The 72,089-nt window shown below is 34.9% G+C and overlaps 4 protein-coding genes across 8 annotated transcripts in view; 2 read left to right on the top strand and 2 right to left on the bottom strand.

Moving 5' to 3' along the window:
- The window catches only part of LOC106876621 (uncharacterized), a 10,758-nt gene extending 4,106 nt beyond the window's left edge, over positions 1-6,652 (top strand). For all 5 annotated transcript variants that reach the window (XM_014925234.3, XM_052970040.2, XM_052970036.2 and 2 more), the window contains 4 exons: positions 211-302; positions 550-701; positions 3,284-3,390; positions 5,748-6,652. In XM_014925234.3, coding sequence (XP_014780720.2) covers positions 211-302; positions 550-701; positions 3,284-3,390; positions 5,748-5,800 — 404 coding nt within the window. In that variant the 3' untranslated portion in view covers positions 5,801-6,652. The remainder of the gene's footprint in view (positions 1-210; positions 303-549; positions 702-3,283; positions 3,391-5,747) is intronic.
- Positions 6,653-14,966: 8,314 nt separating this feature from the next.
- On the bottom strand, positions 14,967-25,127 carry LOC149134352 (uncharacterized). The gene is made up of 5 exons (XM_089355951.1): positions 24,817-25,127; positions 23,762-23,853; positions 22,333-22,484; positions 19,883-19,989; positions 14,967-15,177 (listed from the first exon to the last, which is right to left on the bottom strand). The coding sequence occupies exons 1-5, from the start codon at positions 25,118-25,120 to the stop codon at positions 15,107-15,109; spliced, it is 726 nt and encodes a 241-aa protein (XP_089212077.1). The 5' UTR covers positions 25,121-25,127; the 3' UTR covers positions 14,967-15,106.
- A 4,707-nt stretch (positions 25,128-29,834) lies between these two features.
- LOC149134351 (uncharacterized) lies at positions 29,835-43,962 on the bottom strand. The gene is made up of 6 exons (XM_089355950.1): positions 43,756-43,962; positions 41,608-41,934; positions 40,065-40,156; positions 34,453-34,604; positions 32,505-32,611; positions 29,835-30,676 (listed from the first exon to the last, which is right to left on the bottom strand). The coding sequence occupies exons 1-6, from the start codon at positions 43,766-43,768 to the stop codon at positions 30,615-30,617; spliced, it is 753 nt and encodes a 250-aa protein (XP_089212076.1). The 5' UTR covers positions 43,769-43,962; the 3' UTR covers positions 29,835-30,614.
- A 4,523-nt stretch (positions 43,963-48,485) lies between these two features.
- Positions 48,486-61,075, top strand: LOC106876623 (uncharacterized). Its single transcript, XM_014925238.3, has 6 exons — positions 48,486-49,462; positions 51,917-52,249; positions 53,909-54,000; positions 55,887-56,038; positions 58,251-58,357; positions 60,810-61,075. The coding sequence occupies exons 2-6, from the start codon at positions 51,922-51,924 to the stop codon at positions 60,860-60,862; spliced, it is 732 nt and encodes a 243-aa protein (XP_014780724.1). The 5' UTR covers positions 48,486-49,462; positions 51,917-51,921; the 3' UTR covers positions 60,863-61,075.
- Positions 61,076-72,089: the final 11,014 nt, after the last annotated feature.

Genomic DNA, 72,089 nt, shown 5'->3' with positions numbered 1-72,089 from the left:
AAATATCGAATTCTTGTACTAATGAAATCGAAACCCAAAACCAAAATCATTAAGACGAAACCTAGGAATAATTTATATCGAATAATTTCTAAATCAACACAATAATTTTGAGTCCATTGTAAAACATACTAGCATATTCTCTTTAAAAAAATTATTAAAAACTCGTCTGTTCTTTTACATCTAAAACGATATCATTCATTACTCATACAGGTACAAGCTGGCAGAAAATATTCGAGATGAGAACAAATGTGTTTAAAAGGAATCCTGCTTACAGATATTGGAAGAGTTTGTCTATTGATAAGGTGATACCCTTTGAAAATTTCAAAATGATTGTCGTGTAATAAAAAATATTATATTACATAGTTGTCAGCCCTTTATACCTTTTGTTAACCCCACGCCACAATTTTCTCTTGGCATTTCTCCCTCACAATTTTCAATATCCTTTTCCTTCCTATCACGCTCCCTCTCACTCTCAGTCTCTCGCTCCTCATATTTTTCTCTCAGTCTTGTTAGATTTCTTTTTGATTTCATTCAATTTTGTATTTGCAGGTGAAACTCATATTGAGAAAAAATGATACAGAAATTCACTCATTAACTTTCACCGCAAGAAAAACCAATATCAGATCGTGGTTCCATTCTAGTAATCTCATTTCAAAACCATGGTTTGGAAAAATAACAGCAAACTACACGTTCGATGACAAGTATGTATCGATCACTTGTGCTTCATTAGGACTTGTTGCTTTTTCAATGCTAATAATTTCGATTGCTCACATAGGTAGAAGGATACAGTTAATTTCATTGACCTCATTAATTAAACCGTATTGTTTTATCCACTCTGGATGAAGAAGAATTTAAGCTTTGATTTACAATTTTTACGGGATTTACAATTAAGATTTGAGAAACAAACTTAAGAAAATGGTTTATTGTTTGCAACCTTACCGATTATAAATTTTGGCACAAAAAACAGAAACATTAAAGAGGTGTTAAGCTGATTCTGTCGTCCTCAGTGCTCAATTAGTACTTATTTTATCGACCCCGAATACATGAAAGGCAAAGTTGACGCCAGCGGAATTTCAATCTAAAACGTGAAGATGGACGAAATGTCGCTAAGTATTCCGCTCGATTCTAATGATTCTGCCAGTTCACCACTTCATAACCGACTCTAATATTAATCGTTTTTTAAGGCGACTAGCTGAAAGAACTGTTAGCACGCCAGGTAAAATGCTTAGCGGCATTTCATCCGTCTTTATGATCTGTGCTCAAATTTCTCTGAGTTCAACCTTGCCTTTCATTCTTTCCGATTCGATAAAATACATGCCAGTAGATGTCGATTTATTCGACTTAATCCCTCCCCCGAAATTGCTGCTTTTGAGCCAAAATTTGAAACTATCAATAAGATTTTCATTAGTTGTTACAAATGGTAATTCCCCCCATCATTTGCTCCTTAACAAATTCTCTAATTCGGTCTCATTAGTTTTTGTGTGCCGAGAATGAAATATTCGCTTTTTAGTAACCAAGTATTCACAGAGTAAACCGAACAGATCTCAAATTTATGGTTTGTGTAACCAATCACTTTGAAATTTGGACATCCTCCATTATTCTTAACTGCTGGTCTTACAAATACTCTATCTAGATACAATTTGGACGGTCTGTTATGGTTGCTTCATGCTACACAGGCAAATCAAGGAGATCTCGTTGTTATCTGTCAGACGACTGGAAACTTTTGAACAGGTTTCCTAGGCCTCTAAGTAGTTCTTTCTTCGCTCGAGCACCACACATTTTGACAAGCAAAGGAGATGCTTGACAGATTCTCTGTTCTGGCTCTCTCTCCTTTCGGTTCTGCTAAACCCTCATTTAATCCTTTTGTGTTTCATTCATCCCCAATGAATATTATTATTGATACGGATGTTTGTTTCCTGAAACCTGACGGATATAAAAACAAGATTTAAAGTGCCACGTTGGATAAATTCTCACAAAAATTCCCTACTTAGACATAACAACTTTTTAACTAAAAATAACAGAATTCGCATGTAGAATGTAAAAAATTGGGAAACTTTACAGAGCCGATGCTGAGAATGATTTCTTGTCAATGTTTCTAATGAAAAAAAAAATGATTAACTGTTTTTCACTGATCAATTGACCCGAAATATTCAGGAAGGGTGTTGTACACTACATTGATCACAGTTCTTAACTGGTACTCATTTTATCATCGACGCCGAAAGGATGGAAATTAAAGTTAACTTCAGTGGCATTTCAGCTCAGAACCTGAGAAAATGTCCCTAATTTTTTCCCGAAGTACCGACGACTCTGTGAGTTTGACATTTTATAGCATAAAAATAATAATTCCTTCTACTATACGCAGCAGGCTTGAAGATTGGGCGGAGTTGTTAGTCGATTACATCAAAGCCATTGCCCGACTGCGAAAGGACGAGGGGTAAAGTCAACCTTGGCGGAATTTGAACTCAAAATGGGAAGACGGGACGAAATGCCGCTAAGCATTTTGTCTGAGCTAAAGAATCTGTGGGCTCATCGCTTTGTAGATTAATAATAATAATGATAAAGGTGATGAAGATGGTAGTGGTGATGATGATGATGATGATGTTTTTGAATTAAACACAAGGTTAGCAATTTTGAGGCTAGAGTAAGTACCATCGTCATCTACACACAAAATATTTATACAAAAGAATTAGATAGCTGTGTATATAACCACAGTTGAAATGAAAAAAAAAAATGCAAGAGAAATTCAGCAACACAACCAAAGAAACATCATGGCTTTCAAGAAGGATATGAAATCATTGCCTTTAGATTTTTCTAAAGGAGTAGTGAATCTCATTCTTTTATTCTGCAAGCATTTCGCTTGGGTACCTTCCTATATTTGAACCTACTTTATCTGTTTTCCTCTGTTTGTACTTGTTTACCCAATAAATTTCATTCACTTCATTACGACGAGGTTGGTTATGCTTAGACCGGAAAAAAGATGGGGTGGTAATGTCTAGATCCTTCTTTAACGAAGGAGTGGTCATATTAAGATATTTATTTTACTCTTTTTTCTTCAGACTTGAACTGAAACTAAATAGCATAATCTGATCTATCCAGCTTACAGTTCATATTTACTTTTCATGTTGTAAGTAACAAACTGGAAATAACACTCAATAATTTCAAAGATTAAATATAAACTCAGTGATTTCATTAAACTGTACCGATTGTCGTAAATACAGTTGTAAAGTATTCTATTATGATGAAAATTATTGAAAGTATCAACTGTAATATATGTTATTTTCAGGGAAGAAAGGTTTACCATCTTGCCAGGTGGTTTTCGATTCAATGTGATGGTAGCAAGGAAGCACAAGAAAGGCTATTATAAAATTCACTACAGGAAGGTCGCTGGTGGTAATATATTTCTTCTTTGTGTCTGCAAAACAATTGATATAAATGTGAATTTATTATCAGAGTAGAAGACCTGCTGGTTCTGCGTACATTTCATTACTCTCACGCCCCAAACGTCTGTCAGCTTTTGTTATTTTTTGATTTTAGCGGAAAAGTTCATGAGTGTCCAACCAATATTGACTACCGACCCTTAAGATTTTATTCACTTCATTTTTCTCTTGGTGTAAATATTTTTGCTGTTATTATCTGTGAGTTGTTGTCTGAATGATGTCATACAATACTTCAAAGATAACTATACTCCCACTCTTCTTACTCTACTCCTCCTTACTCTCTCTCTTTTCCTCTACGATTAGGTCTGCAATATCAATGTTTCTTTGGAAATGTGCATTTGATGTCTGCGTCTTGCAGACTTTAATGCACGTAGAGCGGATTCTCCCATTAGATAATCGTGTATCCCAGATGTTGGAATCAGGGCGTCTTTAGTAAATGCCTTGTAATGTAATCTTATAGCAAATGAAAACCTTTGAATGCCATATCATTTTAAGTCTAGTTTAATAATTTTTAGTTATACCCTGTTTCTTCTCATTTCTTTTGAATGATATATTTTCACTAATACCTATGTCGGTCGTCTCAGAACACTTACTTCCCTATGACTATTACCCCGATAAGAAAATTCCTCCCGGCGACAACTGCCCCCTAGGGCAATTACAACCCTTGGTTAATTAGCCCCTCCTCAATATATTAAGAAGTTTTAAATTATCATCTGAAAGTGCAAATTATATGCGATTCCTCGCAAATATTGCATAACACTTATGTTTTCATAATTGCTAACTACGGCAGTAATACGGACTGAAACATCTAAACATCTAAAAGACCTGTAGAACTACGGGTCTGCATCTAACTTTCTGTTGTTGACGTGTATGTAGTTTCAAAATATCTTATTTTATAACTATAAGATGTATTGTTAGTGCCATGATTTTATTTTACTATAATCAACAACAAACACATTTCGTCAATATTAAAGTCTTTATTAGATTATAAATAACATTATCAAAACATGAAGGTAAAACAAAACAAATGTGCTTTGTTTTCTTCCGGGAAGCAATGTACTCTAGCTATAATCTTTCGCGTTGTTCACCGACCGGCCTTTCCTCTGAAAAAAATCAGAAAAAAGTTCGATCTCTATTCACAAATTATTTTCCTCCTGAAACTTATAAAAAATACACACATTAGGCACACCTTTCTCTAAGCCGCACACTAAATTTCCCAGGTAAAAAATAGCGGCTTATACACCGGAAAATACGGTACACATCGGAGGTTAACTGTTTAAGGGTAATTGTCCTAGGGGCTTGTTGTCCATGGCAGGTTTATTGTCCATGGTGGAGGAGAGGTAAATGTCCTAGGCTCACGTCGGTATTTGTAGTATTCGTTTTCTAGAACTAGGAAAGAGAGAGACCGGTGTAGTAAAAAGGTTAGGGAACGATTCTATTGTTTACTATGAATACTTCTTTTGATCAATTTCCATTCATATATCAATGGAAAATACAATGATTAAATCCTGCTGCTTTTCGGCACTGCATATATTCTGAGCATAGATATTTACATTGTCCAAGAAAAGTGTATGTATGTATGTATGTATGTATGTATATATGTATGTATGTGCAGATTTGTATGTTTTATGTATGTATTCTCATGCATACAGTGGCATATCTAGACATGCTCAGTTTTACAGATTTTTGCAGCTCCAGTGATGGATTAGATCTGTAGTCTTCGAATTAGCTTTCTACTTTCTGGTTTTGAGACGCCTAATTTCACAAGATTGGTATTTAGTCAGTGTGTTACATATCCCAAGGTCCCAATAATTACAGTTATATATTTGAACTTGTAATCTGGATAAAGTAACTGGAGATTTCTCAATAGTTCAGCTTTGGTGTTCTCTTTTTCACCTCGGAGCTTACGACTAATATATCCATGCATGGTCTTCTGCTGATATAAGCTCATTCTTTCATCTGATGATACTTTGAGGTAGAGTTTCAGGAACTGCTCTCTAAGTCTCATGATATTATCAGCTTTAAGTATGTATGAATGTATGTATGTATACATGCGTGCGTGCATGTTTGTCACTCATAGTGGTGCCGGTAACTAGGAGCCTAATACATGTTGCATGAATTTGTAGAGGCAGTCCGACAGGCTGATAATGAACAAAAGTTTCATTAAGTCCTCTCCGACTCCTGTTTAATTTTTTCTTTTCAAATATATATCTTCGTCATAATATATACTTTGTTTTTATTTAAACGAAAATGTAACTTTTGTACAATCTGTATTTCCACTGATTTAACACAAGCTTTTCTTTCTTTCAGATAAACATCCAATTAAAGTAGATGCCATGGAGGTCTACATATTATTAATGTAGAGTTTATATTATTTCTGAAATTATGTAACCTAACATATATATATATATATATTTCTATATATATATATATATATATATATATATATATATATATATATATATATATATATATATATATATATATATATATATATATATATATATGTACATACATGCACACATACATACATATATACATATGTATGTGTGTATAATTCTTTCACACGTGTAGTGTTGACAGTCGCTTTGAAAACACCCCCAGTTAAGCCATCATCGGACGGTGGGATATTTTAGTTCATCTTGACTTTATATTGTCACTGTGAAGTTAAAATTTTGGCGAGTCGTAGAATTCTGTTGCTTTGGAAGATTTTTTTGTTTGAATTTGGAGCTGTGTTATTTTTCGTAATTTACTGCAGTACCATTTCACTTAAAATATCATAATGCATAGTGAAAAAGTGAATAAAATTTTATTTCTGTAGTCATTTTCTTCTGTTTCAACGCTTGTTTCTTTTTTCTACTTTGTAACAATACTAACTTCAATGTCATCTGCTTTTCTCACAAGCTGGCTGGAAGCAAACCACTAGATGTTTTTCTCATTTGCTATTTCATGCATGTATATTTTACAACATATGTGCGCGTGGACATTCGCACGTCATCTACATGAAGACTGATTTCTTAATATTAGTAAAATTTTATTATTTTTGTATTTGTAAACTGAAGACATGTGACTTCTTTCATAAAAACATATTAAAAATGTCTCTAAAATTGTATTTTCAACTGAGTTACTGAGACTCATTTGAATGTCTTGAATATTTTGTAGCATTGAGATATATTTATTTTCACTAATAAAAACATAATAGTGTCGGACAAAAACTGTGTTTTGGTATTAATTATTAATACTATTTCTGTCGCTAATATGTATGTATACCTATTTGTATGTGCGCGTGTGTATATGCATACACCCCACACACACACACATATATATATATATATATAAATAAAATATATATATATATATATATATATATATATATATATATATATATATATATATATATATATATATATATATATATATATATATATATATGTATATATATATATATATGTATATATATATATATATATATATGTATATATATATATATATGTATATATATATATATATATATATATATATAAATATATATATATATAAATATATATATATATATATATATATATATATATATATATATATATATATATATATATATATATATATATATATATATATAACTAGCAGAAATACCCGGCGTTGCCCTGGTTAAAGAGAATAATGAAATCTAAAAACGCCGTCTAGACTACGCAACCCTCAACTGTTAGTAGCTACGATACCATATTTCTACATTAATAACTCTCCAATCCATGCCAGCATGGAACATAGATATTAAGTGGAATGCTAGAAGAAAGTTTTCAACTCATATGTATATGAAGTAAATACACGTAATTCAGAAACACGTTTTGTGTATTTTATTTCGTAACCAAACAAACAGGTACAGATTATAAATAATGAAAGGCCAATTTTGGTGATTCATTTGACAGAGGTAGTAGAGAGACAATGCGATGATAAATCTGAGGCTGGATCTTGAAAGTTTGGATGAATGCTGCCTCAGTTAAATCTCTTGTGGTTCCAAATGATGTCATCTGTAGTACAGTGTCGTATTGTCTAATTTTGTTTTGCAAATGTTAGGAATCTTGGTCAGTTGATGATAACAGTTTCTTCAATAGCTTTGGAGGTTGGGGATTGTGGAATTGTTGGGAATGTTTTTAAGTTTGGTGTTATATGTATTGCTTGAATTTCTTTGACATATGAAATATATGTATTTTCACTGGGTTTGTAAAAGAGAGTTGTGTAGTTCTCGAGTTTTAGGGATTCACACAGACACACAGACAGACAGACACACATTCTCATCTTTATATATAGATATATAGATATATACACACACACACGCACCCAAACACACGTATATATATGTATATCAATATAAATATATGAAAGTCAATGAAGTTTCGTAAAAGAAGGTGATCATGTACATAGTTTGTTGCTGTTGTGATTATAACACCTCGTTGTAAACAATGTTCCTTGTTTTCCCTTGTGGAGCATATACAAATAGGTTTTTTTTTGCTGCCCACTCTTGAGCAGCCAACATACAGTTGTCCATGTGAGAAGCGGGGCTCTTCCAAGAGAAGACCAGCTACAGACAGTGCTCATCTGTTATGTTCGGGTTAAAATTTCATCAATATCAAAAATATATGAATTTTCATGGGAATTATGGCCGTTATGCATAGAATATAATTTCCAAATTGCAGACAAAATTTACAATCGATAAATGTCTTAGAACAACCAGTCTCTCATCTAGGAAGGCCTTGAAATCAATGTTACCAACTGGGGACTATGTGTGTCGCAGTGATAATAAAAAGACTCAAAGGAGGTCTGCAACGAAATAATTTTACTCAACACTTTGCAAGTGAATCAGTGGAGGCAAAGATGCGTCTCATTTACTTGACAATTTATGCACCACATTGCAGAAATCACAATGTAAGTATATCTGAAAGGGTAGTCTTACACTGTTGTACCGTTGAATTACAAATAATGCTCATCTGTTATGTTCAGGTTAAAATTTCATCAACATCAAAAATATATGAATTTTCATGGGAGTTATGGCCGTTATGCATAGAATGTAATTTCCAAATTTCATAAAGATCCATTCAGTACTTTTGACGTAGTTTTGGATAAGAAAACAAATGACTAATGTGTGTGTTTGTGTCCATGTGTATGTGTGTGATGGGTGAATATATGTATAGATATCTGTATAATTGTATATATATGTATATATGTGTACATATTACATGTACATCTATATATATAATACATACACATATGTATACATATACATGTACATGTATGCATAAAGATCTCTCTCTCTCTATATATATCTATACATATACGTGTACATATACATCTATATATATACATATACATCTCTCTCTCTCTCTCTCTCTCTCTCTCTCTCTCTCTCTGAAAGTATCTGTCATTACAGTATCGAAATGTGATTGTTTCAATTAGAGGAATAATAACGTGTACATATACATCTATATGTATACATATACATCTCTCTCTCTCTCTTTCTCTCTTTCTCTTTCTCTCTTTCTCTTTCTCTCTTTCTCTCTTTCTCTCTCTCTCTGAAAGTATCTGTCATTACAGTATCGAAATGTGATTGTTTCAGTTAGTGGAATAGTTTCATTTTTAAAGTGAAAGTATTTGACATGAGTGTTTTTGTTTTACTTTTGACACGTAATACTTAAATAGTGGAGGAGATATTATGTTGCCGTGGGTTCGAACTCTGCAAGAATTAAAAAAAAAATTTTGACTAAAACACAACTGGAACCCTAAGTAAGGCATCTGTAAAATTTGAATGAAATTGGTTGCGTAGTTCTCGAGTTTTAGGGATTCACACAGACAGACAGACAGACAGACAGACAGACGTTCTCATTTTTATATATATAGATTATATACATACACACATAGAATCAAAATAGGATAAAAATCTTTTACAAGAATTTTATCAGGAAGCTAGTCTGTAAAAAAATTCGTAAGGGAAATTTCTATTCCCAAGAATATACTTATATATATAAATATATATAAAGAAACAGAATTCTGCTTATTTATATATATTGATACTATACTATGCTGACGAGCGGAAACTAGATTTCATTCTGGTAATCGTGAAATCGGTCGATACATAGTTGAGTTTTTTTTTTTAAATGTTGGTTTCTTGCGAATGTTGCTTTTCCTCGCATTCGGTGCTAAAATGTGTTTATTTGGGAAGTCTGGTGTGTGGCATTATTCTGTAGTAATGCCCTTTATATATATATATATATATATATATATATATATATATATATATATATATATATATATATATATATATATACACACATACATATATATATACATATATTTCAGTTCCAGTTTCGGTCATTGAGACTTTTTCAACTGTGAGTATGGGAAAAAATTAAAATTTGGAAAAATTTAATGAAAAGTTTTTTAAAAGAATATTTGCATTGTAATCAAATTCAAGGGGCATTTTCCTTGTTTCTGCCTGTCTCTGTCTCTCTTGTTTACTCTAGTGGGTTAGAGGTCGTTGTGTATGTATATATATATATATATATATATATATATATATATATATATATATATGTCAGGTCGCTCTTCAGTGCTGTTGGTAACATGTAATCCAGTACAACTTGGTGCATGGTCGGGTCATCGGTGACTAAACTGGCAACCCCACCATGCTTGCTTGGTGAGGAGAGTGATTGTTGGACACCCTGTGAGATGAAAAATGATACCCGTTAAAGGGCGGAGGAACTGATGAACAGTCAACGGCCATCCAACAAATATGTATAAATATGTACATATCCGTTACACACACACACACACACACATATATATATGTGTGTGTGTGTGTGTATGTGTGCATATATATGTATATATATATATTGTTGTATTTGGGGATGGTCATGTTGCCAGTTTAGCCAATAAAAACACACGCACTATATATTTGGTGTTAAGTTGCTTCAGCTTTATATTACATTACATTACATTAATCATATTTCAGCCAGAGTTCTTTCGTCACACTTCTGTGACCTCATCAGTGGTCCTTTGCTTTCGTCTTTCTTATATGTGTGTCCCTCCTTGCTAACGATCAGCCATTTTGTATTTTGTATTTCTATTGTATGTGTCTATATTTGCGCATGCAAATATATATTTATAGGGTGTGTGGGTATCGTTTTGGAGTCTGGAACGGGGTAGCGTACCTCATGGGTAGGTAGAAGCTCTTGAACCTTGTTTGGTAAACTATCTAAGAGAAAAAAATCGCCAAAATAAAACCTGAGGCCTTGGAAGTTCCTGGTTTTGTCAATTTTCATGATACACTGACGAAAGTCTTCTTGGACTAATAGATGAGGATAGCAAGATACACCCACTGAAAATTATTCATCTGCACAGGTATTTCTTGTACACCAAATCTTAGTAAAATGATCGAATTGATTGGTTGGCAGAAACCTAAAAATGTGCTTGTAACTTATTCCAAGATGTCTCAAACAGATTCAGTAAATGGCAAAAAATACTTGGAAGCGTCAGGGAAACAGGTCTGGCTGCTCAGCAGGTGTCCCAGTATGTCACAAGCTGGGCCCGATAGCCATTCTACCTCTTTAGTCAAACAATCTTTAAGAAAAAGTGAAAATGAACATCTTCTGAATTTTGTTTGTTGGAATGTGCGCATACTTCTTGATGATAATTTCAACAAGAAGCCAGAAAAGCGTCTGCACTTATTGCATGTGAGCTTAGAAATATTCCCTTGATATATTTGCGCTCACTGAAACTTTGGTGAGGGTCAAATAAATGAACCAACATAAAGATATACTATCTTTTGGAGAGGCCTACATGAGGGTTAGTGTAGAGACTCTGGAGCTGGGTCTGCACTCAACAATTAAATAGTATTCTTCGTTGCAGAATTTCCATATCTGAATGAACCATGTCTGACAAAATGTAGGATTTTTACCGTTGTCAGTATTTATGCACCAACAATGTCTCATTCTGATGAAATTGTAGGACAGTTTTATGACGATCTACACAATTATTGAAGAAAGTACCAATTTCTGACGAGCTGGTCATATTGGGAGATTTCAACGCAAGAGTTGGAAATGACTACGTTTCATGGCCTGTTTTAAGCTGATATGGGATTGGAAAATGTAATAAAAATGGAGTTGCTCTTTTGACGTTTTGTACTGAAAATAATCTGGTTGTTACCAACTCTCTGTTTAAGCAGGAAAATAAATATAAAACCACCTGGATGCACTTAAGATCTAAGGACTGGCATCTCATAGATTATACTTTAATCAGAAATTGTCATATGAAAGATGTTTCTAGTGGTCGGGCCATGAGAAGAGCAGAGTGCTTGACTGACTGTCGCATAATGCGTGAAACAATAAATTTTTCGATGATGCCTAAAAGTCGACAGCCTGGTCCTCAGGTAGCCAAAAAGTTAAGTGTTCCAAACTTCAAATTACCAAGCAGCTTACAAAGATTCCATGACAGTATGAACATTGACCCAAACAATCTATTGGAAGATTTCAAAACAAAAGCATTCCAGATTGTAAGTTCGTCAGTGGGATTTAAATCACGTAAGTCCAGTGACTGGTTCTCAGATAGATCAGCAGAAATTCATTATCTATTCTAGAAGAACAAAAATTTAGGCAATATACTTCTTTCTCAGTCCTTGAACCCCAACTCAAGCGAAGTTTACAGAAAACTGAAAGGGAACATGCAGGCTGTTCTAAAGAAAATTAAACAGGAATGGTGGAATGATAGAGCAAAAAAAAAAATACACAAGACGCACTTGACAGAAATGACGCCAAGAGTTTGTACTCTAATGTTAAGGAGGTATATGGCCGAAAATATTCAGTAGCTCCAGTAAGAAAAGCAAATGGACGTTTGCTTCTGACTGACACCGCTTCTATTCATAAGAGCTGGGTAGAACATTTTTCTGCACTTTTGAATAGACCATCACCCATTGACATGAAGATGATAGAAAAAGTCGAGTACCTTCCAGTTATAGAAACAACTCTAAATGACATTTATTTAGCCGTGAATAAGCTGATGAAATCGGTGGAGAGGTCTTGAAATAGGGGGGCGGGGGCGTGACAAAATGTTTGAACTTTTAAATATATTAATTTTCCACTCTTGGAGAAAGCCTCAACACTGGATTTATGCCATTTTAGTCTTTTTGTATAAATCTGGACCAAAGGATCTGTGTGGTAATTTTCCTGGGACTTTGCTTTTGTCTGTGATTGGAAAGGTACTTGCTCACATTCAGTTAGAACGTTTAAATTCTTTCATAGTTCTAAGTATAGCGTCTGTGGTAGTCGCTCCTCCAAGGTCACAGTTGATTGTATATTTACTATTAGACAATTTCAGGAAAAGAGCATTGAACAGAATCTTGCCCTCTATCATTGCTTTGTTGATTTGAGCAAAGCATTTAATACTGTTAACCGAAAAACTCTGTGGCCAATTCTAAGGAAAATAGGTTGCCCAGAAAAATTAGTAAACATTATCAGGGCTTTCAATCAAGATTTAAAAGCTAGAGTCAATTTTGGTGGTAGGCTCTCTGAATCTTTTGCCGTGGAAAATGGAGTAAAGCAAGGAGACCTTGATGCACCCACCCTCTTTGCAATATACTTCGCTGCTGTACTGTCACACGCTTTCCAAAATTCCAAGGTGGTTATATACATAAAATATCGAACAACAGGAAATGTCTTTAATCTGAACAGACTGGTCTACGGCCACTGCAACGGCCACGCCCACAGTTACGCCCACGGTAACGCCCACGGTAACGCCCACGGCCACGTCCAGACCCATGGTTACGCCCACGCCAACGGGCCACGCCCACGGGCCACGCCCACGGGTCACACCCACGGGCCACGCAGACAGGCCACGCCCATGGGCCATGCCATGGACACGCCCACTGACACGCCCACAGCCATGGTCACGCCCATGCCCACGTACATTGAAAAATACACATGCATGAAATAACAGATGAGAAACAAATCGCTCGTTTACTTTCATCCAACGTATAATAAAGGTAGACAATATTGAAGTTAGTAATGTTAGAAAGTAGAAAAACAAGCGTTTAGACAGACAGCAAAACTATAATGCGTGTGATATAGAACTTTATTCAAAATTGCTGTATTCATTATAATATTCATAGGAAAATCATGGGAAAATGCAGATAAAGAACAAAACTTCACAGTTTTAAAGCGCTTTTTGCTTCATATGTCAAAAATAACTGATATACATAATAGTGACAGTATCGAAAAGTGTAGCTCGCTTTCCAAATGGACGACGAGAAAAATGTTGTAAATAGTATTATATCATAAAAGTGAGGGGAATAAAGTTAAAACAAAATGCCGAAGCAACGAAATGTAGTCGCCAAAAGTAAGAAATGGCGTATTGGTTAAATAAGAGACGTTATAGCTTTCGAAAAATGCAACTCGTGAATGGTCTGTGAAAAATTTGACTTCAAGCATCGGCTAATGACTGTTGGATGAAATGAAATCGGAGGAAATAACAAGTTTGAGTAGTATATTAGAATCAGTAAAAATGACTGTTGTATCCGTCCAGCTGAGGGGGAACACATATGCCATAGAAACCGGGAAACCGGCCCATGAGTCTGGCTAGGCTTTAAAAAAGGCGCATAATATGTATATATATATATATATATATATATATATATATATATATATATATATATATATATATACATATACATATTATGCGCCCTTTTTAAAGCCTAGCCATATATATATATGAGAAATTGATATGAAAACGGGTTTATATGTATTAGTTCCTACGTAAATTTTACCATTATTGTTGCTTGGAAACGTGCATTTGCTTGTTCCAAGTGATTTAGGATATGTTACCAGAATTGAACGTCAAGACTAGCTCTATTACATTAAGTTACACTGAACTAATGCCAGGAGACGTGATATTGTATGATTATTCGTCACAAATTATTAACTTTTTACGGAGAAAAGTTTAAAGCTTTCAGAGTCAATGCAAAAAATATGGACAATTCTAAAGATCAACACATACTTGATGTATGTATATCCACAAGTTTCTCTCTCCCCCTTTCTCACTCTCCCTCTATTTCTCTATCTATATATGTAACTGTATATATATGTGTGCGTGTGTGTGCACGTATTTTTTATGTATATGTAAATGTGTATTTATATGTATGTATATACATATATATATGTATATATATACATATATATATATATATATATATATATATATATATATATATATATATATATATATATATATATATATGAATGTGTATATATATATATATATTTATGCATATATATATATATATATATATATATATATATATATATATATATGCATATATATATATATATATATATATATATATATATATATATATATATATATATATATATATATGAATGTGTATATATATATATATATTTATGCATATATATATATATATATATATATATATATATATATATATATATATATATATATATATATATATGCATTTGCATGTATGCTCAGTATATATTACGTTTTGTTTTTATTCTATATGTATGTATATGTGTATGCATATGCATATATGTCCATATCTGAGTATGTAATAGCTACTCACATACGCGCGCACACACACACACATGTATACAGTGACATACAGAATTACACTAATTATTTGAATTCTGCTGTAATAAGATGGAGACATCCACAGTTTCCAGTCCAACTTTTCCCTGCATCACTGAAATAAAATGAAGATTTGTTTTAAATCAAATGAAATACAGATTGTGTTTATGTGTACTTTTGGCAATTTCATTTAGATGAAAAATACATATTCGATGCCGAAAGTAAATGTTTGAAACGTATAATTAAATAAGAATCAAAAACGACTAAATGAAACAATTTTAATATGCAAATGCAATTAATGGAACATATATAATAATCAGAGAATACAGTGTTACCTTTATTAGATTCGCTTTCGATGTCTGTCGATCAACGAGCAAAATATATTTTATGGGCTGTACGCAAATTACAGGGTATTTATTCATTTAATATTACGGGTATTTTATAGATACATTGTTGCTTTTAAGGTGACTTCACAATTATAATACATTTTAAAGGAAAATCATGAAGATTGTGCCTCAGGGATAAAGACATCAAGAAGAACTTTGCAGAGAGGATGAGGAAGAATTCAACAATATGTGAAGGTGTAATTTTAGAACGCTAATACACACACACACACACACACACACACACACACACACACACACACACACACACACACACACACACACACACACACTCACGCATATATATATATATATATATATATATCAAAACAATACAGTAAGTAGTAAACAAGCTTTTACCCACTTTTTTTTTGACACGCCTTAAAAAGACCATTTCAATACAATGGCTCTTCTCTCTCTCTTTTACCACATCCATCTCTCTCTATCTGTCTGATTATCAGTCTATCTATCTATCTCTCTATCTGCCTGTCTATCTATCTATCTGCTTATACATCTTCCATTGCCTCCAAAGCCTCACCCCGCAAAAAACAAAAAAAAAAAAAACAATGTTCTGTTATAAACAAAACCCCAAAAAGCACCTGTTTTATATCGAGAAAAAAATTTAAAAAAGAAAGAGAGAGAGAGCACTTTGCTCTCATGTGTCTTATTCCCTGCTGAGGTTACCATGGTCTTTTCCGTAGGCTTTTCTCTCCATGGATAAGCCTAATGTTACCCCATTTTACACAATTGACATTTTCTGTGATATACGATACCCCATTTTTTTTTTCTTATAGAAAAGCTCTACAGTTGTATTTGACCCCTCTGTGTGCAGCCCTGTGTGGCTAATAAAAGAAAGATTTTCACAGAATTATATTTGACAAGTTCGAAAGACGAACGAAAGCGCTAATATATGTATAAAATAAATGAAAGAAGTTATTCCAAAATTCTGACGACTTTTTTTCAATATTTAATTCTGTACATCACACCTAACACTTTACACACACACACACACACACACACACACACACACACACACACACACACACACACACACACACATATATATATATATATATATATGGGAGAATATACAAAAAATAACAACAGACGAGGACAGGTGGTGTAAATAACAAAAGTATATATTAGTATGACGCTCGGGAATACGGAAAGTCTTTGACGTTTCAAGCTACGCTCTTCAACAGAAAGAATACGGAGACAAGGAGAAAAACACGGAGAAAAAAAATTGAATAGTGTTCAGTCAACGGTCAATCATACATACATATATATATCTACACATGGCCTTGAATATATTAATGTTGAGAAAGCACCATGGAATAAAATAATACTAATACTAATGAAATAATAAAACTAACAGCAACAGCAGTAGCAGCAGCAGCAACAGCATCAGCAACAGTAAGTACAGCGATAAGGATAATGGTTTGAAAACCAGGGGAGCAATTGCCCAGCCGACCTGTCGGACTACTTTGATAGAGAAGGTGTTTCGGTAAAAATGCCGGCCGGTAGAAACCTAAAAACACCCCTCATTTGTGATTGAAAATGCCAAGCAAAATAAATGTCGAATACAGTGTGAACGGGACTGGAACCAATGGTGAAGGTCCGCAACCCGGCAAGTGCCCTACTGTGCAGCAGGATCGACCCGGTCATGACCCGGCAGCTGCTAGCTATGCTACAAGACATAAATGGAGTAAACAAGTAAAAATGATGGTTATCGAGTGTCACTACTGGAGCACCCCAGTGCCTGTGAGAGGGTACAGAAAACAAATGCACTGTGAATGGACAGCAATGGAACTTTCGAAATTACTGAAATGAAATTATGTGACCAAGCAAGAGCAATACCAAAGAATGGATAGTTAACAGAATTGGAAATAGAAGCTATTAAAAGAAGGTTGTTGTGTAATGCTGAGCATGCGAGATACGAAAGTGGTACAGTGGAAGAGATGGACAATTGTTCACTAGAATATAATACCGTGAACTGTGAAAGAATTGAGATTAGTGACTACTCAAATAATGAAGGTCTATTAATAAAAGACAGAATTGTGGATCTACTAAATACAGAAGGAACCGAATTTATGTGCAACTTTAAGAAAGCTAACCAATGGAGACTAAATCAAGAGACGAATAAAGTCAATATTATACTGAGACACATTGAAACAAAGAACTTGACACAAACAAATAACCTTATCAAGGCTGCTACTAGGATTGTGGCGGAAAGGATGGAATTGAGAACTACTGAAAATAGAATAGTATTGAAAGTAGAGAATAGATCGAGTAGAGAAAAAAAATGAAAAACAAGGGAAAAAGTACAAAAAGTGCATGAAGAAGACTGTCACATCAAGGAACTAGAAAATCAATTCCATGTAGCCATAACAAAAGTTGCTGGAAAAAAATAGGTGGGATTGGTTGAAAAAAGAAGCACTAAAAAAGAGACCTAGAGCACTAAACTGGCAGCGTAAGTACTTGCTTAATAGAGTGGGTGAAACCATTGCTCATATCTTGAACGAATGGCCTGGACTTGCCCAAAACAATTACAAGTTGTGGCGATACGATGAGGTAACGAAAGTGCTACAAAGGAATCTGTCCGAAAAGTGGAGACTAGAGAGAGGCAAACCTGTTATCTGCACAAACTGCAATGAGCGGTGGAGTCGGAGACTAGCAAAATCCTCTAGGATTTCTCAATCCAAACAGATCAGGTGTTAGAGCATAACAGACCGGACCCAGTGGTGGGCGAAAAGATGCACAACGTGTGTTATAGTTGATGTTGCATGCCCCTTTGACTACGAACAGAAAAGAAAGAAGGTGAAGAAATAGAGAGATAACACCCCTCTTAAGTACGAAATAGCCCGGCTATTGAAAATGAAGAAGTTGAATATAGTGCCAATTATTGTTGGCTGCTTGGAAACAGCATCAGAAGTCATCAAGAAGAATATGAAAGAAATTGGAATAGAGTGCCCAGTAGAACTGTTGCAAAAGGTTTGCCTCCTTGGCACGGCCAGAATAAGCAGGAAAGTATTAGATAGTTGAAAAAAAAAACGGATAGCATAGTACGGTAAGATGCAGACAGCAAGCACGCTACGCATGCAAGACTCAAAGAGTTCCAACAAAAAGTGTGAAAAAAGGAAATAATGATAATGATAATTCTTTCTTTATCTGCTACAAGTGTCGCAGAAAAAATATAGGAACGACAGAATACACAAGTCAGCGGGTTGTTTATATGGAATACGTGTAAACGGAAAAAGATTTAAAACAACGAAATTCCGAAGTGGTTTTAGACGCCATCGAGTTCCGTGTCATCTTGCTTTACAGGTGCATCATGGAAAATGCCAACTTACAAATGCATGTTCAGAGTAGGCCCATTCACACGGGTAATCGTTGGCAATCGGTGCATTGTGTTCTTGATCGAGACACTCTATTTCACATTGCTGATGTTCACTCAGTTTACACGAATGAGTAGTACTTGTATTTCAAACGGTCAGCCTTGTCAATTTGTGAGTCAAGCAGACTCTTCTGAGAACTATGTTAAGGGTGCACGTGTCCGTGGAGTGATCAGCCTCTTGCACGTTAATTTCACGTGCTCGCTGTTCTCCTGATCGTATCAACTGGAACACTCGTCTTCGTAACCGACGGAGTACCAGTTTTTATTGGTTAAACATTCCAATCAAATCTTCCGCCAAGAGCAAAAGTAATAGATCTGGCATGATTAGTTGGAGCATAATTAAAACCTCATGTACAATGATATAGGTTACCTGCCCTGCAGATGTGAATGTCTTCCATAATCAACAAGAATAAGATTATCTGTGGACAACAACTGGGGAACCATTTGATCCTCTGTCCTGATTACAGAGACGTTTATAGCAATAATCCTTCATGCAGTTGGCTATGTTAGTAAATGTCAAAGGAAAACTCCAGAAAAGGTAGATCTTCAAACAAAAATATATACATAAATAAATAAAAAATGTTATTGTTGTTGTTGGCAATCCGTCGCTTACGACGTCGAGGGTTCCAGTTGATCCGATCAACGGAACAACCTGCTCGTAAAATTAACGTGCAAGTGGCTGAGTACTCCACAGACACGTGTACCCTTAACGTAGTTCTCGGAGATATTCAGCGTGACACAGTGTGACAAGGCTGACCCTTTGAATTACAGGCACAACAGAAACAGGAAGTAAGAGTGAGAGAAAGTTGTGGTGAAAGAGTACAGCAGGGTTCGCCACCATCTCCTGCCGGAGCCTCGTGGAGCTTTAAGTGTTTGCGCTCAATAAACACTCACAACGCCCGGTCTGAAAATCGAAACCACGATCTTATGACCGCGAGTCCTGTGCCCTAACCAGTGTGCCATTGCGCCTCCACAACATAAATAAGTAAAAAATAAACTCACTCTAACTTCACAATTCATAAGAGAAGAAATACGTTACTTACAAGTAGCATTCTGTCTGTAAACAATTTCGTAATATGTAACATTTAGCTTTTGTGCTCTCATCGCATACCATGAGGTCCCAGATACCTTGATGTGAATCCTCTGAAAACTGAAAGTGATAAATTACAACTGATGAACTGAATAAGGGAATATTTTATGATTTTTGTTTTTAATACAATCAATTCTGCTTAATGAAATCACTGAGTTAATCTTTTTATCACTGAAATTAGTGAATGTGTCGTCACCGTTTAATAATTGTAATTTAAGGAAATCAGATCTTGCTCGTATTTAGCTTCAGTTCATCTCTCATCATGCAGATCTATAATCAAAAGCTATTTCAGCCACGACCATCACATCATATTTCTTTTCACAACACAGTTCAACTAGGACTACATTGACCAATTATGATAGAGTGCTATCTTAATAAGATTTTATTATTATATGACGATGAATTCTCTGTGTTCTAAATTGTTGTAGAGAATATAATATTACATCATTCCTCTTTTGATTTAATTCATTGTTGGCAAATCTTTCTGCATTTACAGCATACTGTAGCGGGCCTTGATTACTGTTTGCCAAGTACTCTGTCAAGTTTCTTCTTTCTCTGTTGCTGATTCCTGTACACTTATCGAGCCACGTCCAATCTTACTCTACATGTACAACCTGTATACAGTCGCCTTAGGGTAGAAGATATAATGCATTGCCATCGGCATCCCTTGTTGGTCAAACTCCGTTTGTGTCCATCTCATAATGGGTGCAGGCTTGAAGAATCGTTAGTATTCAGGACGATATGCTTAGCGGTATTTCGTCCGTCGCTATGTTCTGAGATAAAATTCCACTGAGGTCGTTTTTGCCTTTCATCCTTTCGGGGTCGATAAATTAAGTACCAGTTGAGTCCTGAGATCTATGTAATCGACTAGTCCCCTCCCACAAAATCCAGGCCTTGTGTCTATTGCAAAAAGATCTATTATTATTATTATTATTATTATTATTATTATTATTATTATTATTATTATTATTATTATTACTATTATTATTATCATTATTATTTTATGTTTGACTTTTGCTTTGCATTTGTATAAGTTGGATCCAAGTCTCACCCAGAGACCTCAAGAGACAACAAGTTAGAAGTTCATGTAGGTGTTATGCCTAGGGTACCATATATTTGAATTTGAACAGTGTTGTTCTAGAGAATGTTTTAAAATTTGAGATCACATAGACAGTATTTTACATAGATATATCATTATTATTATTATTGTTGTTATTATTATTATTATTATTATTATTATTATTATTATTATTATTATTATTATTATTATTATTATTATTATTATCATCATCATCATCATCATTCTGTTCATTCAATTTTGTTTCCATTATTTACCATGTCAATTTGGAGGCAAGGTCACTTACTGAATAATCTTAGGTTCCTCGATGCAGATGGGATTAGCGATCGGCCAAACTAGGATTCATTATCGTCGATGACTATGAGACATTTTTATCTCGTGTTCTGTTGAGATCCAACAGTTGGATGACAGTATTATTCTTTAAATTTCAAGGCACGGTCCATTATCCTGGATCCAGTCAGTAAGTCGGTGTACCTGGAGTTGAGCAGTATCAGGGTTGGTGATTACAGATAAGTTGTCACCTATGCCCGACAGTGACAATATGACTGGATTTCTTTTTCAGACGTCTTTAAGCTTTCCTAGTGACGTTCTTGAATCTCTGCAACTAGTGGGTGAATGGAAATGCATTTTAGGAACATGGCTGGAATGCGTGGGACTAGCTCAAAGGTGGAAGATAACAACTATATTTCTCTGATGTTCCTGAGTAGACGAGAAGCAAGTATAATGGGCCGTCCAAATCGTATCTGGATAAAATATTTGTTAGGCCAGCTGCTAAGCATAAGGTAGGATGCCCACATTTTGAATTGGTTGCCTGCACAAACCATAAATTTGAGACGTGTTCGTTTAAACTAGTGAAGACTCAGTCATTCTCAGCGCCACACAAAGACTACAATTAGTTGCCCGAATTATGGATTTAGTGAATTATTTATGGAGAAGTCCACAGAGGAAATGACCACTTGTGTATTTGTGATTACCTGTGACTAACAATTAAAAGATCATCATCATCGTCGTCATCATTATCTTCATCATCATCGTCATCACCATCATCATTTAAAAGGATTAAAAGTAGAATCGGTAAGGTTGCAAACGATGAGCCAAGTTGAAGTTACATTTGTTCCTTAATGTTTTGAGTTCGAATCCTGTAACGTTCATGCTTCTCATTTATTTTCCAGGATCGATAAAAGAACACTAGTCATTTTCTGAAATCGATGCATTTAACTGTACCATTTTCCCGAAATGTATACCTGCTTGCCTATGGGAGAAATCGTAATTACTAACTTAGAACAAGTATTGGTGCTAATAAAGAACAAGGAATTAATATATACTTTTCTTTGAAGCTGTATGTTACTGATGTGTTTCCAAACCATGGTGTTGTAATGAGTTTACTAGGATCAAACCAGGATGTGTAAGTTGTTCCTCTTCCATCAAATGTTAATGATTGAACCTCCGTATTATTATTTCTCAAAATCAGTTTCACCTGAAAATAAAAGGTGAAGAAAGATCAACGAAAAATCTGACAGAGTGAAAGAGAAAGGAGGCGAGCGTGAGATTAAATGAGAAAGCAGGAAGACGAAAGAAAGATGGAGAGAAAAAGTTGGAAGACAGAGAGAGGGACGGTGAGATTGAGAGCGAGAAATGGAGAGCGAGAAATGGAGAGCGAACGAGAGGAAATGAAGAAAGATGATTGTAAGAAAGTAATGACAAGAAAAATGGGTGGGGTCCGTTTAGAAAGACAGAATTCTAGGGAAATATATGCATGCATTTTTGTGTACCTTATGGAAGATTGAAGTGAATGACAAACTAATACATATTGATTTAGGAGTAACTGTTTATCAAAATCACCAGTATTTACCAAAGCAAATGAGTTGTTCTCATCTGTAAAAACTGCGATGGCGTCTCCGATTCCCAAGAAGGGGAGTTTCTTTGAACCAGATTCCCCCAAAACGTCCTTACACTGCAAGATCTCAAAAACAATGGAATCAGTAACGAACAATCCATTCTACCCCACCTTAGGTCTCTCTTTCTCCCTCCCTCTCCCTCACTCTCTCCCTCCTCAGTGTCCTATAGTACAGCTTTTTCTATTCTCAAAGAATTGCCTTCAGAGCGGCTTTATATCTCTGAGACTTTTACAACGAGAAGTTCCAAACTTGAACTTTCTCAAGATGCTGCTTCTCAGGAAACAGTACTCAAGATTAGATATTTTCTGATTTGTAGTAGACTTATCTGATATTTCCATGAAACCAAACGATTGCGTAGAGTTTCTTTCTTTGGGTGAACTTTTTAGTTGCTAAGCATTTACAGTTAGCTATCTTTGAGCTTTCTCGCTAAAAGAAATAACCAAATAAGAATATTTGTGGGCGTGTTTATTTCTGTGTCAGCTTGTACGCGCGTGCGTATATGTACAAATGTGTGTGCATGCATGTATATATATATATATATATGTGTGTGTGTGTGTGTGTGTGTGTGTGTGTGTGTGTGTGTGTGTGTAAATGTATGTGTGTATGTATACGTTAGTGTGACTGTTTTTGTATCTGCGTATGAATACCGAAGCAAGGAATATGGGACTTGAAGGAGCTAAAACTGAGCCCGCATGGTTCAAACAGCAACAGCGTCAACAATATCAAGAAATTAAATTAGATATACAATGGCAATATCGAGAGGAAAATATAAAATAATAACAGCCAAGACATAACTGACAGCTATGAAGACGGTTTATTAAATGATAATCGTTTTGAAATTTTGAAAATGTATTACCTTTTCAATAGGCAAAATGTTCCAGTGTTTATAAATAGGACTCTTTTTAATAGCCGTTTTGTTGAACACGAATATTTTCTGCCAGCCCGAACCTGCATGAGTCATGAATAGAAATGATTTAAATGTAAAGGAATGGACAAACTCTTTAAGAAATTTCATTAAGATTTTGAAAGAAATATGTTAATTTGTTATACAATAGAGTGAAACTATTGCTTTCATTTAGGAATCTTTATTTTTATATTCGATATAAAATTTTCCCAAGATTCATTTTAATATTTTTGATTTTTTAGTTTCTATTTCACTAATTTCAGAATTTGATATTCAAATGAAATACGAGAACGTAGTTGTTGTTGCTATTTAGCACCACCTCAACGCTGATTGAGAAAACTTATAAGAAAAGTTGTTCTAGCCAGGCCCCCCCCCCCCCCCGTCCATATGTTATAAATTTCGTATCTTGAACAAAATAATCCAGTGTTTACCATTCTTTTCAAAATGATAGGATGTAATTTCAAGGAGAATTGTTTTATATTTCAAGCTGGTCGAGCGACCACAGTAGGTCTATTTCTCTGACAATAAATCGATAAAATATTTTATTGAAAGAATTATGAATAAAGACTAACTGATAAAGATAATGACGATATAAGTCGTTGCTTAAAATGAAAAAAAAAATGAAAATAATTCTTATCGACGCCATCTGCATGAAAAAAAAAATTATAAAATGATTCGGTTGTGATATTAGTCTTTAAATGATGTAATCTTAATTATTTTGTGAGAAAGGGAAATTAATTCCTGACAAGTTACGATAATTTTACGACCGTTTTATGCACTTGTCTAAACTATAACGAGAGAACCATTAAGTTTGTGTAAAAGATGTAATCTGATAGATGTAGAGAACTAGAACAGTTTAGAGAATAAATCAGGGAAGGCATGGAGATATAAAAGAACTGATTTAGTAATATTAATGTAATATGATCGAAAACAGAGTTAAACAGACACACAGACACAAAAAAAGCACACACACATACGTACACAAAAGAAAACCTGATTTTACTCACTGTTTCCAGAGAACCTGATGAAAGATGAACAATTGCATTCAGTTTCCACAAGTCCATCGCTGTACAACAATTCATGCATTTTGCACGGTCCATTACAATAGCTAAAATAACCACACTTGTCATTCAACAGACACCGTAATGAGCATTCCGTGACGGATGAGGTATATTCTCTTTCTACTACTGGAAATTTCCAGCATCTTGACGTGGACGTTTTCCTAAAAAGTTGTCCGTCATTGTTTGGCTGACTAGTTGTAAAGATCACGAGCAAAATAATTGTGAAAACTTGCAGACGACTGAAAATCATATGGTTTTGATTTGACATTTCCTCTCCTGAAAAATATACAAATATATATATATACAAATAATAAATGAGTATATGCATATATACGTACATGTAAGTACATACCTACATCTACCTGTATATATAGATGCATATCTGGGTACAGAACGTTGCAAACAAAACGTAGACAAAATAATAAGCAAAGTACAGAAAACACACAGGCCACATAGAGAACATTTCCTTCATCAGCTGTCAACATTCTAACACTGGCGTTTCAAAGAGTTTGGACAAGACGCATCGTTAAAATGGCTCTTCCCATATATATATATATATATATATATATATATATATATATATATATATATATATATACGCGTATATAGTGAGTTTTGAAGTGATGTATTGATATTGTATATTTAGAATAATGAGGTAGTCAGAATGTTAGATGATTACATTTATATTTTCAAAATTTATTTACATCTTATTTACATTTTTAGCGCTTTCTTCCGTTATCGGATTTTTCAAAAATTGATTCAAATTTAGATTTCTTGGCGTTTTTATAATGAATTTTCTGGGGTTTGCCAAGCATGGGACAAGAAAGAAGGAAAAGATATATCTGAAGAGGAGTGGGAGATAAAGTGGCGTCGCTTTTGTATAGTCAGACTCGTTTGCTTAGTACTTAATGGCTCTTTCATGTGGGGGAGAAAAAAGAAGAGAAAGGATAAAGAATTTTCGTATTAGAACTGGTGAAAGTTTTAATTGAAAAACCAGATGTTGTTCTTGACTTTTTTTGAGTTCACTATATCTCTACACAGCAATTATATATATAAACATACACATATAAACATACATACATACTCCCCCCACCCACCACCACCACCACCACCAACATCAGAATGGATAGAACAGAACCAAACCCACAACCGAGGGATACCAGAAATTCAGAAGATCTCACATAAATATCCAACATCAAAATGAATGGTATAGAATCCAACCCACGATCGAGAGATACCAAAAATTCAGAAGCTTACCTCACAGAAATATCCAGTAAGTTAAACTTACTTCTCTCAAAAAATGGAGACAATTTTCACCACTATAGATAAAGCAATGAATGTTATCCATGCACAAAGTAACCTCCTTAAAAATACTCAAATAACAAGACAAAGCAGTACAAATTCTACTAATGAACCACCTTTGCTCCAAAGCAGATCGAGCAGGTAAGAAACAGGTATTTACATATAAAACCAAATACGTTTATAATCAAAACTCTGGAACGAGCTCTTGATTCAACGCAAACTTGCTTATTGGAAGAGCATTCGTTGCAACAACATACCTAAAACACACCAGAGGTGGCGAAAGGAGAACCCAATCCTCCATAGGAAATTCATTATTAAAGAAATAAAAGGCAAAGCGTGGGAAGAAACAACGATACGTGCAAACTTAGCTCCATGCCGAAGAGACAGAAATATCTTTTCTCCAATCACGAAAAGCACGGCAGGAAGAGAAAGTCACAACAATTGATACAATCATATTTGCCGAAATATCCCAGAGAAATGTCATCCAAAATCAAGAAAAGCTGCAATAACTACGGAAAGAAGACACCAAACGGGAAGAAAAAAAGATCTATAAGAATGTGGGAAAAATCAACAGGAGTGGTTCACTATGGCAAAACTATGGGGGAGAATCCATAATGAAGACAAAACCACCACAACAAAAAAGTACAGGAAAACCGACATCCAGAGGATCGAAACAGGAATATCGGACGGCCAGACGCCCAGATTAGAAATCTGTTTTCTACAATACCAAACCTTCATACTAAGATGAACGCAGGCACAAAATATAAACAAACGTCAACCAAATATTCTAAATGGAGGAACACATGATAAGAAAGACAAGCCAAATACAACACAACCATTAACCTATAACACTGGATGACCTAGAGGGATGAACACATGGGACGAAAGACAAGTGAGGAACAAATAACACAGAGACTATAATATAAAAAATGATAATGAAAGCCCAAGAAACCCACGATATATGACTACCAATCCTACACGGCCCAACAAACGTAGAAGAATGGTAGAAGGCAACTACTATGGAAAACGAAATATATAGAGACAACATGAACTGTTACCTCACTCACAAGGGAACCTGAAACCCAGAAATAGAAATTGGGGACGTCATGCCACAACCCCTTTTTCAGGGAGAAAAAACTACAACCGCGCTTCGGACCCGATACAACAGAAATCCCTAATGAACCCACAAAACACATAGACCCTAAAATTAAAATCAAAATTAACAGTGAAATTATAATACGTTCTTCGAGAAAAATTACTTGCTAGGGTTCATTCAACATTTCTTACGTATTCTCTACGACTGGATATTGAAGCCACTGCTAAGTCAATGAAATATATGTGTGGCATATCTTTGTGTTTGTGAAGACCTTCCATAATGTTGGGTTCCAGTCGTGGTATAGATAAATAATATACTTCTAATTATAGTTGGAATGAAATATTTGCAGAAACAAAGAGAAGCGAAAATTTGACAAGAAGGGTTTAAAATGAAACATAAGACAATGAATTGCATAAGTTCATATCCAGATGAAAGATATCTAAGATTGTATAAGTTCATATCCAGATGTAGACAATGTGTTACATTGTTCAGAAGAAACGCTTTCCTCAACCGCTCCCTGCCTTCAAAATTTAATATTTCAACAACGTTGTATTATTGTTATGGTTGATATAAAGGATTTCGGTGAGTAGGTTTAAATATTATTCGTTAACTAGAAATGATGATTTCGTACACAGGTACAGAACCACGATTTTCGAAAATAAAAGTATATAATCGAATGGACTAGCTTTCTGTATATTATTTGCGCTTTTATTATCATCTCGTTACATACGAAAGGAAAGTCGAAGAAAGACTAAATAGTTTCATTCAGTTCGAGGAATTGACTGAGTGATTCCTTCATTGACTGCTCTTTATCTAGAAATAACAATTATGCGTTCTATCTCAGACACAAGCCGCGGACGAAACAATTGCGTGGGATACGAAATGAGAATGTAAGTGTACGTGATTGAACATTAGATATATTTTATCAGTGGAACTATGACTTCTACGAACCCGTCGTTTTCCGTTCCACTCTTTTCAAAATTAGGAAATGATAATGGTAAATTTAATGTAATGAAAGCACAGATCAATTATAGTATTTTCAATACAGAACCATAGAAACAATTGTTGTTATTATCTATCTCTCTTTTGATTCCTAATATCATTAATTCACTTACCTTTAAGATTCATGACTGTTACAGAGTTGCTTAGTAAACTTCACTTTTAGTTGAAATTCGACCAACCAGAGGTGTCTTACTGGCATGAATACCTTCTGCTGTTTTAAAATTCTTCTTTTCTCCAGTTCGATGAACAGGCTTATTTTTACAATATTTTATCCTGGTTTTCACAATTGAAGATAAAATTTCGGACACTGCAAAAAGTATTGCTTTTACTCTGGTTTCGAATGAGACGTGTGCTTACAACGATAACGTCAGATTTTCCCAACTCCAGTTAAGATTGGTGAACAACTTGAATTTACTTCTTCTCTAACTCATTAAGTAGTCGTTCGTTATTTCACTGTCATTAACACGTTCTTAAATTTGTGATCTTAGGCTGTTTCAGCTTTCTCTCTTGTGTAGAAGGAAATTAACACTTTATCACCAAGTCTATTAGTTTTCCAATCAATGTACATCCCTAACTACCGATGTTTACAAAAAAAACAAAAAACTAATCGAACCATTTCATTGATTACTAGCAAATTGTTTAATTTTTGATAATATTGCACTACAATATTTATAATTAATGAAGTCAAAAGAGATGTGGTCAAGGTTAAAAAGTAGGAAGATAAGATCCTGTTGAAATGGAGACATGATTAAGATTTCAGTTGAAAGGAAATGTCAATAATATCCCCCGATATAACACGTTCCCATTTTAATTAGCGTACGGACATTATTTCAGTATTTATTTTAATTGTGCCTTGTTCTTTCAACCCTGACCATCATCACACATACTTTGAATGCTAAAGTTTCCTACGATCGATAAACTTTCCATTCACGAGAGTTAACTGAAAACTTCATAAACGGACGCTGAAGGCGTGATGCTGGGGCTCTGAAGGTGTGATGTTGGGGTTCTGAAGTCTTTCAACACATTTTATAAATAACTGCATTGTTTATTTCCAGGTAAACTGATATCTGACTGTTCCATGACGACGTCAAAAGTAAAAATTAACGACATCTCTTGAAAGCGGACACAATTTGGCTTCGTGGTGTTATCAATTACCTGTAGAAAAAGGGTTTAGCCTCAAAAGGAATGCATGCTAGGGGATGACGCCCCAGCTTTATTAACAGTGGGCAGTTAAATCTAAGAAGGGAAGGAAGAGACTTGAAAATCTGGATTTGTGTTATTAATTAAGGTTTTAAACTAAAAAAGTCGATGCAATTTATCTGACCACAGGTGGCGTCGTAACGGCCACGCCCACGTCCAGACCCACGCACACGTTGAAAAATATACATGCATGAAATAATAGGTGAGAAAAAAAATCACTGGTTTACTTTCATCCAGCGTATAATAAAGGTAGACAATATTGAAGTTAGTAATGTTAGAGATTAGAAAAACAACTGTTTAGACAGAGAACAAAAATATAATGCGTGTGATATAGAACTTTATTCAAAATTGCTGTATTCTTTATAATATTCATAGGAAAATAATGAACAAATGCAGATAAAGAACAAAACTTCACAATTTTCAAGTGTTTTTTGCTTCATATGTTAAAAGTAACTGATATTCATAATAATGAAAGTATCGAAAGATTAAAACAATAATTATTTTATGAGACTGCGATAATAAATAGACAAATGTTGAATACAAAAAAAATGGTGATTTTAACTTGGAAACGTGCATGCTTGGAAACGTGCATTTGTTTATTCCAAGTGATTTTGGATATGTAACCAGAATTGAACATCAAGGTTCACTCTAGGAGACGTGGAGATGGCGAAGCATTTTATGATTATTCTTAACAATTATTAACTGTTTACACAGAAATGTTAAAGCTTTCAGAGTCAATGGAAACAATATTCACAATTCTAAAGACCAACACATACTTGATGAGTGTATGCATATATACATATTTCTCTCTCCCTCCTCTTCCTCTCTCTATCTATCTATATATGTGACGGCATATATATGTGTGTCTGTGTGTTTGTATATATACATATATATATATGTGTGTGTGTGTGTGCATATATATATGCATTTGTGTATATGCTCTGTATATATTAATTCTTGTTTTTATGTATATGTATGTATATATCTATGCGCGTATGTATATATGCATATATATGTTCGTGTCTGGGTATGTAATAGCTACGCAAATACGCGCTCTCTCTCTCTCGCTCTCTCTCTCGCACACACACACACACACACACACACACATATGTATATATTGGCATACATAATTACACTAATTATTTCAATTCTGCTCTAATGAGATGGATATATCCATACCATCTAGTTCAATATTTCCCGCTGAGCCTGAAATAAAATAAAAATTATTTTCAAATCAATTGAAATAGAGACTGTGTTCATATATACTTTTGGCATTGTCATTTAGATGAACAAATAACATATTTGATGCCGAAAATAAATGTTTGAAGTGTAGAAATAAATAAGAATAAAAAAAGACTTAATAGAACATTTTTAATATTCAATTGCAATTAATCGAACATATCTAATTATCAGAGAATACAGTGTTAGCTTTATTAGTTTCGCCTTCGATGTCTGTCAATGAGCGAGCAAAATATACTTTATGGCTGTACGCAAACTACAGGATTTTTATTCATTTATTTATTTAATATTGCGAGTTGCATTTTAGGTACCTGGCTTTTAAGGTGACTTCACAAATATGATGCATTTTAAAGGAAAATCATGAAGAATGTGTCTCAGGGATAAGGAGAGCAAGAAGACTTTTGGGGAGAAGATGAGGAAGAATTTAACAACGTGTCAGGGTGTGGTTTAGAACGCTAATAGTGAATAGGGGCTGCTTGTTGTTTATGCACCTCTCTATGTCTTTTGTTTTTCCGTAAATCTCAACGATATATTTATGGCTTTGAATATATTAGTGTTGGCAAAGCATCATGGACTAAGACATTACTAATAATAATAGTAATGAAATAATAATAACAATAACAGCAACAATGATGGTTTAAAATTTTGCCACAATTTTTGCAGTAATTTTGGGGGACGGGACGAGTCGATTACATCGACCTCAGTGTTCAGCAGGTACTTGTTTTATGGATCGCGAAAGATTGAAAAGTAGAGTCGAACTCGGCAGAATTTGAACTCAGAACGCAGCGAAACATCCGGACACATTTGAAATATCGTAGAATCTTAGTGTAGTGGAACAGCACGCATACTGCGTAAAGTGCTCTGTGGCTGATGCCCTTGTCGCGACTTGACAGACAGTACAAACCCCCGGTAAACACAATAGCTTCAGTCTACAACATCACAATGTTTGTTACTGTGAAACGTCTTTAATAATATTCATAATGAATTAGAAACCGAAAAATTGAAGAAATGAAAACAGTGGAATCCCATCTGCAAGAAGAACAGGATAGACAGAAGTCAGTATCATAGTGAGAAGAAAAAGGAAGAAAAAAGGACGAAAGTGAAGGTAAAGAAAGACCTCGATGAAAGAATTTATAGCTTTCATGCAGCTGACAGTAGGTCACCAAGTTCAAGAAGTTTTAAAACAGGCGATTGTAGATTAACTCTCCGGCTATTACTTTTCACATACACACATTCAGTTCATGAACAGAACACACACTTAAACAGGAGGTGCAAACGAAAACATCCGTTCGTTCCACAGCCACCAGAATACTTCAAACACACGTACCCAATCAAAACCGTGACAAGCTTTGAAGTTACACTCAGCAGACATAATAGTAATAATAGCAGTAATAGGGATAATAATACATATATCTGAAAATATGGCAATCAGAAATAAGAAAATATCCCACAATGCACTTACATCACCTGCTCAGATACCAACATTTACCTTGTCTAACGATAATATCCGTTCTTTAGAAATTAAAGTCTCTGAGTATTTTCCAAAAAGATGTGAATATCTTCCAAAATCAAGAAGAATAAGAATATCAGTGCACAACAACTGAGGAGCCAGTTGCTCCTCTATCCTGAGTATAAATTCTCGTTTATAGCAATAATCATTCGTGCAGTTGGCTATGCTAGTAAATGTTAAAGAAACGCTCTAGAAAAGGTAGATTTTCAAACAAAAAATATAAGTGTAAATAAAAATAAACAAACTCTGACTTCACAGTACATAAAAAAGACATATATTACTTACTGTGAACATTTTCTCTGTACTTGATACTGTAACTTGTAGCATTTTTCTTAAATGACTTCATCGCAAACCATACATATTCATCTGGCCGGATGTGAAACGTGTCTTGACTGAAAGTGATATATTACAACAGATGAATTCAATAAGAGAATATTTTATGATTTTATTTAATACAATCAATTCTGCTTAATGAAATCACTGAGTTAATCTTTTTATCACTGAAATTAGTGAATGTGTGGTCCTCGTTTAATAATTGTAATTTAAGGAAATCAGATCTTGCTCGTATTTAGCTTCAGTTCATTTCTCATCAAATAGATCTATAATCAAAAGCTATTTCAGCCTCAACAATCACCTCATATTTCTTCTTACAACACAATTCAACTAAGACTACATTGACCAATTGTGATAGAGTGCTATCTTAATAAGATTTTATTATTATATGACGATGAATTCTCTGTGTTCTAAATTGTTGTAGAGAATACATTATTATATCATTCCCCCTTTCATCTATTTCATGGTTGGCAAGTACTTGTGCATTTACAGCATACTGTAGCTGGCCTTTGTTTACTGTTTGCCAAGTACTCTATCAAGTTTCTTCTTTCTCTGTTGTTGCACTCCTGTACATTTATCGAGCCACGGCCAATCTTGCTCTACATGTACAACCTGTATACGGTCGCCTTAGGGTAGAGGATATAATGCATTGCCATCGTCATCCCAGGATCGTGGTAGGATCGTTTGTATCCAAATTCCGTTTGTATCCATCTCAGAATGGGTGCAGGTCTGAATAATCGTTAGCATTCAGGACGATATGCTTAGTGGTATTTCGTCCTTCGCTACGTTCTGAATTCAAATTCCTTCATGATCGACTTTGCGATGCATCCTTTCAGGGTCGATAAATTAAGTACCAGCTGAGTCCTGAGGTCGATGTAATCGACTAGTCCCCTCCCCAAAATCCAGGCCTTGTGCCTATAGCAGAAAGGATTATTATCCTTGTTATCATTATCTGTTTTTCAATTTTGTTCCATTTTTTGCCAAGTTAATTTCTTGTCAAGATTACTTGCTGAATAATCTTAGGTCGCTCGACATAGATGTGATTAGCTATCTGCGAGACTAGGACTAATTATCATCGACGATTATGAGACATTTTCAGCTCGTGGTCTGTTGAGATTTAAATCTCAAGGTACGGGCCATTATTCTGGATCCAGTCAGTAAGCCTATGGCCCTGGATTTGAGCAGCATCAGAGGTCGTGATTACAGATATGTTGTCATCTATGCGACAATATGACCAGATTCTTTTTCAGAGGTCTAAAAGCTTTCCAGGACACGTACTGAACTCTCTATATATAACTATATTTCCCTGATGTGCCTGAGTGGAGCGGAAGCAACCACAGTGGGCCGTCAAAATCGTATCTGGATAAAATATTTATTAAGTCAGCTGTTAAGGATAAGGTAGATGCTCAAGATTCAAGTTGGTTGCCTACACAAACCATAAATTTGAGACCTAGTGAAAACTCAGTTATTGGAAGGCGAATGTTTCATTCTAAGCGCTGCACAAAGACAGCAATTAGTTGTCCGAATTAGTGAGTTCATTATGGAGAAGTTGATAGAAGGAATTACCACTTATGTACTTGTGATAACTTATGACTAATAATTCAAAGATCATCATCATCATCATCAATTAAAATGATATAAAGTATAATCGTTGAGGTTACAAAAATTAGCGAAGTTGTTACTTTTGTTCTTCAAAATTTTGAGTGCGAATCTCGTCACGATCGTGCTTGTCTTTTATTCTTAGAGGATCCATAACGGAACACTAACTAATTTCTGAGATCGATGTAGTTAATTGTAGTCTTTTTCCGAAATGTGTGCCTGCTTGCCTGTGTGAGAAATCTTAATTACTAACATAGAAAAAATTGTTGGTGCTAATAAAGAACAAGAGAGTAATTTATACTTTGGAAAGAACTTGTATTCTGATGATACATTTCCAAACCACGGTGTTTCAATAAGGTTACCACTTCTGAACCACGATCTGAAAGTTGTCCCTCTTCCGTCGAAAAGTAATGATCGAACGTCGATATCATTTTTTCTCAAACTTAGTTTCACCTGAAAATAAAGGATGAAATAGATTCAACGAGAAATCTGACAGAGTGTGAGAGAAGGAAGGCGAGCATGAGATCAAATGGGAAAAGAGGAAGACGAGATGGAGAGAGAGAGAGAGAGAGAGAGAGAGAGAGAGAGAGAGAGAGAGAGAGAGAGAGAGAGAGAAGTATAAAGACAGAGAGAGGGAGGGTGAGATAGAGAGCGAGAAATGTAGAGCGAAAGAGAGGAAGTGGAGACAGATGGTTGTCAGAAAGTAATGACAAGAAAAATACGTGGGGTTCGTTTAGAGCAGTGGTTCCCAAACTTTTTCGGGTAACCGCCCCCTTGACACTCGAACCACATTACTAACGCCCACCCACACAACCTCTCTTCACCACAAACGTAGACCACTTTCTGCAGCAAATTCAAAACAACAGTATTTCACATATAAAACTTAAACTAACAAACCCATGTCACTCGGCCTGCTAGAAGTAGCAGTTACATTTCGATAGTACACTCTAATCTAAAAAAAAGAGGCGGGCAGGATTGAATAAGGTAAACACAGAGCTCAGTCACAACAACATACATCTAAAATTCCCCTGTTCCTTTCTGCCAGTTCTTTTAATTTCCTTCAATATTCAAAACCAACAGGGCTATTTCCTAAACCTGACAGAGCCACTTCCATTTATCATCACCCAATGAATTCCTGCGCTAGCTTTTTGTCTTTATCAAACTCTCCAATATTTCCCTACACCAATGGCATCTCCCATTCCCAAGAAGATCAGTTTCTCTGAGCCAGAATTCCAACAAACGTCTTTACACTCCAAGAATTCAAAAACAATGGAATCAATAACGAACAATCACATTCTACATCACCTTCTCTCTCTCTCTCTCTCTCTCTCTCTCTCTCTCTCTCTCTCTCTTTCCCCCCCTCTCTCTCTCTCTTTCCCCCTCTCTCTCGCCTCAGTGTCCCATAGTACGGATTTTGTAGAGACAAATCTATGAAAGAATTGCCTTCACAGTGGTTTCATATTTCTGAAACTTTTACAACGAGAAGTGTTGCTGCGAACCTTAAAATCAGCAAAACCTTGACCATGCTTGATATAAGAAGCTCTTGGCTACGTTGCTATCTATGAAATCCTCATCTCAATAACTTCACATTTAGCATATTATTTTATCGATTCTGGTGATATTGCTTCTTAGGAAATAGTACTCAAGATTAGATATTTTCTGATTTGTAGTAGATTTATCTGATATTTCCATGAAACCAAACGATCGCATAGAGTTTCTATCGTTAGGTAAACTTTTTAATTGCTAGGCATTTACGGTTAGCTGTCTTTGAGCTTTCTTGCTAAAAGAAATAACCAAACAAGAAGATTTGCGGACATGTTTATTTCTGTGTCAGTTTGCGGGTGCGCTCGCGTGTGCGCTCGCGTGTGCGCTCGCGTGTGCGCTCGCGTGTGCGCTCGCGTGTGCGCTCGCGTGTGCGCTCGCGTGTGTGTATGCATACAAATGTGTGTGGATCTATCTATCTATCTATCTATCTATCTATCTATCTATCTATCTATTTATTTTTCTCCCTGTCTGCCGAGAATGGGCGGTAGTGGCACGGCGGTACTCTTTCGCAAGAGTCTGGATCTCGAAGTAAAGACAGTATTCATAGACCCGGAGGGTAGATTGGTTGTTCTGGATGTCGATGGCAGCGATGGGTGTGCTTTTCGACTCATATCAGTATACGTACCACCTATAACAGGTAGGCCGGATTTCTTTCGACGTCTAGAAGTATTCCTAGGAACGTCTCGTCCTTTACTTTTAGTGGGGGATTGGAATGCTACCTTGGACACGCATCTAGACTATGTGGGCAGAGATAGGAATAGACGGGGATGCAAATGCCTCAAAGACCTGCTCAGACGCTTTCAACTGTCTGACAGGTACCGACTCGATTACCCGAATGCGCCAATGTGGACATGGACAAACCGCATCGGGTTGTCGAGATCGTATCTAGATAGAATACTGTGTAGGAGAGTAGATAGAGATAGCATAGGGTGTCCACAATTTCACATAGTCAGCTACACGGATCACAAACTTGTGACGTGTACGCTAGACTTAGATAAGACACATAGGCAGGGCCCCGGTTACTGGAAACTAAACGCGTCTTTCCCGTCGAGACAAGTTTTCAGAGACCGGATTAGCACGTTAGTAAAGAGGGCTTTGACGGGAGCCATCATCAATAACAAATGGTGGTTTGCCCTCAAGAGAGCAACAAAAGCAGAAGCGGTTAGGTATAGCAAAGCACTAGCCATAGACAGAAACAGAGTAGAGTGTGAGCTAGTTAAGAAGCTAGAAGAGGCAATTAGAAGTGGCATCGCATCCAACGTTTTGGCGGCGAGGTTGGCCCTTGACCAACACTTCAACGCCAAACACGAGGGGTGCGTTGTCAGGGCTAGGATGCGTGCTCTAAGAAACGAAGGTGTTGGAGCCGCGCGAGAGGCCCGGGTGGCGGAGGCGCAACAGGGCAACAAAGCCACCATTCGGTCTCTGGTGGACGAACAGGGGCGCGAACTGCTCGAGCCAAGCAAAATGTGTGAGGCCTTTCAGCGGCACTTTGCTCGACTGTTTGGGACGAATGGCGAGCGAGAACGCAGGGTGGACTTCAGTGCCTACCTGCACAGCCTGCCACGACTCTCGGCAAGAGAGACGGAGTGCTGCGAATGTGCCATCACGGCGGCGGAAGTGAGGGACGCGATGGCGGGATGCTCGAGGGACAAATCTCCGGGTTTGGATGGTCTGCCCTACGAGCTTTACAACTGTATGCCAGACTTGTTTGGAGACGTCTTGGTGGCGGTGTACTGCAACTGGCAGCAAAACGGGAGCATTCCAGGTTTTGTGAGTTGAGGAGCCGTAACGCTGCTGAAGAAAGATCCAAACAAGGGGGACGTCATAGATAACTTTAGGCCCATCACTCTGCTCAATGCAGACTTGAAAATTTTGACCAAGGTGTTAGCCAAGCGGTTGGCGCTTGCCATCGAGAAACTGATCGGCAAGGCGCAAACGTGCGCGGTGCCGGGCAGGAGCATCCATGACAACCTCCATCTGATGCGCTACATCATAGAGAGGGTAGTTAAGGAACCTGGCATGGGTGGGGCCCTGATCAATTTAGATCAATCGAAAGCTTTCGATAGGGTAGACCATCAATACTTGGAGGCTGTCCTCATAGCGGCCGGCTTCGGTCCCATTTTCCGCGGCTGGATGGCTGCCTTGTACAGAGGCATCCGTTCGGTAGTTCGCGTCAATGGGCATCTATCAAGACCCTTCGACATTGCTCGGTCGGTCCGTCAGGGATGCCCCCTCTCGTCGCTTCTGTACGTGTTGACTCTCGAGCCACTACTGCGGAAGCTGGCGACGCTGAAGGGCATCCCGCGAGAGTTGGGATGCGAGACGAGCGTGTCGGCATACGCGGACGACGTCACCGTCATAGTGTCTAGCCAAAAGCACATCGAGCTTGTCGGCGAGACACTGAGAGACTAAGAAGCGGTAACGGGAGCGAAAATCAACCGGGATAAGTCAGTGGGCTTGCGGCTCGGCACACGGAGAAGCAAGCCCATGCCGTCAAGTAGCGCCTCCGTCGTGGGACGTTGGACTGACGGTCCAGTTGAGTTGCTCGGGGTCTGGTTTGGTCCAGACCTCCAAACGGAGAACTGGGACGAGATAACGAGAAGGGTGGCCACTCTAGCCCGGCAATGGGCCGAGAGGAAGCTTTCCCTGAAACGTCGGGCGGAGGTGGCGAACACGTACATCGCGTCCGTCATCTACTACCGCCTGACCGTCGTTCCTTGTCCCGACCCTACCATCACCAAACTGGAGCGCATCCTCTTCCGCTTCTTGTGGAAAGGAAGCGTTCCGATGGTTAGGCGATCCGTTTGCTGCCAACACCCGTTAAAAGGAGGACTGGGCATGCCGTGGTTGATGATGCGCAGACACGCGCTGAGACTGCGACATCTCCGGCTCTACGTAGACAGCGGTGAACAGGTGTGGTCACCGTTTGTGCGGCGCGCTTTCCCGCAGCTCGTCTCCATGACCGAACTGCAGTCATGGATCAAGAAGAGGCCGAGGAGGGGCGAATGGCACCGCGAGTGTCGCGCTGCTCTTCGGCAACTCCAACAACCCGGGTCAACCTTGAGCGACTGCATCACAACTAACGCATTCTATAGTGGATTAGTGGAGGGAAGGAACGACGACGATCTCGGGGCGAACCTGGGCGTCGACGAGGAATACCTGACCCGCCTGTTTAAGACGACCTTCGGGCCGGGACCTATGGACAACTTCCAGAGATCCCTGGCCTGGCAGTGCTATCGAGAAGCACTACCCGTTCGGGATAAGCTCTACAGGCATGGCTCGAGAAACACGGGGCCGACCTGTCCGAGATGCCGGCAAAGCGACGAAACCGTTCTGCACGCACTCGTACAGTGTCCCACCATTTCCGAGCTGTGGGCTTACGTCGAACAACTGCTATCGCGTGTGGGACGAGTCGGTCTATCAGCCGAGTCTATCGTGAATATTGTCGCGCCTCCTTCCTTTAAACGGGAAGGAAGAGCTATTTTCATCGTACTTGTGGCTATGGCGAAAGAATGTGTATGGTGGATGCGTCTGAAAGGACTAGAGACAAATACTTTCCTCTCTGGACAATCTCTCATCAACTTCTTCAAGTATCACCTGAAGAGGAAGGTGAGAGTAGAAAGGGAAGTCTTGTCTAGTGAATGCTTCAAAAAAAGATGGGTGAATGTAGCAAGGATGGCACGTGTGAACGACGAAGCCATCTTGAGCATAACCCTATGAACAAGAAAAAAAATAAAACAAAAAGGCAAAAGAGAGACACTTACTGTTATAGTTTCTTCAATGAGACTATTGACCAAGGTTACCGTGGTCTTTTCCGTAGGCTTTTCCTTCCACAGCTAAACCTAAACTGTCCTCCCCTCTTTTACACGAGAACATTACTGTGTGATACACGATCCCTATTGATCGGCCTTTCCTTTTTTTTTTTTTTTGTTCGATCCCTTTTGATCGAACTCCCCCTTTTTCCCTTCCTACGATCCCTTTTGATCGACACCACCACCTTTTTTTTTTCCCCTCCCAAAAAGAAAAGCTCTACATTGTATTTGTCCCATCTTCGTTGAGCCCTGTGTGGCTAATAAAAGAAATGTATCTATCTATTTTTTTATATATGTGTGTGTGAGTATATAAACGTATATGTGCATGTATATATAAGTATGTGCGCGTGTGTTTATGAGCGCCGAAACAAAGAATATCGAATAACACTGGGGCATTCTGGACCTCAGGGTTCAAACAGGAACTGTGTCAACAATATCAAGAAAATAAATTACAGAAGAAAAGATAACAATGATATCTTCCAAGACATAACGAGCTGACACCTGTGTAGAGTGTTTATTAAAAGATAATTATTTTGAAATGTTGAAAATGTATTACCTTTTCAATAGGCAATATTTCCCAGTATCTATAAATAGGACTCTTTTTAAACGACGTTTTGTTCATCATGAATACTTTCTGCCAGCCTGCACCTGCATTAGTTGTGAATAAGAATGCTTTAAATATAAAGGAATGGACAAACTTTTTAAGTAAATTTTATTAAGATTTTGAAAGAAATATGTGAAACTACTGCTTTCATTTAGAAATTTTTATTTTTATATTCGATATAAAAATTTCCCAAGATTCATCGTAATATTTTTGAATTTTAGCTTCTATTTCATTAATTTCTGAATCTGATATTCAAATGAAATACTAGAACTTAGTTGTTGTACCGAATCAACGCTGGTTGAGAAAACTTATGGGAAAAGTTGTTCCAGCCATGAGCATCTCGTATATAAATATAAATATAAATCATTTCTTTGTCCTACTTGCAGCACCGGTCAAAATAGTTGAATAATGGATAAAAGTGGGTTATTTTTCTCCAATACAAAGAATACACAGTTTCTCAGGACAGTGAAAAAGAAACCTATTACTTCAAATAAATTTTCAGCAAGCTGAATGGATGTAGCAACTATGTGAGATAATCAGAGATTATGAAGGTATTGGTATTAATTTTCTTGTGAGCACTTCCTCTTACTTTATATATAATGATTATATTCTGTTATATTTTCAGAGTGTTTGTGTGTGTGTGTGTGTGAACTGAGGTATAGAGTTAAATAATCTATCTATATATATATATATATATATATAAATACAAAGAAATGTCTCCAGCAGACGTTCGATGTGCCTTATTTTCCGTTTCATTTTGGCCATGAAATATTTCAGCTGTTATTGATTTCTAGCATGGACATAAGGCCACATATTTGGAAAGTGGACACAATCTTTTACTAGGAGTACAGTATTTGAAATGAAGAAAACCCGAAAGCAAGATTTGAATTCAGAAAGGTAGAGGGACTTCACTAAATATTGCAGTTTATTTTGAACGCAGTTTTAACTAATCCTCCCTGTTCTCTGCTGTCATATTTTCGTAATACTAATGAAAGAATTTCACGAATGTAAACTAAGATCTGATTTTCTATATATATCTGGTAAGGATTTTAATGTATGTTGTGCCACTGTTAACAGATGACAACAAGAAAATGGGTGAAACTAATAGATGATGTAAAAGTAAAGTTGTTGATCTGTAATTATTTGGTTTCTCGAGAAACTGATAACGTTTTTTATATACACTTCCACTCACACAGCATATATCCAGGTAACATATCGAAAAAAACCCTCTAAAGACCAAACACAAACTATACTTTATTTATTATTTTATTCTGGTAATTTTAAAAAAGATATGATCCTTCAGATGTTACAGATGTCCCCAATAATTAATGTAATGACCAAATGAATCAAACAAAATAACAATCCACACAAACGAGAAAACAGAGGCACTTAATATTCAGATGGTTAGATGTATTGCGTAGGGATAATGGTGAAAAGGGAATACAGAGAGCTAAATACACACACGCACACAAAAGTAAAACCTGATTTTACTCACTGTTTCCAGAGAAGCCGATGTAAGATAAACAATTGCATTCAGTATCCTCAAGTTCTCCGTCGTACAACTCATGCATTTTGCACGGTCCATTACAATAGCTAAAATAACCACACTTGTCATTCATCATACACCGTAATGCACATTCTGTCACGGATGACGTATATTCGGTTGCAAGAACTGGAAGCTGCAAGCATCTTGACATGGTTATTTTCCTAAAAAGTTGTCCGCCATTAGCTGGCTGACTAGTTGTGAAGTTCACGAGCAAAATAATCGTGAAAACTTGCAGACGACTGAGAATTATACGGTATTGATTTGACGTTTTCATTCCTGAAAATATACAAATATATACATATGTATATGTGTATGTATATATATATATATATATATATATATATATATATATATATACATGCATAAATACATACCTACACACATATATATATATACATGCACATATATTCATACATACATGTGCATATATATATATATATATATATATATATATATATATATATATGTGTGTGTGTGTGTGTGTGTGTGTGTGTGTGTGTGTGTGTGTCTGTGTGTGCATTCACACACGCAAACATACACACATGCATCACATTAATAATAATGCATATTACTCTACCTCCGGTATTCGAGAAATGTTTTTTCCTTATAATTATTTCTTTATATAATGCTCATCTCTAAATATTCAGATGTATATGTCTGGCATTGAGATGTTCTGAGCTTCGCGTGTTTTTCTAGCTTGTGTGATGCTAATGTTTTTTAATGCAAAAACTATGAAATTGAAAGAGGCGTGATCGAAGGTACACAGTAAAAACATGCACATGTTCCCCACCCCCGACACACACACACGCACAGATAGCACACGTACGCACGCACATACACACACGCACACACAGATAGACACACGCACACACAGATAGACACACGCACTCACACACGCACAGACTTCATCAAGGGATTCTCTCCAAAATTGAATGTTTGAAGGTAAAGCCCAGAATTGCATTTTTTATTCCTAATGTGGCTCATCTCTACAAATGTTCAGTTATATATATATATATATGTGTAGCACTGGGATGTTCTAGCTTTACGTATGTGTGTGTGTGTGTGTGTGTGTGTGTGTGTGTGTGTGTGTGTGTGTGTGTGTGTGTGTGTGTGTGTGTGTGTGTGTGTGTGTGTGTGTGTATGTGTGTATGCGTGTGTCTGTGTATATATATGCATATATATCTAATATAATATTTTACTTGATTTTATTTATTTAAAAAGATTTTTAATTTGCAAATATTATACTAATGTCTTTTCATGCAGAACTACATTTCATCAAACAATTTTCTCCAATATTGAATGTTTGAAAGAAATGGGGGAAACATTACATTTTATATTCTAAATATAACTCAAAGAAGAGAAAAGGAAAAAGGAAAAAGGAAAAAAAGAAGGAAAGAAGAAGCAAAAAGACTTTTAGTGATGACCACTCCTCACCTGTGTTAGCAGAACGTTTAACGTGGCTAATATAGAGTCGTTGATGTAAGAAAATGAGGAAAAAGTCACCCCTTAAATATAAATACATCCAGCTCTAATGTTTACTGTATTCAAATTGCAAGGGTAAGGGACTGAACACTTGATATTTATCGTTTTGATGAAGGGGAGAAAATGGGATCAAAGTTGAAGTCATCCACATAATAAAAAGGAAGCGAAAGAGGAAGAAATTATGCTTTTATTATCATCTCGTTACATATGGGAAGGAAAGTAAGTCGAAGAAAGACTAAATAGTTTCATTCAGTTCGTGGAATTGACTGACTGATTCCTTCATTCACTGCTCTTTGTCAAGAAATAACAATTATGCTTTCTATCTCAGACACAAGCCGCAGACGAAACAGACAGTGGAAAAGACAATTACATGGCATACGAAATGAGAAGGTAAATGTACGTGACTGGACATTAGATATATTTTATTAGTGGAACTATAACTTCTGCAAACCCGTCGTTTTCCATTCCACTCTTTTCAATATTAGGAAATGATAATGGTAAATTTAATGTAATGAAAGCACAGATCAATTATAGTATTTTCAATACAGAACCATAGAAACAATTGTTGTTATTATCTATCTCTCTTTCGATTCCTAATATCATTAATTCACTTACCTTTAAGATTCATGACTGTTACAGAGTTGCTTAGTAAACTTCACTTTTAGTTGAAATTCGACCAACCAGAGGTGTCTCACTGGCAAGATATACCTTCAACTGCTTTAAAATTCTTCTTTTCTCCAGTTCGATGTCGTTCGCTATTTCACTTTCGTTAACACGTTCTTAAACTTGTGATCTTAGGCTGTTTCTGCTTTCTCTCTTGTGTAGAAGTAAATTAACACTTTTATCACCAAGTTTATTAGTTTTTTCTAATCAATGTACAGCCTTAACTACCGATGTTTACAAATAAACTAATCGAACCATTATATTGATGATTTGCAATTTGTTTAATTTTTAATTTTGCACTATATAAGCTATAATTAATAAAGTCAAAAGAGATGTGTTCAGCGTTAAAATATAGGAAGTTAAGATCCTGTTGAAAAGTAAAAAGATACCCCGCAAAAGAACATTGAATATACAACACAAGTAAGACACAGCAAGGACAAATAGACAAAAATAAACGTACAAGAAGAGATACGAACGCAAACAAAACATTACAAACACAAACAGCAAAAAAAGGTACCCCAAAAGAGAATATTGAATATACAACACAAATAACACAGCAAGAACAAAGAGACAAACATAAAATAACTTTTTAAAAACGTACTTTAAAAATGTTCAATGACGTTATCTGGAGTGTGGGGTTCGAGTTGATGTCGTCCCCACTTTTCATTCATCATTACCTTTTTTCTTTCGATTTTATCTTTTCGGATCTTTTTTAAAACGGGGGCCACATTTTTCATTAATGTTTTACGTAGTGTTTTTGGTAGCGAAAGACTTTCAAACTTCGTATACTTATCTATTTTGTGTTATAGAACAGAAAAATATTTTTGTATTCGAATTTATTTCATGTAAAAAATTGTCTTATTTCGATAATTTCAACCAATCACTGACAAGTATTCAATTGTTTACATTTACTCCTTTGGCTCACTAAGCGATGTAAAGCGTATTTAATCGCCATACCTTCGTTTTATTTGCTTTTTTCATTTTAAATTTGTTTTAACCCTAACCCTAACCCTAACCCTAACCCTAACCCTAACCCTAACCCTAGGGTTAGGGTTAGGGTTAGAGTTAGGGTTAGGGTTAGGGTTAATTGTTTCAGAATCGTTTGTTTATGTAGTCGGCACTTAATGTATATCGGCTGAATGGACGTCAGTGATTGGTTGAAATTACAGAAATACGACAACTTTAACATGGAATAATTTATGGATTTCTTTTTTTTTTAAGAAGACTAAGAGAAGAAGATGTTTTATATGACACATTCTACCAGTGTTCCAAGTTTCAAAGTGTTTCGTTAATGAAAAATGTGGCCCCCGTTTTAAAAAAGATCCATCTTTTCCCACTTTTGTGTTTTTCTGTCCTTGTTTGTCTCCTCTATGTTAGCCCCAGCGTGGCCAAATAAAGATATACAGTGGGCGAGCTACGCTACAGTGTACTGTGTGGATTCCGTTGTTGTTTCTGTTTTTTTTTTGCTTTATTTTGATTATTACCTGTTGATTGTTTTACCTCAAGGTATTGTTTAAAAATTATTTGTTGAACTGTCTTGTAGAGTTTAAAAATAATATCTTGAAAGAGAAACTGTATTTGTGAATTCTCTTTAGAAAATTCAAAATAGAAACAGATCAAGTGGTTCCCGTCCTAAAAGATGTAAATTATGCTGTTGTGACTTACGTGTCAAATAAGGAAATTCAGATCACGAGGTCGAAGTATCAAGTGTGATACGGCATTTTGACGATAGACGGAGGAAATGTTCGCATCTCCCCACGAAGTGAGATCACCACAATAGAAGCAACAGAACTATTGTATAGAAGTGCTATGTTGCGTTTGATAAAAAGATTCCTAACATTGCAAAGGAAAAAAAACTAAAAAATGCCTCGGGCCCATTTGGATCGATGTAACCTATGTGGCCCGAGGCAAAAAGTTTGCCTCAATAGAAATTATGTTCTCCCCCATAGAAAAGGCACGAGAATATTCAGTAAGAATAATGGAAACCAAGGAGGTTGTACTCCTCCCTTCCTATCTGGGATGTAAAATGTCCCGGATAACAATAGAGGAAGTGCCACCAGAAGCGCAAGTTGCATGGCTAGTGGCATCTTTGTGGTCACTTTCTATGCAAGTACATCTCCGTATGTATGTGTATGTATGTGTGTGTGTGTGTGTGTGTGTGTGTGTGTGTGTGTGTGTGTGTGTGTGTGTGCGTGCGTGTGTGTGTGTATGAATACAATACAACTCATTCATACATAATACACACACAAATGCACAAAGGTATATATTTATAGTTTTTGATATTTATGCAAATTCAGAAAAAATATAAATTGTTTATAACAAATAAAATAACGTTTTACTATCCTCAGTGTTTCTTGTGTGTTGTAATAAAAAGACTCAACTAATTATTGTTGTTTATTATAAACAGCTTTTTTTTTTTACAAAATTGAATAAAAATCTGGTCTTCGGAATGGTTTGTGTTACATAATGATTTTGTTTCTGGTACTGCTAGGCAATTGAAAAGTACCTCATTTGTTATCCTGAAACAAGTTGTCATTTAAACCTATAAAATCATTGTTACAATGGTATTTTAGTAGAAATAATATATATATATATATATATATATATATATATATATATATATATATATATATATATATATATATATATATATGAGAAATCAATCGGCAATGATTTTTTATTAACTTGATGTTAGTTTATGTTTCATATTCAGCAACCGGAAGTTTATTCTGATAATTACCTTTCTTTGACCTTAAAATTAATTCCCCAGCTCCTATCACAAAGCCTAAAATTATACAGGGCCATTTCTTGTTTCAACTTGTTACGTCTCTTAAACATGTTTTCTATTCATTTTCTACTTTGTTTATCATATAATTTCGCATGTGAATTGATTGACGACTCGTATTACTGTTATTTGATCAAATTATAACCTTAATCTATATTTCAACGAGTGGTCTAGCTAAGGAATTATTTATGACCACTACAAAGACAGCATCTTGTTCTCAACTCTATAGTATTTAATCTCTTTATCTCTTATTCTACTTTATGGTTTTATTTCTTTTATTTCTTTTGTTACTTTATTCCAATTTTGCTAAATCTTATTTATATATGTAGCTAGCATTATTATCCTTATTTTTACTTTTATTACTCTCGATTTGACTTCTATTACTTTTATATTTTACTTTTTTATTTTTTAAACTTTTACTTTATTTTCTACTTTTGATCTTCTCTTTCTATCTTATACACGCTAGTTAAATATAATCCAATATATTTAACATTTACTCTATGCTGAATTGTGGTACAGAATGGGCAGATTTTTGAAATCCAACGAACATTTATGCAGATATAACTTTTTAAAGGATAAACCTATTATAATGGATAATACTAAGTGAACTTTCTTTTTCTCTTTCTTTTTCCTTTTCCTTTTTGATGTAATCTTGGGACTAGCAATGTTTGCGGCTGAGGATAGCTTTAAACCATCCTGTATATCAACAATATATACTGATGTAATGACAGATTGTGTATAAAGCTTTGAAACCACGTGTACCGCAATATCCTTTGTGTTCTGTTTTCAATTTACGTTTGATATATATATATATATATATATATATATATATATATATATATATATATATATATATATATATATATATATATATATATATATATATATATATATATATATATATATATATATATATATATATATATATATATATATATACTAGTAGATACACCCGGCGTTTTCCAGGCTAAAGAAAATAATGAAATTTAAAAACACTGTCTAGATTACGTAGGTCTCAACTGCTAGTAGCACAGTGCAGGTGTCTCTCCAGTCCACTTCCTAGCATTACAATGTTTGCCTCAGTTGTCATTGCACCATAGAAACTCTAGTGTCATCTCCATAATGAACTGCTGGATCATAATTGAAAGCTGCTTCATAGAAGTTGCTTCTCTGAGCTGTTGCAACTACTCTTCGTTCTGCACTGGAGATCCTATTCCTTGTCAGCAGTGCACACCTCCGATTTCTTGACAGCTGCGCATAACTTTGAGATGCTCTGGTTTTTGTAGTGTACAATCAGTTCGTTTCTTGGCGTGCTTCCCTTTCTGCAGCTGTCTCTCTTTCTCTGGACAGAGACATTCTTTTGACTGATCTTGACATTGTAGACAAATTTGACACTTTCCTTCTATGCATGTCTATATACATTTACAGACATACACTGGTGCAGAAGATAGTAAACAATGAAAATAACTTGGTAACGGAAATTACGTTTTTTTTTTTTAATACGACAGGCTGAAAGTAAATAAGAAATTTTTACAGAAAATAAAGAATTGTACGGGTTGCAGCGAAATTTGTCACTCAGTGAACCAAAGAGCTAGTATCGAAGCAACCAGATAAAAACCGTCAAAAACAAAAAGGATGCATCACAAGTATGGAAGCAATTGGTGAAGCCATTTTCGCGTGAAAAGCGAATACACACACATCTCTATTTTAAATATATTATATATGTGTGTGTGTGTGTGTATCTATATAGTGAGAAAAAGAGAGAGTGAAAGAGGAAAAGAAAGGGAGAAAGAGAGAGGGAGAGAGAGAGAGAGGCTAATTGTTAAGTTAAATTAAAGGGAGGTAATGTTTTATCGTGAAGTGAGAGTTGATAAAGATTCACTGTGAGTGAAACCGCTTACAACTGTAAGCATATGACGGGAGTTCACACGTGCAGGACGGTGATTGGAGCAGTTATTAAAATTGTTGGAATAGCATTTAGCATTACGAAACAAATACCAAATACATTAACATAAACATTATTAAGATGAATATTAAAATAATTAATGAAAGTATTTTCTAGAAAATAAAATATAAAATGCAACGAAATTTACTGATTCAGAATAGGAAAATAGAGAGAAATTACGAAATGTTATTATTATCTGTTAACAAATTTGAGAATTGTTAGAAAGAAATTTGGAAAATTTGAAATGCGGTGTCATAGACATTAAGAAATATAATGTTAAAATTAGTTAAATTCATATCGATAGTGGATAAAAATATCTCAGGGTAGTGAGAATATCCAAATACACAAGTACAATGTCTGACTGGAGATTATAAGTAGGATTGGCTTCATCCCAGAATACAAAACAAATCATTCCTTCATTTCGTCAATATCTAAATCTACTTTATATGGCTTTACAACACCTTTTTTCACAGCATTAACAAACAAATCTCCCAAATATAAAATAAAAATAATCAGACTGAAAGCCGTCGATATACAATAATAGCTGCAGATATTTTCATCAGCAAACGTATAAAGACATGTAGTTAGTTTTGATTGGTCTATTTGTGAACAGTGTTGGCCAGAAATTAATATTGATTGTAAAACTATATAACGAAGCTGATGTTAAGACTGGAAACTCTCATATTAAAGCTTTCTGGATAAAAAAAAACATAAGACATTAAGATGAAAACTTTGCTTAAAAAAACTGATATAACTTGGCGATAATTTCAAGAATTGGAGGAAAAGTAAATTCAAGTTTGTCGCATTAATTTACAAGGTTGGAACAAGATTGGTACGTTTATCAAAACTGGATAAAACAAAAAGAAAAGGTTGTTGAAATCTCAATTTAATCTAAGGTTTACTTCGAAAGTCAACATTGATTCTTAAAGGTAAGTTGAATTAATATTAATATAGTTTGGAAGAAAGATAACAACGAAAATTGTCTTTACAATCCCATATTTTAGAAACTACTGTAGCTGTCCCATATCTGCATTACGTTAGAGACACCATTATAATTTCCAGAGAGAAATAGCAGTAGGTTTAGACTGGTAAAATCGTAAGAAGGATGGATAATATATCTCCCTAAAAATATATGATAAGAATTCGAACCAAACAGTTACAATTCTTCTGTATGCAAATGTGTAACCTTTTACATATGTAAGAAACCATTATTCTTTCCAGACAATGAATAATTTCCTAAAACATATTGAAGAGAAACTTTCAACATCAGCAATAATAATAATACTAAGGTTATTGAAATTGTTATAATTTGTAAATTGTGACTTAGTTCAGGAGTTAATGAGAAGCTGAGTCAAATATTTCCATTGAGAATGTAAGGCTGTCGGCATCTAGATATGAACTTACACAATACTACAAATACTGTCCAATTACTTCTCTCTTGTTACCTTCTATGTTTTCGGTTCTTATTGTTTTTGTTAATACAAACATCATTTCACGACAACAACAACTAGAAGAATGTCTTCACACAGTCGAGCTACATCACTTCTATATCACAGTATTTGACATATTACTTCATTATCCTGATGTAAATCTGCAGAAACTCTGTGAGAGACATCATACAATGTGTCGTTCAAACTGATTTCATTCTCAGTAGGTAATCATTTCCTTCTGATAATTCGTTTTGTGATTTTGCTGATATTGAATATTCTGATTTCACAATCTGCTCAACTTCATCTTTGGTGGATAGCTCATATCATGCATTCTTCATTTTGCACAGCTTACTTCTTTCACGATTCACTTGACTTACTTTTCTAAACCCCATATTGCAGGTTGTCAAGTGAATTGTTGGAAACCTATCAAGTTCTGCCCTCGAGGTTAGATTAATTTCGTTGATGGTTGAAGCCATATTTTCCGATTTATATACATACATTAAATATTTGGCTGAAATGCCCCTATGTTTATTTGTGATGTTGAAGAACTCCTCTTGTTTATTAATTTGCATATTTCTCGGAAGAGAAATATAAACGCTTATAATTTTTTTCATATATCATTTCACTTACTCCTTAGATGAACTATTTTCTTGAAACAATTACCCAATTTTTTTTAATGTATTAAAACTTATTCTTTTGCACATTTGTGGAAGACGGGGTTCGATTTCATATTCGCAGCATCAATGATTTCTTTCTCTGCTATTTCTTATTTATATTTCTGCTTTAATTTTATCTCCAAATTGTTAGTATGCTTTTTAAGTTGTATTTGTAGTTGTGTAGTCATTTGTTCACTTCAGTAGATTGAAATATTTGTTTTTTTGTCACACCAATATTTTTATAATTATCCTTGTGAAACTTTCATGAGTTGCCTCTAGGACCGATGACTATGCAAATATATATATTTTATATAATATATTACTATTAATATCAGGAAATCAATATTAGAAAAATCTTCAGAGATATATATACGTGTGTAAAATAATTTTTGTATCAAAAATATAAATATATATAAATATATGTAAATATGTATAAATATATAATAATATAGAAGTCAGTTTAAAAGTTTCGAATTCAGTTTATAAAGTATCTTACGATCGTTTCGCAGAAGTGCTGTCCCTATAATAGAATCCTATATTGATAAGCATTTATAGACAACTCTTCTGCTCTTCAGAGATATAAAATGTGAAATTTGTATAATTTATCGAATGGCAGTTTTTTTTTTAAAATATCAAGTAATATGGGAAAATGGAATTTGTTTGAAATATAAATTAAAATTTAAAAACTACTGCTTTTGATTTTTGTAAGTACACTTTAGTATGAGAATCTTGAAATTCTTATATGCCTCCCTGGTATGTCTTCTGTAGTAATCCATAATAATTATGTATAAAATCCATTATATTGTCCTGTATTCCAAATATAGTTCATAGACTTAAATAATATAAAATAGAATTATATGTGAAATTATGTAATGGATTTTATACATAATTATTATGGATTACTACAGAAGACTTACCAAGGATATATATATATATCCAGCTAAGGGATATTATCTATCCAATATACTAGTGGTAGAATACCCAATTATTAATATACAAGTGTTTTTTCATTGCATAGAAGTTGCATTACTGATGTAACAAATGGGTGAGGGTAAAAAGTTATTTTACCCTTAATTTATATAGCAATAAGAAAATGGAGGGGATCAAAAAAGACAATTATAGCAGTACACATACATGCATAACATATTATGCTTTAAATATATAATATATAAAATATAAAAATACTGCTATAATTGTATTTTTAAAAAATGAATAAATAGACGTAATATAATGTCTATAAGTTGATGAATACCAACTCTTGATCCCCTCCATTTTCTTCTTGATATATATATTTCAGCAATAATGAAAACATCGACTGAATATTACACAGTCTACAAGGTGCTGCAATGTTTGACAATTATGGTTATCGTGATTCTCAACACTGTGGAACCGAAATACGTGGAAAAATTTTTTAAACAATTACCAAATCCAAGATGCATAAATAGTCGAATTGGCTTAAAGAATAAAACGGCTTCTATCACAGAATGTGCATTATATTGTATGTCAGACACCAGATGTGGTTATTTTAATTATTGCAACGGTAAATGCATCCTGTATAAGAGATGGTACAGCACCAAACTTGTAGATTATGATTGCGACTGTACATCTTATTTGATGCTCTATAGAAAAAGTGAGTAAATCACATTTTTTGTTATATTCCATTTCCACCATTATCCTCATACAATGCCCCTAACTAACTACCTGAATATTGGGTGTCTCTGTTTTTTTCTTTGTTTTTTGTTCAGTTTGTCTGCTTGACTGATTCATGCATCCCGTTTCTGTCCCCCTGTATGAGAAAGCACTAAAACGGGAAATTCACAAATTTTAGCAAATATATTAGACTTTGCTTCTGTTTTTAATATGGAGTGTTTTATGTTCATTTATTCTTTTTCAGGAAATTATTTTCACATATATTGTGTAGACTTATATTGGAAAAGGAGATTAATTTGACAAAAACCCGGTTGAACATAATATCAGAACAAAATTTCTTTATCACTTTTTACTGGTTTCGTCCATGTACTAGCTGTAATTTGTCAGCAACACAACATACTTTAAAATCCTGAGCGTTATTTAAAAAATCATATCTTGTTTTTCTTTCTTTTCTGTGATTGGTATGCGATAAACCTACTCGTGCCGTATACAATGGTTGATGGATTGCTCATCAATTTAACGTAATGGATAAAATATTTCACACATCGTAGAAATTCTACAGGCATACATTAGTCAAGTATTATCTCCATATAGGAAGTGGAGCGGTTTTCTACGAACAGATACCCTGAAAATATAACCAGAACACAATCATTAAACATATCAAGTAAGAGAAAGTCATCACAACAAAGCCATGGGAATTAATACCAGTATTAATCTTCATAACTTCTGATTATCTCACTTATTTTAGGCATCCATAAAGCATTGTGCAAACTATATCTGAAGTAACAGGCTTCTTTTTCATTGTCTTCAAAAATCGTGCATTCTCAGTGATGGTGATAGAAACCCACTTCAGTCCATTACTCAGCTATTCTGAGCGGCGTCGCTATTAGGACAAAGAAATGATTTATATAACAACATTATTTTCTACGCATGCAATGTTTGAGAATCTAACTATCTACCTAAATATCTAAATTTATATTAAAACGGTTAAACCTTCAAAGTAGTGACAAGTACCAAGTATTAAAATTCCTGATGATATCTCATGGCACCTCACACCATATGATAATTGTGGTAAAACTCAGTACCAAACTTCATAAATTCAAGGGGAGAGACTTTATGCGGTCAGCCAACCTATTTGAAATATTAAGCAAACCTTCCTACAATCACATCCTGTTAGCTTGAAAAGAACGGCACTATTGTTCTAGGTATGAAATATGAGATAGAGAATGGGATGGTCATGTCTGCAACAACTTTTCCCTTAGGATTTCTCAATCAGGGTTGACTATAACTATGAAACTATTCTTACCACACAGCTACGTCTACGCCTGAAACTAAAAATGAAAAATATCAACATGAATCTTAGGAAAGTTATATAATGGGTATTATAATTTCTAAACCAATACAATAATTTTCACTGCACGGTAGAAAATAGTATATTTTCTTTAAAATCTTAATAAAATTTATTTAAAAATCCCGTGTATCCGTTTCCCCACAGGATTTCTCAATCAGGGTTGACTTGGCGCTGAATAACAACAATTACGGCGTTTCAGTATTAAAATCTTAATAAAGTTTAATTACAATTCTTCTTTACATATGAAGTATTCCTTAAAACATTCATTTTCATTTAATATTCATACAGGTACAGACTGGCAAAAAGTATTTGTCATGAGAAAAACTTTTTTTGTAAGAAATCCTTTTTATTTACACTGGGACAGCATGCCTATTGCAAAGGTAATACATTTTTACGTTCAAAGTGATTGTCATTTAATAAGCAATCAACATATGTGATAATACTTTATGTTTTTAAACATTTGATTTTTAGAATTTTCTTCTTGTCCACATCGCAATGGCGTAAGTATTGCTGTTAGTGTTTGTTTTCTTATTGCTGTTTAACTCCTGTGGTTAAAGGGGTTCCAATCTTGACATCCACTCTTGTTTTCGCACATTGTTTATCTTAACTTGATTATCTATCCACTACAACCGTTTTATTCTTTATCAGAAAGCAAGATGTAATTAAAGCGGGGTTTGGCTGCTTTTTCTGGCAAATCGATCGACTACTTAAATATTTATTGAGTCAAATGTTACTAAAAATGAAGTCTTTAATTTACAATGAGTCTCACATATACACGCTGATTCACAAGCACACAGAAACACGTGCAAGCCGCATATATTTACAAATGTCTTATGGTAAGTTTTGTTGTATCTAGAGTGAGACATTCTGTTTTAATGCTCTATTAATTAACACACTCACCAGTTCGAATTCCACTCATTTACTTATTCTTTTTCTAAAATTTTCTTTCCTTCTTGCAACCTCTTCTGTAGTTGTTGACCCTGTCCGTTATCGATTAAGTTTTTGCGTATATAAGCTCAGCCGTACCTTTCATCGAATATACCTAAAAAGAACAGTGAACGATCGAGGAAGCCTCTACAGAAATAGTAGTTAAATCAACAATCGTATAACAGATCTTACGCCCTTAAAAAGTAGAATAGGTGGGAGCAATTGTACAAATTTCGTTAGAAACTCTCTGCGTGCAAAAACAAACTATATGGTCACGAGTGGAATGTCTTTGGTTATAAGTCAGATCGATGAGAGTTGTTCGGCTAAACAACGTGCAAGAAGAAAGAATATTAATGTTCATTAAATTGTATTTCTCTATAACCAGCAGCAGCAGCAGCAGTAGCAGCAGCAGCAACAGCAGTAGTAGTAGTAGTAGTAGTAGTAATAGTAGTTATTATGAATATTGTTATTAGTGAGATAAAGGCAGTACAGCTCAAATACAGAAAATCAGAATAGGGACCACAATACCTTACACCAAAATGCGGGATTAAAATAAAGAGACAAAAGAATAATCGTCACAGTAGCTTTAGCAACTTGATTATAAAATAACAACAGCTGTACAAGCACCAATATGCATACTCTTTCTAGATGTTATTGCCGATGAAAGAATTTTGGATATGAACGAGAGCAGAGGGATGTTACGAAGGAAGTAATTTCTTTGCCCAAATCTTTTTTCCGAGAGAGAGAGTAAAGAAGGTTACATAACTCTTTTATGCGACAGGAAGCGGGGGATTGTCGTGTACCTGCAACGAACGAACTAAAAGAAGTATTAGTCGCTGGGTGGAAGGATATTATATCAACATTAACAAGTTCTATAGTCGTATCACCTTTGTCTTGAAGATCAGGGGCGAAGCAAAGCGTCAAGAAAAAATAGTACGACACAATCCGCCCTTAAGCTTGTCTCGCAGTAAATAGGCAAGCGTATTGATAGTGACTTCGAATTCTGAACCCTCACTCAGCGCAAACTCTCATGCACGCTTCTCTCTCTCTCACCTTTCTCACTCTCTCTCACTTTTCTCTCTCTCTCTCTCACTTTTTTCTCTCTCTCACACTTTTCTCTCTTTCTCTCACTTTTATCTCTCTCTCTCTCACTTTTATCTCTCTCTCTTGCTTTTACTCTCTCCCTTGCTTTTACTCTCTCTCTCATTATTTGTCTCTCATATCACACTTTCTTTATAGTTTGTTCTCTCGTGATCTCCTCTCTCATTTCTTTTTCTATTCTCTCCAGCTTTCACTTTCTGGGATTAATTTTTAATCTTATTTGGATTTTTACTTGAAGGTCAGACTCAGTTTTAGTAACATCGAAAATGTTACTCAATCATTAAACTTCAATGGAACAGACACGAACCATACATCTTGGTTTCAGGAAGATAAACTCTTATCAACGCCTTGGCGTAATGGTCCACCGATGAAGTACATATTCAATGAGGTGTATGTATTCTGGTTTTGATCTTTTTTAGCCCTCAATTAAACAGGCCACAGTACTTGACTCATTGTTTATTGTTGTCGATCTCGGAAGGAATAAAGGTAAACGTGATTTCAGGAGCATTCAATCTCAGAACATAGAACGCCTAATCACATACTGCAAGGCATATTGTCCGACGAACTGAAGATTCATCTTTATATAATAATGGCTTCTAATTTAGGCACAACTCCGGCAATTTTGATTGGTGGATATTAGTTGATTAGACTGATCTATGCAATAACTTTACACTGCTATACGTAGTGGCTATTTTAGTAATGAATTCGACTAATGAGCAATGGATGATTAATGGGTTAGATGGGTACTGATGAAGGAGTAATAACTCCCGATATATCATATACGCCCATCACCAATTTTTCTCCTCGATCTCATTCTTTGTTTACATCTGACATCTCGGATACGAAAGGTCATAACAAAATCAGTGATGGTTATAATTTCTATGGAAATCCGTAGGGATAACCTTAACAGATGATCTTCATAGTGGACCTAGCGGATAACCGGATTCCTCCGATGGAAAAAAAGGCAACAATGTTCGGGCACTGGTCGAGTGCGTACAGAATTGATTCATAGCTTTGAACACACCTCAGCCCCCCCCCCCCCCGGCTGATGGTATTCTCCTTGGCTGTAATCGGTAATACTCACCAAGATTTCAGGAAATTATACAAGTGTTCCGGATCGAAAGCCCTCTGGAACAGACCAGAGAAATAAGTCTCTTCGCCACTTACAGTATCCCCAAGAATATGGTCATTCTTGTCCGCCACTAGACCTATATAGATCGTCAAAATTCTAACTTCTACCTTCCCCGTTACCAGACTGTCTGAAGAATGCGATCGCCTGATGACACTTCAGATGCTAAGCACCCAGTCTCGATCTGCGATTAATTCAAGAGTGCAGCTCAATCAAAGACATGAGGTGCAGAAAAGCGAGTCTGACAAACGGTGGCCACACTTGCCTAGCGTCAATGAAACGCTGGAGATGTGGTAGGATCAGGGCCAGTCTGAGTGTCACCAGCCGCAGTATGCTGGGTCCTCCACTAAGTGGTTGTTGATAACAAATGGAGCCCTTGACGAGCGGACGCATCTCTCACAAAAAGCGGGAAAGTAGGCGCACCAGTCTGTTCAAATGTAAACTGGGGCGAGCTAAGGCAGTCGGACGGTAGTATGTGATAGATACAAAGCGGCGAGCTGGCAGAAACGTTATCACGCCGGGCGAAATGATAAGCGGTATTTCGTCTGCCTTTACGTTCTGGGTTCAAATCCCGCAGAGGTAGACTTTGCCTTTCATCTTTTCGGGGTCTATCAATAAATTAAGTACCAGTTGCGTATTATGGTCTAAGAAACACCGAATTATGGCTTTGTTGCCATGTTGTCTTTAGCCTATCAGAAACATCGACCGGCTCTCGTACCCGTTTGACTTAGAGCACGTATCTTATATTTGGCGATGCAGCATTCGTACTTAGTGTTGAGAGCCCATCTCAACACGATCACATCGGTTGCGCTGCCTTTCCTGAGACCCTCTTCCAAAGACTCCGTCTATTATAATTTTCAATAGAATTACGACCTTGTTACACCTAATGACTTCTATTCTAACCACGTTTTTTTAAGGCGAACTATCATTTTTGTGATGATCGACCCCAATGTATGTCCGCTAAACTAATTTCTAATCCTGTTTTTGTAAGCAGAGCATGTCGGGAAGAACGCGTTCAGCTTCCTATGACTGGATCCTTGCGAAGCAGATCTAAGTTGACCGTACAGGTCAGAAATTTGTGGTCTGTGTAGCCGGCGATTTAAAAAGTTGACAACTTATGCTACGCTTGTCTGGTGGTTTACAAAATACTCTATCACGACACTACCTAGACAAACCGATGCACTTCGTTCACATTACATTTGAGAAATACTCACAAAACTCTCTGATCACTATTGAACTTTGAACTAAACCGAATAAACGTTTGATGTACTCAATATTTTATTTCTTTCTTTTTCTATACCATGAATAACAAACTGAGTATGACACATTAGCATGATCGGTGGGGAGTTAACATCGACTCAATTAAACACAACTGCCAGCAATAATTGCAAAATAATTATTTATTATTACGTTCATGGAATTTCTGTGCGTATTGCATTATGCTAATTATAAAATGTAATATACTGATTACAGGAAATCATTTCTTAAAATCGTGAAGAAAGCAAACGAAAATGATATCAAGATGTTAGCAGAACGTGTTGGTCATAAACAATTTTCGATGTATTATATGGAACAGCAGGGTAAGTTACATATATATATATATATATATATATATATATCCTCTTTTTGTGTGCATATATGTGTGTGTGTGTGTGAGTGTGAATGCGTGTGTGTTTGTGTGTGTGTGTGTCTGTGTGGCTCGTGCGTGCGGGTATGTATCTATAAAGTTGCGAGTATTATGTATTATGTATTTGAACAACAGAATCAGAGAAGTTTATACTGAAAACCACACCATATATATATATATATATATATATATATATATATATATATATATATATATATATATATATATATATATATATATATATATATATATATATATATATATATATATATATATATATATATATATATATATATATATATATATATATATATATATATATATATATATATATATATATATATATATATATATATATATATATATATATATATATATATATATATATATATATATATATATATATATATATATATATATATATATATATATATATATATATATATATATATATATATATATATATATATATATATATATATATATATATATATATATATATATATATATATATATATATATATATATATATATATATATATATATATATATATATATATATATATATATATATATATATATATATATATATATATATATATATATATATATATATATATATATATATATATATATATATATATATATATATATATATATATATATATATATATATATATATATATATATATATATATATATATATATATATATATATATATATATATATATATATATATATATATATATATATATATATATATATATATATATATATATATATATATATATATATATATATATATATATATATATATATATATATATATATATATATATATATATATATATATATATATATATATATATATATATATATATATATATATATATATATATATATATATATATATATATATATATATATATATATATATATATATATATATATATATATATATATATATATATATATATATATATATATATATATATATATATATATATATATATATATATATATATATATATATATATATATATATATATATATATATATATAGACGTTAATAACACGACGCTCTAACCAACTGAGTTATATATATATATATATATATATATATATATATATATATATATATATATATATATATATAACTCAGTTGGTTAGAGCGTCGTGTTATTAACGTCTATGTCCAGAGTTCGAGCCGTGTGCTGGTCAATCACATGGTTCCGGGTTCAGTCCCACTGCGTAGCACCTTGAAGAAGTGTCTTCGAGTAAATCTTGAGCCGGCCGAAGCCTTGTGAGTGGATTTTGTAGAAACGGAAAGGAACTCTTCGTATACATACATACATACATACATACATACATACATATATGTATATATATATATATATATATATATATATATATGTATATGTATGTATGTGGATAATTTGATTTTTTGCTAATATAACATAGCCTTACATTGGGCTTGCGATAGGATTTAAATTTCTCTAATTGCAAATATAAGTTAATATCTAAAAAAATCAACGTTATTAAGGTTACTTTCTATCGTAATCCGTAAGCCCATTCTTTGGAAGAGAGTAATGAGATTCTTGCTAAGCTTATCTAACTGATGTCCGTTTGAATTATAGGTGAGTATAATACTGTCATCCCAGTATAATTCTGCATCTATATGCCCGTGGGCATATGGCGTAGTCGTTAAGAGCGCGGGTCACTAACCCCAAGATTCCGAGTTCGATTCCAAGCAGTGACCTGAACACTAATAATGATAATAATAATAATAATAATAATAACATCGAAAAATACATTAGGAATCAGAACCCAGGTTCGAAATTTCCCCAAGACACCTGAAGAAGGCTGGAGGGTATATCAGCCGAAACGTTGTGTTAACAACAAACAAGAAGAGGACAAATATCCGTCGACTGTAAATAATGTAAATAATGTATTTTACAATAATCTATCTCATAATATGACTTACATTGATATCATATTTCGGGTAAATCATGCAAATACAACATAAACAAATTCTGAAATCATTATTAATAATTATACATGAAACATGTCCCTTAAAATATATTTGAATTGCTGCCAAATCAATCGATAAACTAAACACCCAAAATACTACAAATTATGTTTGCTCTTTGACTGACGTCAAATACCAACCTGTTGAGCCTAACTCTGTACTTCCTACTGATTAGATATGGTGATTTAATTGAATTTAGAATAAATGATATTTATAATGCAGGCATTAATGAGGCGTCTTAATATTGGTCTTAAACATTTATTTCTGTATTCATGTGTTTATTTTTGAGATAAACGTCCATGCAACTTTTGTATAATTGTGACCACCATTGTTAGATAAATAATCTTTTTTAAACACATCTTTTCTTAATTTCAGGCAATTCGTTAATGAAATTGCAAACCATGAATGTCTTCGTGTTATTCAAGTAGAATTTGCATATAGTTCATAAAACTGAATATACTTTTATTACCTCTCCTGGCAACTACATCTGACGCAAGTATTCCACTGGAACGTACTTTTTTACGTTCTTCAGACTGATAAAAATAATGTGTTTCACGTGGGTAATTCAACTAAGGAAGGTACCAAAATGTAGCACAGCCCATATTAGAAAATATAAATAAAATATAATTGAAAACAATAAAGGATCTGTTGTTCTTTATCCATTGATAACCACTAGTGAAGAGGTACATTAGTTCATAAGTTTCCCAGCAAGTGACCATCAGGTCTTTGTGTATTTCAGATGATTTTGTTCATTTTAAAACATTTTTAAAAGCAATAACGCGTGACTTAAAAACGATAATACATTATTTGAGGATATTTCGATGAGGATGTAATTGCTGCCTCACTCTAATTTTTATACGCACGCGCACACGTGTATGTGTATGTGTGCGCGCGTGCATGCGCATCTATGTGTGTTTGCGGGTGTGATATTTTACTTCCAAGCATAGTGTTTCGTGCTAAGAATGTTATCATATATCTTGTATTTTGTTTCATCTATCTATCTATCTATCTATCTATCTATCTATCTATCTATCTATCTATCTTCAATCTATCTATTTATCTATCGATCTATAGTTAATTCGAGGAAGTTAAGTCTTCATTAGGGATTATAAAATCCAAGGTATTCCACTGGTTGTATCCGTATCATATAATGGTAAAGTCATTTGCATACGTTAAGGTTTATTGAAATTTTTCAATATTGAAGGAAAAACAAGGATAAAATACGGAGAATAAATGAATGTAATTACTGATTTATTTGCATGTTTGATATGTCCCGCATTATGACGACATAACTTCGTCGTCTGCTTGACTGGCCCAAACAGCATACCTCACTGATTGACACTGCTTAATGAGTCTGTCCACTATATGTTAGTAGTGCATCAGCACACTTCCCACCTGGGGGCGTCCACCACAACACCTCCCCCATTTGAGATTTCTTTCTTCATATCTTTTCCTTCTAACAAGAATTATTTATATCTTCTTATTTAGATATTTTCTTGTTCCACACAGAATTATATATTTTTTTTAATGCCGCACGTAGTACCAGTCCACATTATTTACCGGTAGCGCTATTGACATATAGCGACCTGACTTAAAACCTTCGAACAGTATTATTATTATTATTATTATGTTGTTTTTTTTTTCTTCTTTTCTTCAAATTTTCTCACATTTCTCGCCGAGTGTTTCCGGACACCTAGGGCAGAGAAACTCGTTGTATGCGTTCCCAATTTACACACGCAAATTCACAGGTAAAACATGTATTTACAAAAAAAAAAAAAAAAAAAATTCATGAATGGATGTTGTTTTCACAGCGATAATGCTCTTCTTAGTACATGAGTCGTTCCAGTTAGCACGATTTTTTGCACTTCCTGTAGAGATGGTAAGCCTGATATCATTTTCAAATAGGTTTCAGTACCTTTTTTTATCATATCCGGTTTATTAGCTTTTATAGTCTTGTCGGTATGTACGGGGAAGTCCCAGAGAATCGATACATTTTCTCCCTCAGTCACAGCTTCAGGATGGTGTTTATACCATTTGTCAGCGGTTTTGATTTTATAATGCTGACATATTGTCCAGTGTAAATACTGGCCAACTCTGTCATGTCTTGCTTTATATTCTACAGGTGCTAAGACTCTACACCCTGAGATTAGGTGGTCTATAGTTTCAATCGCATCATTACAAAATCGGCATTTTGGGTGAGCTCCATTTTTTATCACATTGGCTTGGTAGTTCCGGGTTAATAAGCTTTGGTCTTGAGCAGCCAATATGAAACCTTCACTCTCTGCTTTTAGCCCTGAACTTCGTAACCACTGATGCGTGCGTTTCTGGTCGACATCAGCTTGTTTGCTACGAGTTACATACTTGCCATGCAGAGGTTTCTGTTCCCATCTGCTAGCTAATTTTTCATGTGCTTTTGTCTTTGCAATTAATTTTATTTTCTTTGCAGCAGCAGTTGGCGCATTTCCTTCAACCTGATCAAGCTGGTGGGTATCTAAGAGTTCGGTAGCGAATTTTTTGCTCTCTTTCAGAATAGAGTGAAGTTTTTTCGGTCTTTCATGTTTTTCAACAAGTTTCAGCATCCAATCGTTGGTTGTTTCAAGGTATTTGGCCAGTCCGATTGTGGTGGTTTTGTACGTAAGTTCAAGCTGGATCAAGCCTCGACCTCCCTGAGCTCTGGGAAGGTAAAGACGATCCACGTCTGCCTTTGGATGGTGCATCTTATTACAAGTCAGTAGCTTGCGGATTTTTCTATCAATTTTGACTATTTCACTGGTATTCCAGTTAAGCACATTGAAGCTATAAAGAACAACTTGGACTGCTAAGGAATTTATGGCTAACACCTTATTATAAGCATTCAGCTCAGACTTCAGAACTGCTCGAACTCTTCTATAACATTCCTTCCTAACCTTCTCTTTCATGCTTGCATGCTGGATACCAGAGCCTTCATTTATTCCTAGGTATTTATAGGTTTGTTCCTGCTCAAGTTCTTTTATTACTGTTTCGACATCTAATTCTATTGAACTTGACTTTACTAGTTTCCCTTTCTTAAAAGTGGCTTTGGCACACTTTTCAAGGCCAAACTCCATCCCGATATCATCACTGAATCCTTTCACAGTATGTCATAGTCCCTGAAGCTCTTCATCATCTTTGCTTTAAATCACCCATATAAAATAGATGGCTTATTTTCTTGTTGTCAATTTTGTAGCCATACCCTGTTCTATTCAGTTCACTTGAGAGTGGTATCAGTGCTATGCAGAAAATTAGTGGTGAGAGCGAGTCACCCTGGAAAATGCCACAGTTTATGCCAATATTGTTTGAGTGCAATACTCCATTAGAATGATATAATTGCAGCTTCGTGTTCCATAGTGACATATTATACTTTAAAAAATCTGAAATCACAGGAGAAATTTTGAAAATGTCCAGCGATTTCAGAATCCACGCATGTGGTATGCTGTCAAAGGCTTTTTTATAATCAATCCATGAAGAGCTGAGATTTCTGCGCTTGTTATGGCAGTTCTCAAGGATCATGCGATTAATTAAGAGCTGATCTTTGCATCCGTATGAGCCTCGTCTGCATCCTTTTTGTTCAGTGAGAAAGAGGTTATTCTCTTCCATAAACGTATATATTTTCTCCACTAGAATAGATGTCAAAATCTTATAGGTAGTAGGCAAACATGTTATAGGCCGGTAGTTTTTTGGGTCTTTGATTTCGTTATTTTTCGGGAGGAGGTAAGTAATACCTTTTGCCATCCAATGGGGAGTTCTTTCTGGGTCTTTCATAATACTATTAAATAGTATTACTAACATTTTGTGTGCGGACGAGAGTGATGAGAGCCAGAAATTTGGTACTCTATCAATACCAGGGGATTTCCACTTATGAGCCTTCGTTAGTGCCCTCCTTAGGTCGGCGATTGAGATGTCTTCCCATACCTGTTCTTGTAGATTTTTGTAGGCATCTTGGGTGCGTTTGATCCAGTCTGCATTTTCATTGTATGGTTTCTCATTACTCCAGATCCCTTTCCAAAAGTTTTCAACTTCTTCCATTAGGGGTGGATTTTCAATGGTTATTTTTTCTTTCCCTATTTCCCTGTAAAATGATTTGGCATTGGATTTGAACATCTTATTTTGTCTGTAGAATCTGATTCTCTTCTCAAATCTGCGTATTCTCTGAGCTTTCGCTTGAACTTTTTGTTTAAGTGTTTCATCCGCTGACATTAGTTCTTCTCTTGTTGAGAGTCCATATTTTCTCACGATCTTCCTGTTTTTTCTTGATCTTATATCATTTCCAGAGATTAGCTCAGTTAATATTGATATCTCCCTTCGCAACGATTCAAATTCAGTTTAAATTCTACTCCTCCAGTTTGATTTTCTTTTCGAATTTGTTATTGTTGGTTTTTTGGGTGTTAAATAGCGTCTTTCGATTACCTTAGCAACAGAGTAAATAATTTCATTTAATTTATTAAGATCGGGTTTTAGTTGTTGTATGATCTCTTGTGTAACACAGTTGCCAATTTTTATTTGCGTTTTATGTTGATGTGCATTTGGTAGTTTATGGAGTGGTTCCCTATCATTCATATTTGTATGCCCTACAACTGCAAGCTCATTCAGAACTTCCTGCTTCATTTCAGTGATAGATTTTCTGTGTTGTTCGGCAAATATGTGGTCTTCAAATTCTGTTTCGACATCATTTTCCTGGCTGTTTTCCCTAGGGTCATTATATTCTCCTTTTTCTTCGGGCTCTTGAGTGGTTTCGGCAGATATCTCTTCTAACATTTGCTAATCTGTTTTCATCCAGGTTTGGTTTGCTAGCTGGATTCCGGCTCCTCCAAATTCTGTAGGAGTTTGCGGTGTGTTTCTCTTGGGTTGGCCTACTTAATGCAAAGTAATAAGCGTAAATTACTTCTTTATATTCTTCCCGGTTCCATTTACTTCTTTTACATTTTTGATTTTGTGGTCGTTGTGGTGGTGAACTTTGGGGGCTTAATTTGGGACAAATCCCGTCTAAGTGACCTTCCAGGTTCGTATTCGGGGAAGATATTCTGCCATCTGAAAATTTTTCGTCGTCAGGCTGACAGATTCCTGACAGGCGCGCTTCCATTATAAACCATTGGACAAGCGATTTGGTGTACTGCTTGATTTTTTTTTTATATATATTTTTTTAACCACTAATCTTCATACAGGGGCCGCGATTATCATCATTAGCAGCAGCAGCACCACCACTACCACCAGTAGTTTTAGTAGCAGCAGCAACATCACTATCAGCAGCAGCGGCAGTGGTAATAGTAGTAGTAGTGGTAACAGCAAATCAGCAGTACCAGTAGCAGTAGTAGCAGCAACTGTAGTAGTGCTAGCATTAGTAACAGCAACAGCAGCAGTAGTAGTGACAGCAGCAGCAGTGGTGGCAGCAGCGGCAGCAGCGGCAGCAGTGGTAGCAGCAGCAGCGCAGTAGTGGTAGCAGCAGTAGTAGTAGTAGCTTTAATAGTAGTAGTAGTAGTAGTAGTAGTAGTAGTAAGTGCGGCTCATGTATTTTTTTTTTTTTTTTAGTGAGATGGGACGGTGTCGGTCAAAAAGAGTTCAAATGTTTAGTACTACTAATAGCAAGCAACAGCAACAGTGACCTTGACCTTAAGAAAAATTAAGGAAGGGCCGACTTACTCTGTTCTGTATTATTTGTGAATAGAGAAGTTGTGTTCGACCAGAGAGAATCTATTATTATTATTCCACGTGCATTTCTGTTATTGCATATTTCAGCTAGTCAGGGAGAAAATAAAGGTAATGTTGTAGAAATTAAAGTTGACTTTTGTAGAGATGTTCCTTTGTATGTCCAGTTAGAGAAAACAGTTCTGTTTTTGCAATAAAAAAAGATGTTTACATTTCTGAATACTCGGGGAGAAAGGAAAGAAAAGACAAGAGTCAAATTTTCACAGAAAGTTTTAGGATTCACCGAAGATGGTCTTTTGTATGTCCACACAGAGAAAACTAATGTTTTTAGAATAAAAAAAATGTATGTTTACTTTTTCGGATACTCAAGGAGAGACGAAAGGATGAGTATTCACAACAGTTGTGGATATCAAAGTTTGTGTGTTTGAAAACTATATACATGTAAATTTCTTAACTTATTTTGAAGGGGATTTTAAATACTCACAGGATATTGTATATATTCCAGTCTTTCAGAGTTATTCTATTTTTTTGTTCGCCGTTGTCCAGCTGGGTCATATTAGTGTTTCTATGGCTTTCAGCTATTATTATTATTATTATTATTATTATTATTATTATTATTATTATTATTATTATTATTATTATCATCATCATCATCATTATTATTATTATTTCTTTTTCCACACAGAATCATATTTTTTACAAAATGCCGCAGGTAGTACCAGTCTACATTATTACCGGTAGCGCTACTACATATAGTTACCTGACTTAAATCCTTCGAACGGACTTATTTTTTCTTCAGAATTATTTTTATATATTTTTCACTGTGTGTATATTACTTTTCACTGTGTGAACGTTAATTCTGTATTAGAGTTTCAGTTTTATCTGAAATTTTTTCATTTTTTTTCTTCATAATAATTTTTTTCATCAGATAAGATGTTAAACAAGCAAGATTTTAAATATCAACCTGGGTTTTACCAACTATCACTGGATTATATACTAATTTAAGTTTTACTTTCGAATATATAGTACAATTAGAAGGTGTGTGTTAAATGAGGTAAATAATAAAATAAAGACAGCATGCAATCGAAATTCAGTTATCTAAATTACATTATAGTTTAACAACGACAACGTATATGCTTGAAATGAATATTCATAACGTTGCAATAAATTGTAATTAAAAGAAAGTGTCACGTGACAGTTAGCTGGTGCTGGCTGCTGGAGCCTACCGGCGAGTATTTAAATGAAAATTTGGCAGGATGGTCAGTTGCTCGTTGACATTCGTTGACGCTGCATCGAAGAAGCCGAAGAACAGAAGAAAATGGAGAAAGAAGAAACGCACTCAACACCAGAGCTGAAGACACCGCCGAAAGCGGGTAGGGCGGCACGTCGAAAGTGGTAGAGGAGTAGGGGAAGAAACCGGACGTGGTTCCTCTTCATTATGTCTTTATCCACTGGATCCTATAAAGGAGCTATTGATGTAGCAAACCACGAAACGTGGTTGGAATACCAAAGACAAAGCAGGTGCATTCACCGTTCAAGGAGAAATGTGAAGTTCACTGACCACCGACATCAAACATAAAACAGTCTTCACAGGTTGAAGCATAAAATCTTACCCGTTTAAAATTTTACCTAATAACGGTGGGTTATAAATAATGTGGCAAATTTTTATCATAGCATTAAAAAAATAAAATACTACAGTAACAGTTTCGTAGCTTTTAAACACTTTTTGTGTTTACTTTCTAATAATCCAAAATAAGGATTCACCACACACAAACACTAGAAGGTGTGCTGCTCTGCTCATGATCTTTGGAACACGAAAAGTGTCATCGAAACATCATTTATTTTTATTTGATTGACTATGCAATGACAGCCTGAGGGACTCCACTCGCTGATTTACTGCCGGGGTTGTCTCCCCTCGCATCTTCCTTTCCCACGTAACTCACAAGGCGACGAGGATTTGTGTTTGGAGTTTCTTTCATAATATATTATTGAACATATAGTTAGGATTCGGACAAAATAGAACCGGGACACAATGTTGGCAGAAATGTGGTTCCGCATTCCTCAAAACTTAGGAACTCCCCAATCAGGGCCTCATTACCGGAGGCTGTCTAAACTTGAAATCATGACAACTTTCATTCTATATCTGATTAATACTATACTCTATGATAATGTGCATTCATATCAATTGGTGAGTAACCTCGTATTTACATTTTGTACTCGTTGGCCTCTATATTGAACGTATATGGATTACTATACACTTCAATGCACATCCTATCGACCAGATTTATCTATGCACTGCAAACTAATTTATATGCCTGGCTTTCTTCAATCATTATTTCACTTCATTGCCTATCCATCTGTCTGCATATCTATCTATCTATCTATCTATCTATCTATCTATCTATCTATCTATCTATCTATCTATCTATCTATCTATCTATCTATCAATCAATCAATCTGTCTGTCTGCCTATCTCTCTATCTACATTTGAAAAACTATATAAACTCTAAAATATATTTCGAGATTTAATAAAACAATCAAATTTAAGATTGTTAGTGTTAATGAGTTTTATCGAAAATTAGAAGGTAACTAGATTTCATCTAGCGTAAAACATGGCTACTTAATCGTAAAAAATATTCATGCATCAAATTCTGAGAAGATAGAAAATATAGCTATAACAAATCAATCAGCAATGATTATCTATTGATTAGTCGTTAGGTTAAGTTAGACAAGCAGCAACTGATATTATTGTAATAATTAGAAATTTGCTATTGACCAAGTGTTGGCCTATTTATGCCTCAACCCTTAAACCGATACTTGGATATTATTTGTTTCGACTTGTTATTTCATGTAAATTCACGAGAGAGGTTTCCTCCCTTTATATTCCCTTTCCTTGTGAGTTTATAAAAGACACGTCAGATCAGACATATGAGTGTGTGTTTAGGCAAGCACGTATATATCGATATATGTATACATATATATATATATATATATATATATATATATATATATATATATATATATATATATATATATATATATATATATATATATATATATATATAGGGATTAGCATTGAGTTGCTTCTCCAACAAACTGAAAATTTAGAAATAGCAGTCAAAAAACTACTGATTCTAAACTACATGTATAATATATATATATATATATATATATATATATATATATATATACCGGTCAATAATCCTTTCCTTCCTTGGCTTTCGCCAAGCAACGCACGCACCACTTTGTCCCTCTCTGGTCCGTGCCTCATCGCGTTCATACACACATAATTTTTCTCGTCTGGCCGTAAAGCCTTTTCTGTTTGTTTTCCTGTCTTGTTTTTTGTCCGCCACTACATTCCTCCATGGCTAGATTTAATTTGCGTATACAAATTTAATCTGCGATCCATGGGACGAGCCGTTTTAGCGATGCGTCCTGCCCAAGCTCGTCGAAACGCCGGTGTTAAAACGTGGGTGGCTGATGAAGGAGAGTGTTCTCTATGTAGCTCGTGTGTTCTCGTCTACGTTTGTTTGCAATGTCCTGTACCCAGATATGCACCTATACATACAGGTGGATGTCGGTATGCACATACCTGTACGTATATATGCATATACTCATTTACTATTTGTTTATATATATATATATATATATATATATATATATATATATATATATATATATATATGGGAGAATATACAAAAAATAACAACAGACGAGGACAGGTGGTGTAAATAACAAAAGTATATATTAGTATGACGCTCGGGAATACGGAAAGTCTTTGACGTTTCGAGCTACGCTCTTCAACAGAAAGAATACGGAGACAAGGAGAAAAACACGGAGAAAAAAAATTGAATAGTGTTCAGTCAACGGTCAACCATAATATATATATATATATATATATATATATATATATATATATATATATATATATATATATATATATATATATCCACCCCTAGGGGTCAGCCACACTTAAGTGGCAATATACTACACTTTATCGTGCAGTTACTGTTAATACTTCATTTAGAGAATTAACATTGTTTATATATATATGTACATATAATATATATATATATATATATATATATATATATATATATATATATATATATATATATATATATATATATATATATATATATATATATATATATATATATATATATATATATATATATATATATATATATATATATATATATATATATATATATATATATATATATGTATGTATGTATGTATGTATATAGGCTCCGGAGTGGCTCTGTGGTAAGTAGTTTTTTTGCCAGCCAAATGGTTCCGGGTTCATTCCCAGTGCGTGGCACCTTGGGCAAGTGTCTTCTACTATAGCCTCGGACCGATCAAAGACTTGTGAGTGGATTTGATAGACGGAAACTGAAAGAAGCCCGATAGTTTTAAGGAATAAATTAAGTGAAACGACCGAACAGATATGTAAATAATTTAAAAAGGAAAAAAACAATCCTCATTGGTATTGATAGTAAACCTACAATAATTGAATTATTTACTAAATAGCAACCAATCTTTAAGTCCATACAAATAATAATCCCACCAGGTTTCCATAGTTACTACTATAATAACAGAAAGTGGAAGCTTTGTTTTAATTCTCTCCAAAACAAAACACGATTGAATTGAATTTAACGAATAATATAATGATTATGAGTGAAATACATTATTTCATTATATATATATATATATATATATATATATATATATATATATATATATATATATATATATATATATATATATATATATATATATATATATTCTGTAGTTTCAGCTCAGAGCTGCGGCCATGCTGATGCCCCGCCGTTAGTTGTTGTTAACGTTTCGGCTGAAATACCCACCAGCCTTCATCAGGTGTCTTGGGGAAATTAGGGTTAGGGTTCTCATTCCTAAGATATTTTTCCATATTATTATTATTACCATTATTATTCAGGTCACTGCCTGGGATCGAACTCGGAATCTTGGGATTCTGAGTGTATACATATATACACACACATACATTTGCGTAAAACAATGGGTATAGGTACACAAATGTAACTTACCAAATTTGTTTCCTCATAACTTCCACAAAAATAGATATTATTCAATGAAATTTTCTAACAGACGATGTTGAATCTAAAACATCTTGTACAAATATGCTTCAAGTGTAGATTCCAATTTGTTGGAAAAACTTTATTCGGGGAAGCGAGGAGAGTAGATTAAAACAATTCACACGCATTGGCTTTCTTTTTCTCATAAATTTCGGGAAAGTAATTATTTATAAATGAGGATTCCCTTAAATAACTTATAGTGTGAGTAGATTACGATTATATTAGAAGTGAACATAGAAATACAAACTGGTTGGATGGCACACATGCATCGCTGACCCTTTCCGTTTTTTTCGTTTATTTGTTTCAGTCATTTGACTGCGGCCATGCTGGAGTACCGCCTTTAGTCGAGCAAATCGACCTTAGGACTTATTCTTTGTAAGCCTAGTACTTATTCTATCGGTCTCTTATGCCGAACCGGTTGTAAAGCGATGTCGGGGGGACAAACACAGACACCCAAACATATATATACATATATATATGTACGATGGGCCTTTTTCAGTTTCCGTCTACCAAATCTACTCACAAGGTTTTGGTCGGCCCGAGGCTTTAGCAGAAGATACTTGCCCAAGGTGCCACGCAGTGAGACTAAACCCGGAACCTTGTGGTTGGAAAGCAAGCTACTTACCACACACCCACTCCTGTGCCTCATCATATTTTTACGAAAAATTTAAAATCACAACAAATTCCAATATAATCTGAATCGACACCATATTTACACCATATTTTAGAGTAACATAAAATTACTTTACATGTCTGCCATAGTGTTTATGATATAAATTGCATAATTATTTTGTACATTTTACAAACAAATACAAGTATAAAAGGCTAGTTCGTCAGATCATGAGAATATCATTGTACATCAATTTTTGAACTCCAG

The sequence above is a fragment of the Octopus bimaculoides genome, chromosome 8 (assembly GCF_046866305.1).
Source record: "Octopus bimaculoides isolate indiv1 chromosome 8, ASM4686630v1, whole genome shotgun sequence".
Lineage (NCBI taxonomy): Eukaryota > Metazoa > Mollusca > Cephalopoda > Octopoda > Octopodidae > Octopus > Octopus bimaculoides.
The sequence above is the reverse complement of the archived record's forward strand: the minus strand, read 5'-3'. Positions and strand labels throughout refer to the sequence as shown.

Coding starts and splice junctions, on each gene's coding strand:
- LOC149134352 (XM_089355951.1), bottom strand. CDS start 25,120: ATGATTTTCAGTCGTCTGCAAGTTTTCACAATTATTTTGCTCGTGATC. Junction 19,990..22,332: donor ACATACAGCTTCAAAGAAAA/GTATATATTAAT, acceptor TATCACTTTCAG/TTTTCAGAGGATTCACATCA. Junction 15,178..19,882: donor TTACAGACAGAATGCTACTT/GTAAGTAACGTA, acceptor ATTTTATTTCAG/TGATGCAGGGAAAAGTTGGA.
- LOC149134351 (XM_089355950.1), bottom strand. Junction 40,157..41,607: donor CATCGGCTTCTCTGGAAACA/GTGAGTAAAATC, acceptor CAACTAATGCAG/GTGCAGGCTGGCAGAAAGTA. Junction 30,677..32,504: donor GTACAGAGAAAATGTTCACA/GTAAGTAATATA, acceptor ATTTTATTTCAG/GCTCAGCGGGAAATATTGAA.
- LOC106876623 (XM_014925238.3), top strand. CDS start 51,922: ATGAAAACATCGACTGAATATTACACAGTCTACAAGGTGCTGCAATGT. Junction 52,250..53,908: donor TTTGATGCTCTATAGAAAAA/GTGAGTAAATCA, acceptor ATATTCATACAG/GTACAGACTGGCAAAAAGTA. Junction 54,001..55,886: donor ACAGCATGCCTATTGCAAAG/GTAATACATTTT, acceptor TTTTACTTGAAG/GTCAGACTCAGTTTTAGTAA.